The 72,089-nt window shown below is 34.8% G+C and overlaps 2 protein-coding genes across 2 annotated transcripts in view; one reads left to right on the top strand and one right to left on the bottom strand.

The window, feature by feature from the left end:
- LOC132544167 (opsin-5-like) overlaps nt 1-11,786 on the bottom strand; it is a 14,477-nt gene extending 2,691 nt beyond the window's left edge. The window contains exons 1-3 of the mRNA XM_060207739.1: nt 11,591-11,786; nt 2,562-2,744; nt 447-554 (exon numbers count right to left, since the gene is read on the bottom strand). Of these exons, the coding sequence (XP_060063722.1) occupies nt 447-554; nt 2,562-2,744; nt 11,591-11,786 (487 nt within the window). The remainder of the gene's footprint in view (nt 1-446; nt 555-2,561; nt 2,745-11,590) is intronic.
- A 45,404-nt stretch (nt 11,787-57,190) lies between these two features.
- Nucleotides 57,191-62,157, top strand: LOC132544166 (adhesive plaque matrix protein-like). The gene is made up of 2 exons (XM_060207738.1): nt 57,191-57,209; nt 60,098-62,157. Exons 1-2 carry the CDS (start codon nt 57,191-57,193, stop codon nt 62,155-62,157), a joined length of 2,079 nt encoding a protein of 692 aa, XP_060063721.1.
- Nucleotides 62,158-72,089: the final 9,932 nt, after the last annotated feature.

Raw genomic sequence — 72,089 nt, 5'->3', positions numbered from 1 at the left:
CGAGTTTCAACTGTATATCGTATATAGATGTATTATAGTATAATTGTCTAATATTTCGTCGCCATTAATGTGCAATTATTATATCATAAAGTAAGTTGTCCAGTAATAGAGGAAATCACGATAACTTCATCATCATTTCATAGAGAGAAATTTATCTCATTCAGAATGATTAGTATTCTAAATATTGTTATTTTTTCGAGGATGATATTTTCGCTATTTTGCTGTAATGATGATAAATAATGTTATCGCAAAAGTATAATCAGTAGAGTAATATATACGTGTTTATTATACCTTACATATACAACGTGAAATTATATTAGTATATTAATTTTTTAATCGTTTTAAAAGGACATAGCGAAAATGTTGACCAATCAAAATGGCCAGTTATACAGTAATATTGTATTTGTCTTTAAAAGTTCGACATGATAAACCGTAGCTGTACTCACTTTTCTGCATTTCACAAACACTCATGTAGCGAACGAAACTCATCATTGCTAAAGTTGATATGCTGACAGTTCCACAAAAGAACCCAAGGAACCCGTAAACGTAACAGCCTGCAAAACGGAAGTAAAAAATGTAAAATTAGACGACAGGGGACTTTGTGTTTTATATATGTGAAATAGCAGACAATCTTTACAGCACCATTGAAACAGTTACAACTAAAAGTGGAATATGGGTATTATCATTTTAACATGTACAAGCTTAACAAAAAGTGTAAGGTGTTATAATGTGTAAAAAAAAATCTTTAAATGGACTTCATCTTTCTTCTCAACATATGGCAAAGATATAGATCGTATCTTAATGTCATTAACCTCCCCGGAAAATAAAACCAGATAGTTTTCTTTACATTCAAAACAATAAAATGCACACTATCCGCAGATTACCCAACAAAGTTTTGGGTTGTTTTAAGTAGTATTAAACATTAAATGGCCATATATGACCACACAGATATCATTTCGTGGAAATATTTTTTTGCCACATTGAATGTAGCTTTCAAAATGTTAGTTTAACCATTTACCATGTCATATACAGGGTGATCCATAACGTCTGCGACCATTTCAGATACCAATAGCAATTATAAACTGTTCAACCGTGTTTAATGAAAATTATCCGTTTAACATAGATACAAAACGTTTTGACAGAAATACAATACATAGTGTTATCTCCACTCTTATATAATTCATAACTGATTGGAAATGTTCTCTAAAATCACACAATATCTTCATGTGATGTCCTCTCTGCGAATTGACAACGTTGAACCTTTTCTTTAAATGTTTGATTGCGTCCTTGCAGATTTCAATCGTAATTCTGTGCACTTGATATCTTGCAAGCCTTTAGCCCTGGGACTGTACACTCTGTCCTTCAAATTACCTCAAAGAAAAAGAGTCCAGTTGGTTCAGATCCGGTAGGTGAGCAGGCCATATATTATTTGTCCGGTATGTTTTCTGAAGCCAAGTTAACACTACTCCTGATGTGTATGGCGTTGCTCCATCTTGTTGAAACCAAACACATTCAACATAAATACCTCGCTTTCTTATTTCGGGAAGTTTTTTAACATGTTTAAATACCGTCCATTGTTTACCAATGACGTTTCACCTTGGTCCAATTACACCGACCGAACAGAGCACACACATGGCTTTCACTTTGTCATCATACGGAAGCTTCTCTTTCTAATAGTCAGGGTTTTTCTTTCCCCATACACGGCAATTCTACTTGTCAAGTTGTAAATTTAAATGAAAGTGAGGTTCATCTGCAAACCATAAGTTATCGGTGACATCCATGTTGTCAGTCATCCAATGAGCAAACTGTAGTCCCATTGTAACATCTATATACATCATCGACAGCTTTAAGTCAAACCATAACATAGCAGATCCCATATTTTCAATGTCATCTAGCGCTTTTCCAACTGACCTCACTGGATTTTCATATAAGATTTTCTGAACAGCTTCAATGTTCTCGGAGCACCTGCCAGTCTGTGGACGTCCTTGGCTTTTGTGTCTTTTGTCTTCCACAGATACCGTCTTTCTTTACCAATATATATATTCGTTGTTTTCATAGTTTCGCATCCGATTGGTTCTTCTTCTGCATAGTACGGACCACTGCTGCTTGCGAATAATTTTCGAAATAAAGTTGACTATCTTTCCAGCCCTCTGGGTTTGTAATGCCATTTTGAAAAAAAAACAATACAATCAGATGACATCATAACTTACGTCATATATGACGACATAACGTTATGACGATGTTTATATTTTCCGTATTTGTCATCTTACACAAAACAATTGAGATATCAGGTTACAATAATACCTTACGGAATTATATATCTTAAGGTATCAAAAAACATTAATTGGTCACAGTGCTATGGATTACCCTGTACTACAATCTTTTTATTGCCTAGCAACACAGTATAGATACATGAGTTTCAATAAATATAAAATTCGTAAATGCAAATTTAACAATTAGTAATGGCAGTTTATTACAACAACCATGCTGGTACATCTTTTCTCTTTTTGTGTGCGTGTATGCATTCTGTTGGTGATCGATTGTTAAAACTTTTTTCATACCATATATACCGAACTGCCACTCGTGTCGTAAAGATGACGTCACTACCAGAGGAAAACCAAAGAGAGGCAGAAACAGATCGCAGATTGCAAGGTTCACAATGAAGTAGTCGATAGCTTTCAAAGTGTTACGTTTCTTGAAGCAAACAAATAACACCATCAAATTCAGGAAGATTGAAGTTGCACCTGAAATGAAAATGAAAAAATACATGCATACGACATACTATAAATTGAATACAGTAATGCCATATTTTGGGCAATAATTTTCAAAATGAAACTTTTGCATTCTACAAAATGTAACTTTTGTGTTTTTGGATACCGGTAGTGTTTGCTAAGTAACGAAATACGCGTGATTGTCTTAAGCTGTATGACACATTTTCATTCAAACGAATATTGGGACGGCTTAGAATACAGACGTTCTTTTGAAATAGATCAATAAGGAAAATAATTAATTTTATCTAATGGTGGTATGTACACCGTTTTACTTCAATTGTCACATTCATTAGGATCAATTTTGTTTTTTGTTTTTTTTTTTTTTTTCTATTTGGCATGATAGGTGTCAAGGACTTTTTATCATACCATCATTGACGTGTCCTAGAAAAAAGTTGTTAGAAGATGCTAGATTTATTGGCTATACTGTGTCGGAATGTATAACATTGATCTGTAATATTTATTTATGTGTCTTCTGTACAATCCTTATAATCGATTCTGAAACGAAATATATTTTATGGCCCATAGCGAACAACTATGTTATTTGTCACATCTCGCGCGTGCGACTATCCGAGGGCTCTCGGGAAGTCAAGGCCATATGAAAATCAAACTGCTTCAAAAATGATCAGATTCTACAGGATGGGTCTGAAAACGTGTTATCTATAATCGTTGTGATTCCGAGCGCATCTTCAGAATTCCTTTTAGGTTATTGGGTCCGAATATATCTCCTGCATCGCAAAGCGGTTGAACTGTTCCCGACATACTTCCAAATAATATTTTTTCTTTTACGTAATATCGTTTTTGGTTCTCGGTGTAAATCACATCACATAAATTTACAGAATTTGTTGTTCTGCAGAAAGGGCGTGAGAAAAAACTACTTTTTCATTGTGTGATCGTAAGAGGTCTAAATTAGGGATATTTTCATTTTTTCTGCTTTCTGGACTACCAGGTATTGATGGTGTCTTTCTTAACACTTCCTAACTTTTGGTCTATAGTGGAGGATTCGCCTACAAGACAGCTTTTGGTTCTGTCCTCTAGATATACCAGTCTCTAAAACAATAGTGGTTTACACCCCTTGCTCGATACTTCGGTAGTGTAACTATTGGTTGCATGTTGTCAGTATCATTGGACCGTGCGTTGCGTCCTGCTGGGTGTGTTCGGAAGCAATAGTGCTGCTCTATTCCAAAAAAGGCATTCATGGACGTATTTATGTCTTCTACTAACACATGCACTAACTTCGCTCACATATGAATTCCCTCCTTACACGGATACGTTTTGATTGGACGTTACACAACATGATCTATTGCTTAGATTCCATCAATGTTATCCCTAAATCAAGTTCCATTTCCCTGAATTATGTCCGTGTTTGTATACCAAAGGTTATTCCTTTGGTTTTCATTTTATCTGCCTTATTCGTTACGTATACTTTGAATTCATAGGATGAACTTTGTTTTGACACTCTCCTTCGGGTAAGACTTAATAGCCTTGCGTTTTTCAATTGTATACTGGCTGAACAAACGCTAAACCCCGTTTACCTTAATGTTATGTGACAAATATGAGTATCAAGGTGCACCCAATGATACTATCAACATTATAAAAGGTATTGATTTAATTATAGTCGAATCAAGATCAATATGAACATCCAATAAAACAAATACATTGCAGGTTTTTTCCTCTTGTGTATAGTAAAGAAGAAAGAAATGAAGAACAAGAGCGGATCCATTGTCGTATTGTTGATAAGGTAAGGTTTAATCAGCCTTTAATGGTTACAGGGTATAACACCTCATTAGCAATAAATACATTAAAACATGACCATCATTACAATGCAAAAAGATATGATTGAAGGAAAACCGCTGATAAACAACTATAATTATATTTTGTTGTTGCTTACGCAAAATTCAGCCTTCTGATTCGTCGAGCTTTTTCTTTTCATTTCTCGATAAGAAATCTAGCTCCACCCACTTGATAATGATTGATAGACTCAATAGCAAGTGGCCACCTTGCAATGGGTATGTCATAATTCCATTTTGTATGCATGACATATCTTTCTACGCATGCACGTGGTGTGTTGAATGCTGTCAATCGATGGTGTTGAAAAAGAAACGGACTATAACATCATAAAATATTAAAATATGTACATACAAAATAAACGACGAATGAATAACGGATTCGACAGGGGAAAATATGTTATTCTATATTATCTGCTTTAACTTCGTGCTGAAATCAAAACATCACCAATAGACTTTAAAGACGTCATCGGTTTGTAAATCTTATGTCCAACTGACAGTTATGAAATGCATTTGACTTTGAAGCCGAAAATGATTTTCTGTACGGCGAGTAAGATGAGAATCTAGCAAACATCGGCGAAACCTTATCCGTTGTATCAACAGCAAGTTAGGTATATACTTCCAGAGCCCCTCCGTCCACTATCTTACACTACTTTTCCGTTTGCAATGTGGCCAGACCATTCATGACTGGATTTTGAATTATTGCAAGTGACGCGAATTAGCTGTCAATGACGTCATGTTATAAACCTAATTGAAATCATGAATGCTCAGTGGTGTGTCATTTCGCTACTTGCATGCATTCGATCTGTAAAATCTTTTCTTTTTTCTCTCTCTACCAGCATGAAACTAGAAATATTTCAATCAAAGCTTAAATGTAAGGATATCATGTGACGATCTTCCCAAATACATAATTTTCAACATGATTTTTATCGGCACACACCCGCAGCTTTTGCCACTGTAGCAGTGCGCACCCGCAGACTCAGTCACTATACTGGTACAAAGCCACTGACTCTGTCACTTTATTGGTACCAACACACAGACTCTGTCCCTTTACCGGTTCAAATTCACTGGCTATGTCTCTATACCGATACAAACCCAATGGTTCTGTCTCTATACCGGTACAAAGCCACTGGTTCTGTCCCTCTCCTGGTACATACCCACTGGTTCTGTCCCTCTCCCGGTGCAAACCCACTGACTCTGTGTCTATACCTGTACAAACCCACTGGCTCTGTGTCTATGCCAGTACAAAGCCACTGGCTCTGTGTCTATACCGGATCAAAGCCACTGGTTCTGTGTCTTTACCGGTACAAAACCACTGGTTCTGTGTCTATACCGGTACAAAGCCACTGGTTCTGTGTCTATACCGGTACAAAGTCACTGGCTCTGTGTTCGGTACAAGGCCACTTGCTCTGTCTCTATACCGGAACAAAGCCACTGGTGTTGTGTCTATACCGGTACAAAGCCACTGGTTCTGTGTCTATACCGGTACAAAGCCACTGGTTCTGTGTCTATACCGGTACAAAGTCACTGGCTCTGTGTCCGGTACAAGGCCACTTGCTCTGTCTCTATACCGGAACAAAGCCACTGGTGTTGTGTCTATACCGGTACAAAGCCACTGGTTCTGTGTCTATACCGGTACAAAGCCACTGGTTCTGTGTCTATACCGGTACAAAGTCACTGGCTCTGTGTCCGGTACAAGGCCACTTGCTCTGTCTCTATACCGGAACAAAGCCACTGGTGTTGTGTCTATACCGGTACAAAGTCACTGGTTCAGTGTCTATACCGGTACAAACCCACTGGTTCTGTGTCTATACCTATACCAGTACAAAGCCACTGGTTCTGTGTCCGGTACAAGGCCACTTGCTCTGTCTCTATACCGGAACAAAGCCACTGGTGTTGTGTCTATACCGGTACAAAGCCACTGGTTCTGTGTCTATACCGGTACAAACCCACTGGTTCTGTCGTCTATACCGGTACAAAGCCACTGACTCTGTGTCTATACCAGTACAAAGCCACTGGTTCTGTGTCTATACCAGTTTAAAGTCACTGGCTCTGTGTCCGGTACAAAGCCACTGGCTCTGTTGCGAGAGATGGATCTTAGTCATCAATATGTTTTCATTTGAAAGCATTTTATTTCTCTTTTGCAATAGGAAATTGTGTTCGATATTCAATTATATGGATATCAATTTTATTGTGTTTCAATAGATTTTAGATACATAATCTGAACAAGATATCCGTTGCTGTTTTCGTTAGTGGAAAACACAAACCTTTGTGGAATACTCGGTATTATTGTAATGATTGTACAATTAAAGTTTCAGAAGTTGTATATTTTTGGGTAAAATATTTTCGTTCAATCTATTCCGATCAAGGATTATGATTTTTTTAAAGACAGTATTCTCTTCGATTAATATTCTTATTTGTTGTGATATAAACACATTCATTCTATAGAAAATAAAAGACAAATTACCAAGCGCCAAACCATCGATCCTCATCCCACATGCTGGGCTACCATTGACCTTAATTTGGTTTTCATTAATATGATTGCAATGCCCTGTAACACGTACGGAGATTCCATATCACAACTGCACGTGATAACCTCAGCGTTGTAGAATTTAGTTGTTTGTCGTTTCCATGCCAGCGCGTGCTTTTTAGTCGTAAGACCTATCTAATTGCTGCGTTTGTTGCCTACAAACAGTCTGGTTATTTTACTTGCATTATATGTTATGTAATATGATATTGCTGCAGAAATTTGTCGAGTCGCAGCCAGATTTGTTCGAAAAACGAACGTGACATTTTACAAAGTTTGGTTTGGTTTATTCTTGTTATTGCTTTAGATAAATGTACGTTTTATTAACAGCCAAGGTTATTGAAGGACTGGCAGGTTTGGATGGTGGATGAAAGCCGGCGTTTCCGGGGAAAAACCACCAACCTGCGGTTAGCGCTTGGCGAATCCCTCATGTAGGTCACGAACCCGCAACTCTTACGAGTAGGGTTAGGGATAAAGACGATCACACGCCAAAGGACGTCGGTACAGTTTTTCCATATCTGTTACATTTTCATTTTTTTATTTCTAAAAGTCTATTAGTGTTAATGTAATTGCAGTGAAGCCCATATCTGTTTTTATGTTCTAGTGTATTGAAAACTAATGAAAATTGCATTTCAGCAAAAGTCACGTACAAGACAAATCCAGACAATATACTTTCATTTGAGATAAATAAACGTCTCCCATTTTTTTCCCAAGAGGAGATGCAAATGGAATTCTCGTGACCTTGGATGATTTTCCCTCTGACTTTTGCAGTAAATAGTCCAGTAGTTGAACAATCTGGTAAATTGGATTGACGCATTGACATTACATCTGGTTGATAATTTAGGAAAATCCCCGTGAAACACTAATCCGACCTGTAAAACACTGGTGATGATCCAATTCTATCCTACAAGGTATCTTTGTTTAGAGAGACAAAAAGAGGAATACAACTGAAGCTGCCGAATTCATCACTCAAATAATGTAAACCCGATCACTTGGTACTGATTTCATACAACGTCTTACAATCTTAACATAACCTCATTTTAATTGTCTGTCTACACATGCTGACTTGACATGATTCTTTTGGAAACTGGCTGAAAAGGTAATGGGTCACCTACTTGGTAACGAATATTTTTTTTTCTTTTAGTAGTCCAGTTCTCAGGAGCTCTTCCATCCGCGCTAAAAGCCAGACTTATATAGAATGTAAAAATCTTTATCATTAAGACATTGAAAGGTTGGATAACTTACCCTATACAGTGTCAACCTTTGTGTGAACATCACAAACATTCTCGGTCAAAAAATATAACGTTTTCGATGTTTCTCCCGCTCGGGCGTATCATAACAAATTCTTTCTTGGTCATCCCAAGGGCATTGCATTATCACAGTAAAAATGATCAAATCGGAATATACTAGTAACATAGTATGACAGAGTCGTTGCGATAAATGACCTTAATTTGAAAGCATAGACATTTGCAAGTCAAGAACTAATCTTGAATATATGTAATAAGAATCATACGTCATAACTGGCTAAATGAATAAACCCGATTTAAAAGCTGTGAAAATAGAATGGTCATTTCAGTTTATTTATTTTCTCAAATTCAATCATTACGCAGTGTTCTGTCAAGAGAATATTTTTGCTATAATACTTCAGAATTCAATTTATCATTTTGCGAGAAAATACTTCTCAAAGTGATATGTTGAAATAAAACTATGACATTTAGAATTATCTTAATCGAATGTGATACTGCTTTTCCGGAAGTAAAATATTTCTGACAAACTGAATAATGAGGTATTTTGTCGAATATTAAGTATTGCATTGACAGCATCATTCAGATAATTCATCGATCCTATCTTCCGCGCTTTTACAATACAACACTATCTTTACGTAGAATAATTGATAGTTAAATAGCCCAAAGAAGTCGTTAGTTTACACAATAGGAAGTCATGTTTTAAGTACAGACGAAAGTCGGGGATATCCCACACCTATTCACAGAAAACCGACGATTGATGATTGACGGATAGTGACATTGACAGATAGTGACATTGACAGTGCCAATGGCTGCTATCACATGATCTGTTATTTCTGATACACAGAGCTCCACAGTCCACAAGTAAAAGTGTATATGCAATATTTGAGAAGAGTTTTATGTTGAACAGAATTTAACTTTTTTAAGCTAAATCAAACTCAAATGACTACTTTTCTTTACATGAAAGAAACCGTATGCACCTCAATATTTTGAGGTGGAGAGCATTCCAGTCAAATCCTATACGATAATAATATATTTGATAATTGCAAGCTCATTAATATAAATCAAATATAATTCCTAGCATTCATTCATGGTATGAGTTCTAAAGAATCAAATGATTATGGGTCTCCTCTACCGCACCAAATGCTAAAATGAATTAAAACATGGAATGCAGGTCAAAACGTGAACAAAGTCAACCACCATTTACCATAAACGGTTACAGATCGATGACTATGATCTTTCATGCAGGTTACTCCAACAATAACTTTTCTCATATTTGATTTTCAATCAGTAGAATATCTTGTGTAAATTTCGAGTGCGAATTGGTATATTGGTTATGCAACATATTGTTGAATCGAGAACGCAACATATATCGTTGTATTGAGAACGCAATATATCGTTGTATTGAGAACGCAATATATCGTTGTATTGAGAACGCATTATATCGTTGTATTGAGAACACAATATATTGTTGAATTGAGAACGTATTCTATCGTTGTATTGAGAACGCAATATATTGTTGAATTGAGAACGCATTATATTGTTGTATTGAGAACGCAATATATCGTTGTATTGAGAACGCAATATATTGTTGAATTGAGAACGCATTCTATCGTTGTATTGAGAACGCAATATATCGTTGTATTGAGAACGCAATATATTGTTGAATTGAGAACGCATTATATCGTTGTATTGAGAACGCAATATATTGTTGAATTGAGAACGCATTATATCGTTGTATTGAGAACACAATATATCGTTGTATTGAGAACGCAATATATCGTTGTATTGAGAACGCAATACATTGTTGAATTGAGAACGCATTCTATCGTTGTATTGAGACAGCATTATATCGTTGTATTGAGAACGCAATATATCGATGTATTGAGAACGCAATATATCGTTGTATTGAGAACGCATTATATCGTTGTTTTGAGACAGCATTCTATCGTTGTATTGAGAACAGTTAGTAGTGTTACGATACTCTCATTTCAGCAGTTTTAGATAATTAACTTTAAGACAACCAGGGAAGTTATAAAGAAAGTATTAATAAGCAGTCCCTTGTAACAGACTGTCGTGAGGTAATCGGAGATTTACCCATTCATCAATATGAAAAATCAATTGATACATAATAAGAATGGTTCTTAGTGTTTTCCCTATAGATAATATCTTTTAGTAAGCTATAGATCTATCCTTTTAGACGGCATTGAAACTTTAATGGACAATGTACAAAAGAATAGAAGAACAAAACACTTTATTATGTTTAGTAAATTTAGTATGGTGCACATTTATAACAAAATAATGATTTAACCGTTCATATGTCTGTTTTGTTCTTCTAAGACACGATGAGTAGAGCGTTAATGTTAAAAATCGAGTGCTATAATCAGATGTAACGTTTAACTTCTTTATTTATACAGATATTAATAAGCTTTTAAATGTATTTTCATATGTATTTCAAATATTGAATGTAGTCAAAAGGCTGGAATCATTTATTCTGTTAAACAAATACTTGATGCCACAGTCTCTTTGTTTGCCTTCGTGTATTATCACAACACCACATTACGGCAGAAAATCACAGACTAATTCTTCGCATTTGTATTATCAAATAAGATCCAATAAAAACAATTAGAAAAATCCAGGCAAAATGCAGTCGATGAATCGGCCCAGAAGGAAAATACGGAAAAGAATTTCACAAAATAAATAGGTAATAAAAGACAATCTGAAAATGTCAAACGTAGTGAAAGTTATGAAACCCTGTTTATAAACTATTGGGGAAGAAGTATGATGGTACGATTTGGACATGTACAGTAAAAATAATCAATTGATAGTCACGGGGGAAGCAAATCAAGCAAATTAAAGCACCCCCTTTCATTAATATTTGCTGTTAATAGGTTTGCTGTTGACATTTATCAATACTCTCTTTGACAAAGAGTAAAATTCTGAAACAGCACATTTATCAAACATTTACGGATGTATAACACGCACAAAATGTATCTGTAGTTTTAGCAGCAAGACATATTTTGAAATTCTTTGAGCCCTGTTAAATTGACTTAAATTTTTTTCTATCATTCAAATTTTAAATAATAAGATATTTCACACATGTAAATGTTATTTTGAATCAAAGGATTGAGGACGCGCAAATTTGATTAATTAGCTGTCAGAGATTCAAACAGACTTAGGTCTAGTTAGTACATTTTAAGGTGTACTTTTGAACACGTTTAATGCTAATAGATATTGATATTTTAAAAAGCAATAAATACCTACCAACAACTCCCAGGTAGAGAGCAACAAGGGTATCCTCCACAGGAGATAATTTCGAATAAAAAATATTCAATTTCACAATATCTTTCTTGTGCATATGTGGCACCACATCATAGGATGTGTTATAGCCGAGTTTGGAATCATTCACATAATATTCCTCGTAAAGTGGTATCTCTGTACAAAACCATGGTCTATCCATCGCTCTCAAAGCCATTCACTGTGGAGTGCGCTTTCTGTCCTAAACATGCTGCTCTCTAGTCAGATACCATTGTCGCGTAGAACTGTTGTACCGTACGATCTAATTCCAATACCTCAGCGACCGGCTGAAGAAGTAGGCCCAACTTGTCACACAATGTGGGTGACAGGCTTCAAACTGCTCACTGCAACATGTTTATATTCATATATTAACAAATTTATATGGTCAAAGAAAGTTGCAGGTATTATAAGTTTATCTTTATTATACCTTTCAACTTGGTATTATCTTAACCTAATGTCAACCGATTGACAAACTTGACCGTTTTAACCATAATCCAGTGACGTATAGTGTGCTGTGAAACACTGAGGCACGCCTATTTACGCGACGACTAGCTAGGCGGTCAATCGTGGCTGCTACACGTGCCAGTTTGTCGCGTGGCACAAACGTCAGCTCGTCAGATAAAAGGCAATGTAATGTTCGAAAGTATTTTTTCATCAGAATCACGAACGCCTGTCTGAAAAGTTCAATATTTGGTGAAAGTAAGGAAAGGCAGTACTTCGATGTAAATGTAGTGTGTTACAGCGGATTTTCGACATATGTGTATCTGTGCCAACATTTTAAAGATTTCACTAACATATTGATGATCAAGATCGAGACAAGATTTGAAAATTACAATGGCAATCACGTGGCAATATCAAAATGAGTATTATATCAATCTCAACCAAATTAAAGGTGGTTTTCATATGTAATTATCGTACAAGTGTTCGAAAGCTGTTTAGAAACACACAGAACGGTTGTGAAAAAGACATACTATTAGCGAGTTAAAGATATTACACACTTTGTCGGCTGACAATTTTCTATTTGTGGCATGTACAAGGTCTAACACTGGCGTAAGGAGACATCATTACCTGACTGTTAAATTATTACTTTCATACAAATGTCAGATCTGATGTATTACTGTTTTTACATAATATTATCAACAATATACGCATGGAACATCAAAACAATTTGATATTTGTTTTCATATTAATTAGGAAACATAACGAAATCTGTTAAATATCAAGCAATTTTTAAATTCTAGGAATGCCTAATTAAGTCACTAGTAAAGTGGATTTTCTCATCACTTGCATACTTATCCATTAAAGTAGACGTTTTGAAATTGAACTAAATAGAATGTCAATCACACGTTATTCTAGATTCTACAAAAGACACAAGTGAATAACACCTTATACTAATTTAGAGTTAGACAAAGTAGAGCCAAACAATGAATTGAACTTCATTATACAGCTGTTTCGTCCTTCTAGGACTCGTCAGTGATGCCAAGGGCCTAAATTGTGAAGCCTAGAAGGCGACTTAGGAAAATCCAAAGTGATTGAAAGAATAGGTCAAAATCTAAACGGGGAGGTCTGCAGACTCATAATTGAATAAATGTCGCATTGTTCTCTTAAATGTGGATTATGTTGTTAAAATAATAATGAGAAAGTCTTGACCTAGAAAATCGTGTGCTCCATTTAGGCAATCAACCACTTTATATATATATATCTCTGCATATGTCGTGTACAGTGAGTAAATGACAAGGCGTTGTACATACCGATATTCACAATAAAGAATGATTAAATGTTATCAGAATACTACAGTGATACTAATGTGCAAAGCGTTTCTGGTATTACACGCCTGAACACACTATCGCGGCTAGAATATGAAGACCACTTAGATGTATTTAAGGTGATGTTTGGTGCTGATAACACGAATGAAGTCGTGTTAGTGTGTACAAGAGTGAAATGGAGGGTACTAATTGGGATCGTTCTGCGGTCATTCAGTGACCAGTCTTATTTTCGATCGAAAAGATTATTTTTGTTCAGATTTATGTAGCACACTATCAATCTATAAGGTTTGAGTAGAGTAGTTGGTAGTGGTGAGTAGTTACGTTACAAACTTGTATCCTTAAAAGATCCTTTATAACATCTTGTAGTAATGATTGATAACAAGGTGTCAACAGCTATAGCTTAAAAATAATCATCACCATAGCCATTATCTAAATTCTAGACTGTTTACCATACTGTATGTCAAGGTCTCTTCACGGCACTTCATATAGGTCCTACTGTGATTGAAATTGAATCTCGTCATCTACCTCGGATCAATTCTACCTCTGATCACTATCTGATCAAATTCAGCAAAGAGGCCTCCCATAAAATAAAGATTGATCAAAATAGACATTTTCTTTTAATATATTTTAATAATGATTAATGGAATGCCTTACGTCATTTTCATTCGCGAAGATAGATCATTTAAAGGTTATATGACAGACATCATATCAAATTAACTTTTTTTCAAGTTATTTCTTAAGACCCGCGATTATTGTATCAAATATAAAAATTGAAAGACTTAAGATATTTTTGCTGTTGTTACTTGCACGTAAAGAATACTGTCAGCGCACTTGTTTTCTTCCATGTATATTTAATTGTTTGCCCGTTACCAAAGTAGCCATACCAACTGAGTTTGAACAATTAGTGTCAATTGATATCGTGCCAGGTTTGGTGGTAAGGGGAAGCCGGAGAGAAACCACTGGTCCGCGGCCAATACCAGACGACTGCCCTCCGGGATCCAGTGATGGAGGATAGTGATAAAGACGGTCAGACAGTTTAACCATTCGACTGTCGTGGTTCCTTATATATAACATAGTAAATGAAAGTACTGAGAGGCTAAACGTATTGAAAAATGTTCACAAATAACCGCTACGCTATATTACTTTCCCAATACTCCTAAACTTTGGAATGCAAAAATTACTAAAATAAGAGAACCAGAGGCTATTTGTCTTAACTTTAAGCGATTTTATATCTTCTTTAATTCTTATTTCAAATTTGACGATAATAATGTGAATAAATCAAAATAGGTAAAAAAAATTAACAAAATACACACAACCATATATTTATCGCCAACAAGCCAAATGATAAATAGCTCTATGATGAAGTTGACTAAATAAAACCTTTGAAATACCCAAGATGTTGCAATTACTATCCTATCAATATGAGGATTTAGATAAATCGAAAGGACTTTAGACCTACTTCTTTATTTTGAATGTTATAGTTATATGTGTAGTTGAGGAAAGTAGATAAGGTATACACAGCATTTCAGATAGATAAAAGTGTAAGTAATTACATTAAATGTATTTACATGCCTATCTTCCTTGAAGTATCATGGTTAGACTTTCCTTCCAGTAATTATGTCTATAAAGGCATAGTTCTATGAGATTAAACCAGACTTCCAGATATGTACAAAATTTACAATATTTTCACTATAGCTACTACTATTTCTGATCTCCAATGCATTAGAAAATGTCACCATGACACGCTAAATGAATAAACATGTTATGGAAATATTTCGTTTTAGTTGATTGATAATTATAAACATGAATATTTTGGGGTTTTATATACGTGCTTTGTTTAAAGGAATATTTTCATTTCAAGGAACTTTGATAGACATTAACAAACCTTGAGAAATCAGCACAATCAACCTTCATCAAATAAAACTAAAAGACAAAAAATATAAGTTATAACAAAGTCAACATCTTGATCAGTACAGTATTAAAAATATATCATTCATAAATCATGAGCACCAAATGTACCTTGCCTATGAAACGCAAACTTTTTATCTTCAAAAACTTGAAAAAGTGTCATGGCGGTGGGTGTGAAAATCCTGAAAAAAATGTCATATCGGCGGGTGTGCGCGTAGGACGAACAGTCCAATTTTGTGACGTCTAATGAGGTAAAGTGATGTTATATATTAAGACGATCTTGCCACAACGACAAAGATTAAAGGAAAATTGATGTTCTGTTTGTAAGTTTTGTTTGTTTATCAGTGCTCTTAGTTGATAATTCAAACCAAGCCCCCAGACTAGCTTCTTATCATGGCGCCAACTCGCACGTACAGTGTTCTGTACGCTTACGTCATGTCGAGAATTCCGTAAAATATATTGTTCAAAATTTATCAATAGTTCATCCACACTGTACTTCTTTTTTGAAATATATAGTAATCGTAATGATATTAATAAAAATAAACTAATTTTGGATGCTTTTAAAATAGCGATTTGAAAAATCGCGGCATTATTTACGCAGAAAATTGCCGCTAGAGGGCTCTAACTCTTTTCGATATTTCAGCCAATGAGAAAGCCAGGATCGGTAAATTTTGTCTGAAAGGCCGTCGCAATAGGCTATGCGTACCGAGTACGTTTAGCCTAAAAACCATACAACAACGTGTTTAGGATAAGTAATGAAAGCAGGCTACCGTAACGCGTATACAATCATCCTCGATATTCGCTCACTAGCGTTATTTGCACCCTTGGATTGTATCTGGCAAAAGGTAAGACTGCATGTACGGCACTTTGTGGACAAGACGAAAATATCCTTTAATGTACATCAAACGAATTTAGAGGTCGCATAACGGGAAATTGCAATGACTTTGAAGTTGGGTACCGCTCCTTTTTAATCGTAAAAAGGAGCGTATCAGTCTGTGATTGGTCATTTTTTCTACTGGAACCAATCAAATTACTTTGCTTTTTCCTTCACGTTTGCCTTGATACGTTCCAGAGGTGCAGAGAGCGAAAGTAATCGTAACCACTGGAGTATCGAGACTGGTTGCCAGTATACAGTAAATGGATATGCGATGGACAAGATTCGAAAGCAAGAACAGCAGGTGAAATGGAAGACACATAATAACCTTCCGCAGAATGTGGCTATTCAATTGCATGGCATGAAATAAACCAGCACATGTGAACGAGAAGACCAGTAACTCGAATTTTTTACATATTGAACACCTCCACATTACACTAATTCCCCTATTTGAAACATAGATGCATATCATATCTTTCTCTTTTCAAAACGCCTTCTCATGAATAATACTTCTACATTATCGGGAAAAATAGCATTATCTCATAATATTCAATTCTTGTTAAGGAATGTCCACTATACTTATCCATTAAAAACGCTTTGACATCATATACAAATTTCTATATCCACGTTACTAATGCTGCATGTTTTCCACTCGTTGCGACCATGGTCAGGAACATTCAACGAATTATTTGCGGCGTTTCCATAATGTTCCATTTTGAAGAAAAAACTGAAACAGAAACAAACTAAAAATACGCCCTTTGACTTCAGAAACACGTGTGTTTAGTTTCTTGACAGTACATTATATCTTCTGGTCTTTGAATAATTCCACATAACATTATTATTATAGGAGCGATAAGCTTATCTTAACGTGACATATTCCGACAGGAAACCTGAAATTCGTTACGTTTATTACGGAATGTAACCATTCAAAGCACTGATATTGAATTCATTTAACTATTAAATATATTTTGACAAGAGTTGTCATTTGAATACTGGGTTTGTAGAATTGCTACATTTCAAATAGCTCACGCTTCCACTTATTCACGAATGAGTGTGGTGGTTCGTTTGAGTGTGTATTACCAGTTTTAAGTATCATTACATCACCAGCAGTTCTGATCTATTACAGAAGAGGAGGGTTTAATCGATGTTTATAGGGACGCCACTTCGTTGACTGAAGTCAAGACAAAGTGTCTTCAGATTGAGATGACGTACGTTAATAAATACACTTAGATTTCGTGTTTTTTTTTCGATATTGTTGACCTCCGACTACCATCAATGTAGAAACCAACTGTTCATGTCTCCAGCATGAATGTTTATCGCAATTATTATCACCCTTACGAATAACCTCAATATTTTACACGCGTTGTACCTACTCCTGGAAGGAAGCCATCTCTTAAGTGATTATTTATGGATGATACACTTGAACTTACCAAGTATTATCCTCGGATAGAAATGAAATAAACATGTGCATGACAACATGTCAATTTAACTTAATAGTATCAAGCTTTAATTGTTGCTAAAAGGAACCATCGTGCGTCTTTTATACAGTTAAGACTGTAAAATTGCTTGCCATTCATCCCGGAAGTATACTATATTAACTTATTTCCCACGCTTTAATTCATTTGAATGGTTGCACGGCTCTGAATATATATACACATACTTCTTGCTCTTTAGAAATCGTTCGATATTTATAAATATGAATTAGAGTCCTTTGAGCTTTAACGTATTTCATATACCAATACACATTGTATGAAAAGTGCGCGCATTTCACTTTAGAGTTGAAAACAAGTGCTCTTACCAAATTTTTGTGAACTTGTACTTGTCTTTTTCCATGTATCACGTATCTATCGGTGTCTCATCTTACTGCTCCTTTTGTTATGAACTGACACTAGTATTCCATGTACAAAAATATGTATCTTTTAATCTTTTTCTCACAACACCAACATTTACACTATACTGTGAAAATAACAAATGAAAATTCTTTCACATCATAGCCAGAAGAGATATAAGATTTTCTCATATGTCTCTTATTAAAATAAAATGACGAAATGGGCATTCCATTTCTGACTGATGTCAATGATGAAAGCTACAGTATTAAACATTTTTGCACTACCAATTTACATCGAAAACAAAGTCCCCCACCCCCTCCTCAACGAAAAGGAATTAAACGTCTACTATTTCCATAGTATAGAAAACGGGAGGTCGCCCCATAGTCGCCTCATTCCTACCTGAACTATTTTTGTGAATATTACAACATTATGGTTGTTTTGATAATATCTCCTAGAACACAATCGTGGAAGTTAAAGCAGAAATTGACTCTAAAGTGTTTACTAGATTATACATCCTTCCCATTGTACATGGAAGATTCAGTTGTGTATACAATACTTTATGTGTAATTATATGTATCTGCGTTGAGTCCAGTTGCCTCCTACGATCTTGCATTAAAATACAACTGGCCGTATCCTCCGTAACCAAAACCATTGAATAAAATACCCTGACTTACGAGGTGTGGTATACATTTAGTTGCGCGTCCTAGCACATGTAGTGAGATGCAGCAATGATAGTTTTACCTGTAGGTAGTAAGTCTTTCCTATAACAATGACGGATACGTATGAAACAATCGGAGTATTGATAGTTTTGGTAGTATTGAACATAGTCAAGTGTCATCTGCTTATCGCCTGAGCTTGAAGGAAAGATGCACACTTAGTTGACTTTTCGTTTAAGTAAGTAAATGTTAGCCAAAATCGTAGGTGTAAATTTCTTTTGTTGATAATTTTTATACAATTATGTTCCTAGTTAAGCAGTACGGAGATGAAACATTACACGAAGGTTGGTTTCAAGAATCATCAATAAGTAATAACACATTTAAAATGCACTTAGTGCAAAGTTGAGGAAAATGTTTCAAAATCATTGTTAGTCTTAAGTCATGTTTTCCACTGACAAAGTGGTAAAAATTCCATAAAATCAGTGTGGTCATCTCATTCTGCATAATCTGATGGAGCAAGAAGGCGAAGGTCATAGATCAGCAATCACCGTTCCGTTAAAGGAACAGAAGTACTTCTAAGGAATTGAACACAGTGTTTACCAAACTTGGTAATTTACATTGACCTTTCTGTCGCTTAAGTTTTTGCTCTTTCTCTGAATAGTAGATAATCGTTAAACCACGTTTTCCGTGGAGCGGTATATGTTTTTGGTAATGAATTTGATTACAGAACGGGTTTCATTTACATTTTGTCAGGATTTTTCTGTTTCAGCTGTAAATACGTATGTTATTATGTATCACTTGGATGTTAAGGTGCGCATTCTTGGCGCCTTCAAAGTCATGTATATGTTTTAAAGAACATGTACCTGATTATTGCTTTGCATGGAAATTAGATCGAACAAACACATTACAATAAAAATGCAATTAGCGATGCAAATGACATTGTTTTCGAACAAGTTAATTGACAACAATATCAGTTCTACTTGTCGTTACACTGTACAGAAAAAAGGTCCACCGCTGTAATTAGTTGTTTAGCGTACATTCCAGCCGAGAAAACAATAATTCTGGTTGTTAGGACGTTTTAAAGATAGTAAGGTAACGAGTGATTGTCTATCAAAATAAGTCTTTTTATGCGGTCAGACGATTTACTGGGACGCTAACAAAAACTTTTTTTTAAGGTTTTAATTCTAAGAAAGCAATTTTGTATGGTTGATAATTGTTGTAATATTCTTCTTTAAAGAGCTGCAGTACTTTCACTGGTGATTACGTTTTACATCTAAGTAGATGGAATTGCCATGGGCCTAATATTATCTATCAAACTTAACATTTCGTCTACCTTACAAAATAATCATCGTACAACACAGTATCTAGAGACCTCTTATTTGACGAGAAAGTGTAATCATATCCCTTGATATCAGTCAGGTAGACTTCAAGGTCTTCACACGGAATATTTTAAAGTATCTTTATAGGTGTCTGCAATTTGGTACCACATAATGTTCTCGATAATCCGTGAACCTTTATGAATTGAATAATTTTCCTTTCGAATTTTAAAACAAATAAACCAATAAAACATTAATTTGATCATTTACTTACTTATAATACTAATTCCCAGCGGCATAATACATACATTGAAAAACAAATCCTTAATCTGTTCTGGTTTCGTCTGATGGTTTTTGCACATAGAGTCGTTCATCGCTATCTCGATCTTGGCAGGAACATGGGAAAACTTAGGAGATATCTAAGTATTCAATTGAAGTAAATTCAAATGTTACGTTTAGAAAAAGACATTGACTGAGAATTGTACGAATTAAACTGGTTCTTTGAGTTATACGAGGTCGAGATAACGAGGGTTGACTGTATTGGATTCGCCGTAAACAGTTCAAAATATCAATCTTGGTGAAGACTTTAATGACATATCCGATGATAACAATATACATCAATTTGATTGTAGTATACATACATGACTAGACTGTTCTGAGGTTCACAAATATGTACCAATATCATAGAGAAATGCTTACCCTTTTCACATTTGGCCTCGTCCTCATCCAGTTGGTGCGATTGCTCTTGACATCTTCCAGATTCATTTTCAATGATTGTTTAGAAGAAAAAAGTGACAAATACAAATATGAAATACTGCCAAAATGAAGTTTTGATTGAATGAAATGGCAAAAAATAAAAAAAATATACATATGATAAGTGATCTGTGCAGGTTTTTATACCTAGCCAATTGTAGACTAAGTCAACATTAAACAGCTCATAATAATATCGAAAATAAAATGGGTTTACCTAAAATGTTATCTCTCCTTTGTTCATCTTGAGAACAGCTACTTTGTGCCATTATAAGCACAAAAGCTTTGGTACTTATATCTAAGTTAGCATTATTTTGTTGAATGCCGCAAGATAAAGAAAACACCAAAAGCAGGCGGAAATTGACATGAGTCCCTTTTTATATACTTTTACAAATTGCGTACTTCAGACGTTAAGTAAATCTAAAACGGAGGCAACGATGAACGTAAGATCCACAAGAAGACCTTTGGAATTATTCAGAAACATAGCATCATCGACAATACCCGCCACTTAAATTTTAATGAATTCGAGCCATTTCACGGAATCAAATGAGAACCCAGATAATGACACCAAAACTATCGGACATTCTGAAGAGAACTCGAAACAACTAATTTCATAATGCATATGGGAAAATCATAATCAAAATGTTTTAAGTAAGGGAGAGAAAAAAGAAATCTGTACAATTATTTGGAATTTAAAACAAAAAGGCAAGGTTCATTTTCAATTATCAAAACAATGCGGTGGTCAAAGTGCTCTCTGTGAGAAATTTTCCTTTGTTCGATATGAAGCTGTACGTATTGGACTCATTAGTACACCTGCTGGTTTCATTGTTGTATAATTTGTTCGCATTTGAGAACGTGACATTACATACTTTGAATCATCCGCATATAAATGGCAGGTGTCGTCGATGAAGCAGAAGACATTTACTATTCTGGAATATCTTGTTTCATTTTTCATGTATTTTTCACAAGTCTCCTTGTAGAGATTTCTTTTGTTCATGCTTTGCCTTTGTTTTATTTAAGTTCGGATTGTAGTTATTTTGACAAGTTAGTTTTTTTTTTAAATCTCCATAATACAAGATATGTAAATTATTACATTCAGGTTAGCCATTTTTCTAAATAACCAGAAGAAACCAATATGACTGAAGAGATCGTTCAGGAACACCTGCTTAATGTGTCTACCCAGTGCTCTTGTTTTATTAAGGATATTTCATACCAAGATTGGATTTGCCGTCGTGTTTTGTCGTATTGACTTTTGGAGGTACTATTGCTTTATGAAAATGTGGCATACCTCGAAAAATTAAAAATTGGAATTAAAAAGCGTATGTTTCTTCAAGTAAAACGTACACAATGTCCCCATATGGTAAGACCATTGTTTTAAGTCGAGATAAATGTTATCAACTCGGATCAGTTGTTGTATAATTGCTACAATAATATACATAAAAAATCGGATTATTATAAAAATACTTATCTAAATATCAATTTTATTATCACTACATGCTAAATGGTAATACGTTTTTAGATATTGGTAATTTAATGTATAATATATGAAACCTGAAATTAATTGAATTAAGAACGCTAGATGGGATATTCCACGTATGATCCAGATACGATACAATTTCTATATATATACTACTAAACACCAATTTCATTGGTGGCACGATTCTTCGTTTGAAATTAGCGTCTGACATCAGGAGCACAATGGTTTTTGAATATCAAGAATAAGTTGACACATATATATTCTTATTGAAGATTTTTTCCATCGATACGTAACATATTTTGATATCCTCGTTAGTAATTTGAGCCATGATATGAGAGTGATATGAGATCACTGCGAAGTATCCACTCAAACTAGGTAAAGTGATCGTACAATATAATCTCTGTTAATATCGATACTAAAATAAGATCTAGGCAACTCATATACACGCATCAATAATTTCAAACACGAACTGTAAGGTCAATAAGATGAAGGTTCAATCTATGTCTTAGGCGTTATACTACGAGGGCTGATTGATAAGTTGTGAGCCTCAAATTAAAGGGTTTAATTTTAGCGGACATATTGCATTTTTAACATGATCCCCTTCGGTGTCTATACACTTTTGTCAGCGTTGTTCAATGACCTCAATGCCACTTTTAAACAGGCCATTTTCTTAAAGAGCCAGACCCACATTTGATATAAAAAAAATCATGATTTTGTATTTTTCGCGAGTAGCAAAAGTTCTGACTTAACCTGTAATACCGCAATTTTAAAGTAAATCGCTACCAATAATAACTAGTTTTAAAAAAGAATTCGAAACGACTCGGTGCTAATTCATAATTATGCGGGAAGTCCTGCTCGCTGACGCATGCGCAAAGTACTGTAAATAAATCTGCCATCTTCCAACATGGCAGAAAGCGTGCGAGGGAAGCGGGGAAGAAAAAGTGTTTTGAGGGACTCCGAGGCAAAAGAAGGAAGATGGCTTGTTCATACTCTGTATCGCTCTCTGTTTGGCTCTCTCGTGTAGTATCACTCTAAAATCATATTCATAATTACTCTTATCATCGAATATTCGCTTTAGATAGATCCATTTCGCGATGTTCTATATGTCCGTTACCGTATCGTAGCCTCAATTTGAGGGTCTCTTTGCAGTTAATCGTAGTTTTTCTTGTAATCTGCACGTTTTGTGTCATATCTAAGCATGGAAAGATGTTATCAATACATACGTTAGATGATTTCCATACAGGAGACTATAGAGGTTTTTTTTTTTTTGCATTAATAGTTAAAATCTCTTTACAAGCGATGTCACATAGACGCACTACTCTCCTCTTCCTCCATTTTTTTTTTTTGGTTCTGACCGCCTCTGAACGTATCACGTGACTTTTCCTCATCAATAATCATTTCCTGGTGTTGATTAATGAGACTAATTCCGGCACCGATATCTCCGGTACCCTTTCAATTTCAAGTTCGAAACTTTATACAAGTCTTTATTTATATATTATCTATTAGTATACAACAACATTTCCAGTCAATAAAGTCTAAAAAAAATATCTATAACGGAGTGGGTCTGGCTCTTTAACCGTTTAGAAAGTCTTCTACTGCATGTATGACATCATCATCTGAACGAAAATGTGTACCAGAAATGGCCTTTTTCAATTTTGGAAATAGATGAATGTCTGATAGAGCGAGATCAGGCGAAGAAGGCGGATGCTTAATCATTTCAAAGCCACAATCGGTATGTCAGTCATGGTAATGACAGACTTGTGAACAGTGGCAGTTTCCTGATGGAACATCTCACCTGTACCGAGTTTTCCGCCTATCTTGAGTTTAATATTTTCTCATAACTGCTTAGAAGGTGAGCATAATAAATGTTCATTGATTGTTTGTCCCTTTTGCAGAACATCTACCATCAGAATACCTTAAGCATCCCAGAAAACCGAGGTCATAGCCTTTCAAGGTAATGGAACAGCTTTCTTTGGTTTGAGGGTGACAGGGTGATGCCAATTTTTGGACTGTTGTTTTGGGCCTAAATGTTGGATCCACGTCTAATTCATAATCACAAACCTCTATATAAACTTAGCAGGATCTGCCTCTAGAAGGTTCAGATTAGCAACGATCTGAGAGCTTTCTCATTGCAAGATTTTCAGTAAGGATGGGATGTACTCTTTCCTGTGAATTCCAACTGCACTAGCAGTAATTCGCCTGTCAGCCACTGGTATGCAGTGGTAGCTGCATATTTTGAGCAGAGTATTGGGTTACATAGCATCATTTACAAACTGAATTACCTTTCGGAGTGTCGTTATGATTAACTGATATTGATGTAACTAGTGATAGGGAGACACTAATTGGTAAATATTGATACAAACTTTTTTCGTCACCGAAAAATTTTTCGTTTTCAATACATACGTTAACATAAAATAACGTAACGGATCTGCATTACCCCATTTTCTTACTACGTAACAAATATGAGCATACCTATCATAAAGGAAATTTATTCATTCGTGAGACATCCCAGCGTCAGATGAAACGATTGTTTTGATACACTGTCATATAAAATAGTGCTTTGATCAGGAAGTAATTATACTTTCATGTATACTTTCATAAAAATATGGATTTGTTGTGGCGAATGTTTGTTTCTGTGTTACATGTTTGAAATCATTAATAGTCATTTGTATCATATCTGCACGCCAGTATTGAATGACTAATTGTGTTCTTTAAAATGCAACGAGTGTGATATTAGATAGTTTATTTGAAATTCAATTTCTCCATAACGTTTTCTAATATAATTCGTTGTCGATAATGTTACAGGTCGAAGTACAAAAGAAAAAGTAGTAATAAAATACGCTTTCCAAATGTTCCTCTGAGCACTTGCAATCCGTATTCTTCATATAACTGTTGGCTGGGGAGTTCGTTGCATAATGTAGATGGATTGTTAAATAGCAATAAATGGTTGCAGAAGAATACAGCAATATGTGGCAACAGGTGTACATGTTATATCTTTAATATGCAAAAACATAGCAACGTATCGTACAAAACTAATTTACTTGCATTCACAATATCAAAAACAAACAGTATTCTATTTGATAGAAAAATTGTTAGCGCAGTTTATATTCGAATAGAAATATATATAACATGAAGCAAAATATCGGTTCTAACGTAACAAGCAATGCAACAAAAAGTATTTTAAAATGATGGTGTCGACATATAAGCGTCATTTTGATGAATGTTCATAATGAAAGCACCTCTATAGCAAAGATATTCTTCACAAAAATACTTTCGATAACGATGTCCTAAATTTGGAAATTAAAACAACAGAGAACAATGTATTATCACAACGTTACAGAGTTAATTGCAATCATTTCCTTAATCACATTAGCTTTATCCTTGACGTTATGAGAGGCACGTCAAACCAATATTGCAAATGTAATTATGCCGGCTTATTTCTTATAGCTACAAAGAAAAAAAATAATAAATATAAAATGTTTACGTAAACGCCTTTTAGTTCTGCAGTTTGAATAATACATATGACACTAATGGGAGGAATTAATTTTTCTTCACAGAGCCTAATGATGATACATGTCATAACAAGTGTTGTTTCATTAGATTAACTAGAAAAGATTGGAAGTAATGTAGCAGTTGCTTACTTAAAACAGAAGCCTAATCATGTTTTAGTACGTGAAAAGAAGTCAGCTGTTCAGTGTAACTGAACGTCACTGTATCATCTGGTAATGGATTAAGGTGGATGCTACTATTTACTATTTAAAATAATATACTCCGGAAGTAAATCTAAAGAGAAATGGATTAGGTAAAAATCTTGTAAATAATGGAAAGCTTTGAAATTCTGGTATTTTGGTCTTATTTATGGTATTTATTGTTCATATCCGTAGACGCATAAACACTGCCTTTTTAAGGATCCGTAATAGAACATTTGCAGTTTTTAGCAAATATCCTCAATCTAATCCGTTCTTCAAATTATTATGATATTTCAAGTTGAAAACCATTACACCATTTTTTACAATGTAAAAAACATTTAAAAAAATTATTTTTGTCTTCATTTATAGTATCAAAGCACTCCCGGAGCAAAAATCATCTTAACTCGAGATCTGGAACCAACTGAATTAATTCATCTTATTTCTTTTTAACTCTGATTATTCTACTCTCGAAACTAGCAAACTATTGAACCCTTTTGACTACACAATATACTCTTTCTGAATCAATAAGTGCAGATGTTATTCTTTTAAAAGTTCTTAATGTGATCTATAACTGAAATAAATAATGATGGGACAAATAATGATAAAAATAAGAAAATGAGCTTTAAAAACTAAATTTTGATGAAACGAGGTCAAAATACAAGCAAAAGCAAATACAGATTGACATGGATATACATGGAAAAGTACAAAGAGAATAAGACCACAAGATCCGGATGGGTAAGTTTCTACTGCTTAAGAATGACATCCGCTATATTAATAATGGTAACAGTTTCCAATTGATGGCTTGAATATATTCTAAGATATCCTGTCACTACATGAACATATATTGTCGCCATTGGTTGATATCGAAATAAAAAAACAACAACATAAAAACTCGAAGATAAGATGTGGCATAATATCCTTAATAAAACATGCTTTTTCATTTATGTAAGAAACTACAGACTTATTTTCAGCAACGGCCTATTTTTGAGGGCGTCTATTTTCAGGATATTATTGTATATTCTAAATGGACATTATGTAACTTCTTTTGTTTTGATGGCTCACATATAAGTCATTGCACATGACGACATTCGCTAAAAAATGGTGTAGTGTACATTAAACACCTTACAAGTTTTTTTTCCTTTATAAAAATGATACACTTAGACAATACAAACTTTTTCCTTCGTGTTAAGACAAAATGCTTTGACAATACAAGCTTTTCCTTCGTATTAAGACAAACACTTAGGCAATACAAGTTTTTGCCATCATCTAAAGACAAAACACTAAGACAACAAAAACATTTTCCTTCGTATTAAGACAAAACACTTAGACAATACAAGCTTTTTCTGTCGTATAAATACAAAAACTAGCTTTTTCCCTTCCTATAAAGACACAACACTTAAACAAAACAAGCTTTTTCCTTTATATAAGATAAAACACTTAAACAATACAAGGTTTTTCCTTCGTTTGAAGTCCAGGGGTATTCTCAAAATTTCGACCGATCTCCTCTAAACGTATTAGCAATGATTATCATATGGAGTTTTGTTTTCCTGAATGAAGGTTTGGTCCAACTGTGTTTGGAAGAACTCCTGCCCATTGTTGTTTCAATTATATTAATATTGTCTCCCCTCTTAGTTTTCAACCAGCCTTTTGACCTTTGTAGGCTTAATCACCAGATATCATGTTGCATTTTCCATTATGGCATAGGCATTGATATTTTACGGTTTTGTGAGAGTTATTGCCCTTTTCCAGCATTTGTCCACTGATCTATACACCAAATTTTCATTCAGCTCTTTATTATGATTTAATATATCGTGAATGAAAACGACATCGTTGTTCTATAAAGTATTTTGACTTGTTATTGCCTTTCCCCAATTCAATTCGATGCAATAAAGCATTCATATTTCTTTGGCATAGGATGGGATTTGTAGGATTTGTATAGAATGTACTCATGACGCAAGGTGTAGAGTCTTGTCGATTTCATGTCCTTTTTTCATGTTTTTGCAATCTTTGTTTTATATCTTAATGATAGTAGTTACACTTTGTTTATCAATAGCAGAGCACGAGAAGCTAAACACGAACCTTTCATAATTCAATATGGGGCATGCGTATTGGCAAGCATCGGGAACATAAGTCAAATAGCAGAGTCTAGCTCTTGCTGTCTCAAAGGATAGAACAGAAACATACTTGAATAGCGCCTTTCAAAACAACTTCAGAGTTAGAAACAGTATAACATTTTAACAGTTTTATTTATAAGACAAATGAGGAAAAAACACTATTCAAAATGTCAAATGTAAGTAATCTGTAGATATTTTCTCACACGTTTCCAGGCAAGGCTTGGACTAAAATGTCTGCCACTTCCTTTGGAACGATAACCGAGAGATATCGTTATCTTAGGGCGAACATCGCAGATGCTTTCTAAAAAGCGTAAGCGTCTTCTGCTTCATAGGATACACCCTCTATGTAAATTTTCGAAATTAAAATCAGTAGTATCACGTTCTCAAATGGGACCAATGGTAACAACATCGGAACCACGTGTTTTAAGTGTTTTTATCTTCGTTAACCTTTATTTTTCGTTGTCAGCTACGGGCATCAACTTTGGCAAGTTAAGTATATAGTTTTGTTGAAGCAGGGATGTTTGAGATCATTTACTATCATTTTTTCTGTACACGATGGACAGGTTAATCCTTCATCTGTAGTAGCAGTTTTCGTTTATTCCCTGGCAATAGCAATAGAGAATTTACAGTAAAAAGGATTCATAAGTTTTATTTCAGGAGAGTAAGTATTGCCGAAAACAGAAATACTGCAAGTTTATGAGATTTACAAATGCTGTTGGTCTAAAACTTAAGGAAACGATACGACAAAAAAAAAAAAAAAAAAAAGGATTTGCAAAGTGCCACTATAATATTATATGACATATTTAAAACGGTAGTTTTTCTGTAAACAACATGGTGAATCATATGCCTTCAATAAAGTAAGGTTGAAATTGAGCATTCTTCGTTCCGCATGAACCTTGTAATTGCATTTTCCTTTTGTTACAAGTTACCTGAACGTTTACATAACCAAGTAAATGTCATTTAAAACTTCTATTACGGTAGTATAATGAATCTGAAACATCGCATTATTTTTTTGTTTCGGACAATTTTCGTATTGCAATCTAATAATAAGATAGAGCTAAATCACTAATTCTAGAAACAATTTATTCAATCTCAATTTTTTCTTTGTAGCGTCATATGGACCGACTGAGTGACGCAAGGATTGTCATTGGTTGGAACTTAATTTCATCATCATTGCACTTTTAATGCTGTGATACCATTATATTTCAACGCAGGAAAAGAGTTAATACTGCGCCAGTCATTGGAATAATCCTGTCAAACGTCTGTAATTTGTACTAACCCCGAATATTATTAACTGTATTTATGCTTGGCTTGTTAATTCAGTGTCCTAATAATACCATTCGTGATAATACTCTGATACTAAAACAATCATGAGTATAAAAATCCTGATTGCGAATCTCATTCAAAAGACGATTAGTGCAATTGAATGTCAGCTTTAAAGTCGGCACGTGAGCAAGCTTCGTGTGATGGATAGGCAGTACGACCTCAGCAATGTCTCCGTAACACGTGACACAATAGCACGTGCGGTTACGATATAGATTCTCAAACAATTGGCCCACCCATTTGGGTGATTACATTTTATCAACAATATATCAACTAAACGTGCTCAAAGCGAAAGATTGTGTGGTCATGACATGCATTATACTATTAAATACATGTCCGTTATCTATATATATAGAGGAAAGTAAACCGACAACTGGAGCCGACTATTTTAGTTTGAAAATGTATTCTGATAATGAAATTCTAACTCTGTTTCATTTAAATCAAAGACAAACAAAACAAGATGAAAGGTAGTTATTTTTTTGTTTTTGTTTTTGTTTTTGTTTTTGTTTTTTTTTATTCATTAAAAGGATTATAAGATGGAACAATTACATGATGATAAAATAGCTTTTATCAAGTACCAGGTACACTATGATCGATAAAAACACAATTTAACCGGTAGAGTAAAGATATCCTTTAAAATTAAGTTTACAAAATGTAGAACCACAAAACATTGTCATTTTAAAATTTGAATTATTTATTAATATGTAGGTATATATGAGAAGTGAGCTCTCAGAGAATATTTCCACTGTTGAATTGATATTGAACAGGTACTCTTTCTTTAAAGAACATTACACGGACAGATAGTTAAATAATTAGAAATAAAGTCTTTGTAATGGAGGAAAATTTGGTCCCAAGACTGCTTTAAACTTTCTGAATGGTTTTACATTATATTCAATATAAAATGTTTCTATAAAAAGTACTATTATATGAAAATGTCATATCATTTAATTTGAAAAAAACAAGCTGTCAATATATTTGCAAGATTCTAAGACAATTTAATCAAACAAATTTCACTTTTGTTATGCTGTTTCAATTTTACTGAAAATGCTTGCTTTTGTTTTTTCGTGGCCACATGTTACACATTGTATGCTTTTCACATTATGACTGCACCATAGCTTTAGAAGGTTGTGGATAATCAGAAATGTTGAAAAATAAAAAGGAGAAAAAGCATTTCCCCAATCACCGAATACTTCGGTTTAAAAGCAAACTAATTTTCATTGTTTTTATCGTCTAAAATATCATCCAGCAAAACAGAAAAAAAACTAACAGCCTATATTATCTCAGAGAGATTTGACCAATTGTAAAGCAGACGGTGATAACCTGTGTCAAAGGTAGAGAAACAGAACAGAAACAGAACAGCTTGGTTATTTTATCAACAGTAAATACGAAATAACACCAAAAAGATATTCCTCGTCAGCATAGTACAACGATTTGTTTGCAGTCAGGAATTAATCCTTATTTGGTTGTGATAAACTTTGTCAGGAGTTACAAAATTGTCAAACATATTTTCACTCGTACCTACCAGAAACATGATATGCGCGTATGATCTTTTACAGGAGAAAGATTATCAATTAACCAGAAGAGAGTAACCTTTGCCCTTTTCCGCATTGACGAAAACATAACCTTTAGAAAAAGATATATTAGCCGTTTAAAAGCCTGTAAATACAATAGCACATCAAGGCGTTTAACACGAATGTTTTTTTGTGAAACAAATAATGGCCCATGATGTCTATATTATAGATATTACGTGATAAAGGGTTCCCATAAGTTTTAGCTTGTTAGAAAACCTAAAAAAGATTTTAGAAAATTGTGCTCGTTAGTATGCTAGTAGGAAGCAAAAACAGCAAGAGAATATAAACATGTGACCAGAATTATAATCCAAATCCGTATAATATAAAACATGGACAAACTATGAACAAATAACAGATTAACACGAAGTATCCTGAAAAAGTACAAGATGTATATCAGTAATCGTTCTCTGTTTCATCGGCGACACACGCAATATGAACCTTGGTTAATACAAGTCATGCCACGTTCTCAAACCAGAACAAGGTATACAATAACGGGAGCAATGGGCAAACTAAGCACTAGACCCGTCCAGCTCCATATCGTAGCAAGAAATCATGTTTTTTCTCAACAAAATCACCATAACGACCGTTAAAGTTCCCCATAATTTTAGTCAACCTGCATCTACCGAAACCATATTTTATGAGTTTTTCAGTTGACAAAATTTTACAATAAATCGTGATTTGGAGGAGTCCATTGATTATCGAAACATTTCGCTATTCAGAAATAGAAATATCATAATTGGGAAATTAAGATAATCAGGCTTATTACACAGCTTGTTTGAAAACTGTTCTTGTTAGTACGTGGATTTGTATCACTGTTTTGACCCTCTGTGATAACAGTACATCTAGATAGGATAATGAAAATACATCTTTACATCTGAAAGTCGCCCTGTGATAGAAATACAAGCACTGGACAATTTAGATCATGTTTCCAAACTTCCATTTCCGAGTGTAGTGTTATAGTTTAATATAGTTTATAGTATATAGTTTAATGCTATTTTCACGTATTCTCTTATTTTTGTACATCGTCTGAAATTTCATCTATGACAGTCGAAATAATGAAAATAGACAAAGTAGATGATTGATGTCTTCTCAGTAAAGTTTCCAATGTGTTGTAGCTAACACGATAAACAATACATCTGTTTGGTACTAAAACCGACGGTAATATGCTGACTGAAAAATAAATGCATGAAATAATTGTTTTGTTACCTGAATTCTCCAAAGTAATAAGATATAGGCCATTCATTTTGACTTTTGATCACAACCAATATGTAAAGACTGGGAAGCTTAACGCCATAATGATACATGGAAGACCGGAAATCTTCTAAACATAATCAACCAATCTCTGTGATAAAAAAAAAACGAATTTCCATTTAATTTCATCTGACGTAAAATAAAGAAATACTAACACACTCTTTACGAATAATTTTTTTTGATTGATGATCTCCCACCTACATATTGAATCAGCTATGTTTTATCAAGGAATGAATACCACTGGAAATTACAGATGCTACATGAAGGTCAAATGATTAACGATAAATCATGTCTGATGTTTTATATGAAACTCGACAAAAGATGTTTTTGACATTGCTAAGTTGTTCGACCTTGTAAAAATTTGTGTCATAATTACCACTTATAATGTGATGTCATAGATATCAGGACTGTCATATAATTGTATAGAAAAAGAAAAAATACGTCTTTGTCAGAATTCGCTTGCTATATAAGGGATATTTTTCTTATATCTATACATTGAAAATTTACATCCAAATCAAAAAGAAATACACGAAGGACGAAATCATAAAAATGATTGTCTGGTTGACAACATCTTCATTGGGTTTGATGGTAAGATCTTTCAACAGACTATTGGCATTCCTATGGGAACCAGCTGCGCCCCTCTGTTGACTGATATGTTATTGTTTTCATACGTGGCTGTATTTATTGCAGAGTTTATCAAAACAAGTCACAAAGACCTTGCAAAATTGTTTAATTTCACCTTTAGATATATTGATGACGTTTTGTCTTAAAATAATGTATTGACTATGTCCATCGTGTAAACCCACCAGGACTGGATATCAAAGATATGACAGTCTCTTCTTCATCAACTGCTTATCTCGATCTTTTCCTTCAAGGAAACCAATATGGACAGTTGTATGATAAACGTGATTATTTCAATTTCCCTATTGTGCAATTTCTATTTCTGAACAGCAATATCTCTGCATCTCGAACCTATGGTATTTTCATGTTACTGTTGATTCGACATTAAAGAGCCTGTTCCCATTATCTCGATTTTCGTGCAAGAAGTCAGCAACTGACTGACAAACTCATAATACAAGGGTTGCAAGGATGCAGGTTGATGAAAATCATGGGTAAGGTTTATGGTCACAATAGTGATCTCAATGAGAAATATTTCTTTGTGCGAAATGAAGCTGGACGTATTTGATGCTCGTTAGTTTGTCTGTTGGTTCCATTGTTCTCCCTGTTCTCATTTGAGAACGTGACATTATTTACCTGGATCGACCAAGGTTAACATGGCGAGTGTCTTTGATGAAGCAAAGACGCTTACTCTTCCGGAATATCTTGTCTTATTCTCGTTGTACTTTTCAGGTTTTTCAGTAATCTTGTAAATCGTTCTTTTGTTCACATGTTGCCCTAGTTTTATGGCATTTGAGTTTGAATTTTGATTACGTTGCCATGTTGGCATTTTAATGTTTTTTTTTCTATTATTTGAACTCAAAATGATTTAATACAACTGGCTGATTATTCATTTCATTCGAGTTTAATTATAGTTATCTTCCAATTCCCACAACAAAATAAAAAAAATCCTCAAATAAGTAAACACCGAATAAATATTATGTTTACAGCAAAATAACACAGAAAAACATCGATAAAATTCAATGAAAAGTCGTTTAATTCTGAAAACCTATCGATAATACGAACATTCCTACTCAACTTTTTCCCTAGATTCCTCTATTGATAACCAACCGATACATGGAAAGTTAAATGGGGACGATGCAGTGTGGCGTATAACGTGCTACCAGCAAATGCTATTAGAATGTTGTATCCAAGTACAAACAGGACACGTGTATGTTAATCACTGATCACGTGCCCCGAACGTTAGTCATTGTTCTATTCAGCAATAAATTTTAAACAGTACATGACTGTATTTCAGAGGAATGTACATTGTAGCTGCAATATTAATGAAGATACTACAATGTAGATATCCAATAAAAAGGGCAGAAATGAAATGCATTGTTGTTCAGTTTAAAGAGTAGAAATGACAAAATACTGTTATTCAGTAAAATAACATTGACACATGCATATACAGATATAAGCAAAAAGAGTGGTCAAACCAGTGAAATCATACCAAAAGCAACAAGTAGTGTCATATCAATATTGGTTTAAGAATGAATTCTATAATTGTTGTTTCGGCAATACAAAAACATTGTTCTTGTGTACAATTCACTAGCGATTATTCAATATAACACAAATACATAGTTTTTGTCAATGCATGCATGGAAATGTTATCTAATAATTCGACCTTTCTTACATATAATGTTTTACTATTGAAGGTTTGCTTAAGTAACGTTTGGTAAAATATCAGTGACATAACCCTTTCCACAGTTTGTTTCAGCAGTAGTATAACGCTGCAGCAGATACCCTGGTCACCTTGATCATTGTGTAATACGATATTTGACCATCAGATAAACAAACTCGATAGGGAAACTACAAGGCACAAGGTTGGCGTACAACAGCAGCATATACATCACTGACAATAATGTAGAAACATATTTAACCATTCGTTAGAATTTGACATGTTTTTTTGCAATCGTCGGGATGTCAAAGTTCAAACGAGTCAAAGGTTGGGAGAGTTTGTTAGTTTGCATTCAGCATCATTCAAATGCAAACACTAAACATGTTTTAACATCGACATATAATCGGTTCAAATCAAAATGATTTTGTTAGGAAGCACAAAAAAGATACAAAAACATTGCATGTATTTTATATGTACAAATATATGTCAATAAAATACAACAAGATGGCAGACATGAAATAACATGATTATCATATCGTCGCCTTGAGATGTTGTCGATGAATGCAAATATGCATTCTCTGTCCTTCAATGCAAACTTATATTTCGCTCAATTTGAGTCAAAGTTAAAAAATAAAATATTTTGCACAGCCATATCAGTGATAGATAATGCATTTCCTCATTTTGTCTACCATTGCATGCTCGTGTTTTAAATAAATTATGTAAATTAAATTTGTTTGGGTTTTACTGCATTCTAAGTTTTAAGGTATTTATTGTTTAATTAGATTTAACGTCATTATTGTATAGTTTAATAGCATTAACAATGTATCGTAATCATATTTGCAGAACGCATGTCTCTAAGACATGGCTATCCCCTATATTGCCATAAATGAAAAAGGCCAAGAAGATGAAATGTTAGTGTATCATCCACGAACTGAGTGAGGTATTTAAATCATCCATCAAACATTTCAGAATATATAACTTGGAAAGATCAATAAGATAATTAATTTAAAATGTCAGAGTAAGATGCCCATAAATTAGTTTTTTTTTAATTGTTAAGATATTGAATATGGATGTAAATAAATGCTGAGTGATAGGCTTAACGAATCATCTAAATCTATCTTTGTTCAAAACATTAGATAAAACTAATAAAACGTTCTTACCTTGCCTGCTGAAAGGTTTCCACTAGAATATCTAACTATTTTGTACGACGGGGATATGAGACCGTGGGTGGGTGGTGTGGGGATAGATCATTTATGGCTTCAGAGTATTGGAGGGGGAGGAATGCTACTGAAATCGTGTTGAAATAGCGTTCAGTAATGTTCCCTTTACCTCCGATATTTTCGATGTCAATGTCAGGAAGTCAAGTTCATTGCCAGCCCACGTATATTTCACGTTATTGTCTGTCCCTTCCCACGCGTCCCCTATGACAAGCATGTTTGACTGTGTTACGATCGTGTACTTAGGTTGGGTCACAGTCAACACACTCTCTCCGTGACATTCTTTCTCCATAATACACACTAATAATGGGCGTTGAGACAGCTGTACCTTGCGTGGGTATCTTTATTACACTATAAACTTAATCATCCAAAGCAAAACAGAACTTCATTACCCTACGAGATATTCCTTTAAATTACATTAAGTAACTCGTGTGTTGGATGACGTCTCAGTTTTATCGTCTTAATTGTACGTATCGTTGCTGTTGAGGAAGACAAGCAACTTCAATTTCAGTATTGGTGATTTGCTTTATCAATCCTCTTAGAAAATTTGTTTTCTTTTCAAATTTCGTACACGTGCAATTACAATATCTACGTTAGATGTTCAATAAATTATAGATCTTCATATAGCTTCGTGAACGACAGCTTAAATAGGAATATGGCAAAATGTTAAGGTCACTATCTTATATAACTATACAGTAGAAAATTGCCAGTTTTACCATCTATACCTAAATATCATGTTACAACTACTCCCAATTTTACTTTGAGAGAGTGATATCTTCAGATTTTGACAACACAAGCAAAAATATTTGTACTCATTCATATTAATGAAATCTTGTTATAAAGATGTTGGTTTAAACGATTCAGAGGCAATCACTGCTTTGTTTTATTTCAGCATTCTCAAGTTGATTTTTTACAACAGGGTCATTATAAATTGACAATGCGTAGGCATTTTCAACTTATTTGTCCTTAACCATTCAGAGAGATCCTCGTCCAATTTTATTTCAAAAACTACATGCAAACAAAGTCTATCTAGATTTTGACATTTCATGCATTCAATAATGGTTTTATTCGGCTCACCATCCGTAATCATAATTCACACTTTAAAACCATAACACTATACGCAAAATGAGAAGAAAATAGATATTTACACGGACACTCCTGATAAAGTACTGGGAGAACAAGACCAGGTGTTCCGGAAGAAAGATTGCCTGAAAGGGAAAATCTGTTTGGTATCAGTTTTGTCAGTCAATCATTTTGTTGCCGCTCTCGTCTAATTCATGCTGACTTTTCATGCTATATAAGGTTATATCTACAAAGCTGATGTTTCTTATATCACAAAGAAATGAAAAATGAATTAGATAACGATCTACTAGTATTACATATTAAAAGTAAACATTCGAACTGAAGTACGGATGTGGCTTTCTCCGACATCAAGCTTAATTGAAAACAGCAACGACAAAAATAACTTCTCTTTGTTCCTATTGTATAAGCATTGATCTACCGTAATTTTAAACAAAACAAAAACATTGCAAACGAACATAGAACTAGATCTAAGATATGTTTAATACCCCAAAGTATATACAATTATGCAATGTTTTTTACCTACCACAGGTTTCAAGTATTAAAAAAACAAAGACCGAAAGGTTGTTTTCATGTGTACAAAACAACGCTATATTCTAAATTCAGGTGATGAATGATCTTGTGGATAAAATTAAAAAGTAGATAATCAAATATGAACATCGTAATTGACTTCTTTAAGAACAATTAAAGGCTGAAATTGAAACCACGCACAGTGAAAATTACATACAATTAAAACATCGAAATTGTCCGCATGAGAGAAATTTGTAACTGCGGGCGAAGTGGCAGATCAGAGGTAATCATTTTTATGACGTTGGAGGGGGTGGAACACCGCTATTATTGAGTATAAATCACATTCTCTAATCTAACCTTTACATTTAATATTTTCAATGTCAATGTCAGAGAGTCAAGTCCAATGCCAACCCACGTATTATTCACTTTACTGTCTTTGCCAACCCACGCGTCCCAGCTGACACTACTGTTGCCACAACTTGCCCTTTAAATTGGCTTCGTGTTTTTGTTCGTTGTTTGTTTTTATGTTCACTAATCCTGCTCATTCAGACAGTAGGAATCTGTGTGGGTATACTTAGAGTACAATAAGTGATCTATTTCAAGACAAATTGCTTTAACCTCCACTCCGAGGTAATTATATATTTCATATCCATAACAACCACAACATGTTTTGTTTCTGCACGTTTAGGCTATTATTTCTTACATCAAACATCAGGTACGTTATCTAATATGACATGATTAAAAAAATAAATACAGAGTAAAGTTAGTTAATAAAACGTATGTACAGGCCTTTGATAAATCTCGAATAGACATTTACATGTAGGTATCACAATTAATGCCACGAGACGTCGATAACTGCACAAAGTTCATGGAAACTGATGGCTGATGTCGAACACATAACCTAAATGATCAGGTCTTTCACATTTTAAACTTCTGCTTAAATTCCTTTAGCGGAATTGATTTGAAACTTTTTCGTGTCGGTCCATAATCAAGATGGCCATAATCATGAAAAGCCCTCAAGTTATTCACGTGTGTGTGTTTTGTACAATCTTTAAATAGCAGGTGGTAGACACTGCTGATGGACTTTAAGTCCCCGTGGTTTGCCGTAGCTTGCTTGCTACGTTTAAATTCACTAAAGTGTAGATATGTAATGTATAAATTGCTTGAACGATTAGCTATCATGTTTATGGAAACGAATGACCTTTAGGTAAGATGTTGTGTTTAAGTGAAAAGCTCGTTAAATGGTTAGCCAATAATTTCTAGTTGATCATCGTTTTCCGGAATAAAAAAACTATCTTAAACTTCATCTCAAGTTCTATCAGTAGGATTCAACTAAAACTTGCCTGAAATGATCCGTATTGTCCTTGTATTTTTCAGGAGTTGTAGTGAATTCTTTCTTTTGGTCTTATTTTGCCACCGTGTTAACAACTTTGTGTTTGAATTAACATTTAACTCAACTGTGGAATTTTTTTCATTGTTAAAAAGTAAGAGTATAAAATCAAAATAACAGTATAGGTAAAATGACAGAAGTTCCTTAACAAAATACTCAAATAATAGCTAATGATTGAAAGGGTCTATGTATATACAGCATTGTATCATATTGTACCAGTCAGCAAACACTGAAGACAATTATTTCTATATTCATATATCCTGTTTGTTCAATGAAAAACGTGAAAATATCTCAATTATAACAAGAAATATATTAGCGACATTTCCAACGCTTCATTATATTTCAATATTTATAACACTTTTTGATCACCTCTGCATGAAATGAAAATAGTTCATGGACTGATGATTTGGTGTCATAGTAACAATCAAGAAATGATATAGAAAAAATAACATTGATATTATAAACAAAAATAATGTAGTTCATTTTAGTTGCCTGTGTAATGTCATGTTATATTATCATATAGTAAATCATGTATGATTCCTAATGTTATTTGTGTAGTAGTCCCATCCATTGCACATGGTAGTTAGGTCACTGTCTGTCTCGTCTAGCGAATACAGCATGATGCGAATTGTCATATTTGTTTGCGTTCTACATACATTGGTAAGGAGGAACATACAGTGATAAGACTATAAACTATTGACCCGTACTAACTATGAGAAGTCATTTAACAGCCGGAAATGTCGTACTAGTGAACTAACTCAAAAAGAAAGTTTTGACAAATCAATGGCAGCAATGAACGTCATTATATTCAAGCGTAAGAAGGCATTGCTTTTGCACTAGTCCTGAGAAGAGGTGTACGAATATTCTCAGCTTTAGCTCTAATTGCCTTTATGGCTATTAACGGTAGTGATCCGAATGTCTATAAATAGACGACCGCCGGATGCTGCAGGCGCATAGTTCTGTCTGAAAAAGATTGTTGAAATTTAAACTTTCGTCAATCCAAGCAAAAAGAAAGGACAGAAAATGGACAAGTATCACATAAGACTGACACTTATCAGAGAACTGTGTGATTTATTATCTAGACGGTGAAATAAAGTCCCTAATGATAAAGTCAACCAGACTTAGCTCGCCATGTACTTTAAATTAGTGAAATATCATAAACTGTTATATCATTTAGATTAGCCAGATCAGTTGAAATAAGTTATAAACAGGCACAGCGATGTCTAATTCTTTTTTTTGATAGCATGACTCGTGCCCCTTCGTCAGAAAGACGCGTCCTTTTTCATCAAAGAAGGATAGTTTTTTCCAGTTTCCCTACAGCAAGGGGTAGTAGCCATTGTTCATGAAGGACACCTTAAAATTGTGAAGACCAAGTAGATGTTGAGGGAAAAGGTGTGGTTCACAGGAATATATGAACTTGTAAACAATACCAGCAAGAGTTATGTTTTCTGTCAATTCCAAGCACAAACCGTGAACCACTGCAGATGACTAGACACACCTGCCATGTGATATATGTGGACTATTCCCAAATGGTGACTTTGTTCTGTTAGTAATTTATTATTGTCGATTTTCCATTGTAAAAATTGTTTTATCAATGTCAGCAAGAGCAACGATTCTGAAGCTGGAAAAGATATTTTCAGAATAAACAATTCAAGTTGAATTTCTAGGTGCGGATCTCAGAGAGTGTGCAGAGAATTTGGCTTCAATCATCAAAAAATCATACCTTTATGGCCTCAGGCTAATAGGGAAAGCAGAAAGATTTATGAGAACTATTGGGAAAACGATTCGTTTCGCGAATACAGAAAAAAACATAAATGGAAGCAAGAACTACTACCGTGCTACTCCTCAATGCATGATGAAAGTGCCCCCGACACGAACTTCAAAACAAATCTCCCATCATACTTGACAACAACAAGGAAGTTACAGGAGCTTGCAGCAAAAGATGCTAAGTTAAAAAATGTATTTATATATATATATATGGACACACGATGCAATGCAATGAGCCATTGCTGCAACCAGATTATCATGTGCTTCTGAGAACAAACTATTGACACCTTTCAACCCTGTAAAATATGAGGTTATATACACAAAGGAGTCATTGTAGTGTCAAAACGAGGTGAATGTTCAGTCACACGCAAGTCATCCTTTTTTTTAAGAAAGTTGGAGGAGAGAGAGAACCAAGCAAAGCAAAGGATGATGAACCAGAACTGAATGACATCATGGAATCTGACCAAACGTTAATTGCTAAACAACCACAAAGACAAAATATTGACGTCTCAAATACTGGACCAACATCAATGGAGTGTCCGATCTGTGAAAGAAATGTTTTTCAAATATTCAAAGACTTTGTTGTATATATGTAAAGAACAATGATAGACGATGCCATGAGGCAGAATACTCCTACCTCTTAGCGGGAATCCCATCCTAAACTTTGCAATTATATATTCTAATACACTTTGTTATATGCATAGAAAGTGTAATTGAAATGATTTTGAATATGACTGGTATCATTCTTACTTGATAAAGTGCATTTTTTTTTATTATTTGAACTAGTTCTCCGGAATTCGAGGTTTTATCTGATATTCTTGTCATCATTAATCCATCAGTGATATTTGTACAGTATATAATGAACAGACAATAAAACAGTATTAATGCGATTCGATTAATTTAATTTTCTCATATTCATTATGGAATTAAAGAGACAATAAGCCAGCTACATTTGGATAGTGAACAACTTAATTGTTATAAGTGTCTAACCTTCTGTCTGATGTCCATCCACTCTTTGAGAAATAGGGGATGTAATGTCCTGTGATAGTTTGGTTAGTTAATCATTTGTAATCCGTCATATTATTTGTGTCAGAGTCCCACCCATGGTATATGTTAATAAGGTCATTGTCTGTCTGGGTAGCTTCCAATGAATACAGCATGGTGTGCATCATAATATTTGTTTGCAATTTACATTAATTGATATGAAGTCATTTATAGCTAGCGTAGTATTATTACTGATGCATAATATTTCATTTTGGTCAACAAAGAAGTCAATGGCAACAATACGTACTTAATTAACTTGAATTTGGATTTTTGATGTTCCTTCCTAGTTTATGATATTTTATTTCTTTCTGATTTTTATCATATCGGACAATCTCTGTAGGTTTTTCAAGTACGATTCCTATCGCTCAATCACTGCTAGCTGCTCGAGTTATGCTCGCTATCAGAACTCTGGTAGAAATTACACAGTAAGCATCGCGCTACCATAACTATATGGAAGTCGTTTTGCTGATTAGTAGAAATAAAGGGGGTGGATATTTACATTGCCAATGTCAGGTTCAATTCCATGTGGATCGATGCCACTCCTTCGAAACGTTAATTCCTCAACATAACATGTACTAATAAGTGTCGAAGAGTGATTTTTTTTAAGAAAACCTGCGGTTAACCCACGCTATAGCGACTGCTGCTTTTAGCCATAAGATCTTAAATGTAAAGTGTATCCAAGCAGTTATATTGAAAACGATAGGCGCCTATAGGCACAGATTACGCAATCATAGTCTGTAAGTTACGAAGACAATCACATGCACAAAATGCTGAGTTGTTCAAGAACGAATGTTTTACTGGAATGTACGTTTACATGTGGTTTCGGTGCACGTGTAAAGAAACTTTGAACGTTATGTCATGTGCTTAACCCGCAAAGCAGCAAGAAAAAGAGAAAAAAGAGACCACAACAAAGAAACCTAAACAAAATCTTTATCTTATTTTAAAACAGTTTACATTTCCTTCTGAATATTTTCTTTGCATGGTCAACATCAAAATAAACGGTGTATTTAAAGTGTGAATGCTTGTTGACATAAGCTTTAAAACATGACTAACGTAAGACGCACTTTGTTGATATGATGAAATGAAGAAATCAAAGTTAAAAAATATATTTTTTTCAACAAAAAACAACATAGGTTTGAGAAGCTACAAAAATGAAGTATTTACATAATTGATATAACTAACACTCAGAAAAAACGCAATTATCATAAAATGTTTGGAATTTTGTAATATTGATAAACATTTGGTAGATGCGTTGAATGTCATGGTAACATACGGCTTCAGTCTCAATCAACGGCTGTTTTTACTTTTACGTTCATTGACATATATTGTCATAGTTTCTGCGTATCATTCTTCAGAAATCATGTAATTAAGATAGATCCGATCTGGATTTTTTTACGTGAAAAATGCTTAAGGCTCTCAAAATACCTTAGTAGGAGTATTCTATGTCTGACCGAAAATCTATCAGTCATCTTAGATCCAGTTCATGACGCCACGTCAGAATCGGCTCCGGTATTTGCAACACTTGTTAAATAGAGCGAGAGGGGGAGTAGCGGGCGGACCATCAAGAATAACCTGTTATACGGCGTTAATCCGTGAGGAGTTGCACTGAGTTCAGCAATTAACTGTTATTATATAATAGTACACACCAGTATAATTTTGTATAACAGTGTGCGATATAAAGCTGGACGCTTTTAATGCTCGTTAGTTTATGTTGAAGTCCCCGAGGTCTACCGTAACCTGTTAACAGTTCCATGCTTACAATTTTGTTCATATGTACTTTTCGCAATTTTGGACAACAATTGGGTTTAAGTTTCCATTACAGCAAAATGCTACAGTTATGGGATTAGATCAGAGAACAGCTGATATAATGTGGTCCCTTGTGTCACCATAAACAACAATCGTACTAGGTAATGTATCACAATTTAACGTGTTGAGTTGACATTAAAGTGTAATACATCGCAATAATCTCATTGATTACAGTATTTACATATTTGTTTGAAATTAAAAAGTTTAGTATGCAAAAGTATCTAATAAAAAAATTGCGGTTCTCAATCAGACTTGTACAATTTTGTTTCTTGGTAAATATATACATTCTCGTATTTAGTGCTAGTCCACTCCACACCTAGATTTTGACTTTTCTTTCGATCACTTCCGATTTTCCTCAACCGCCTCCTATGTATCAAAGTGTAGGCCCTTATCATCATTGACGAGTCTTAGAAGGATGAAATAACTGTATGATGTAGTATAATTTATTGTTTGGCTCTACATTTGTGTTAAAATGTGCTTTTCACGTATGTCTCTTTTGTACAATCTCGGAACTGTGTGATTTCAGAACGGGTTAACATTTAATGTCTAGCCGGATGTCGGTCTTGTCCAGAGGTGATCACGCTCACGAGGTTATTTTGTTTCTAACTGATTCTGTGTGGATAGTCACATCGACGTCTGGCAGACGACATTTACAAACTTGAAATCGTAGACATCATGTTGCTAGTAGGATGTCGTAGCAAATCACGTGTTTGGCAATAATCTGTTCTGTCATAATTTTATAGCTTCGTAAATCAGATTGCATTGTTTGTTAAGACCGTCGGCCATTTTTGTTTACTTGGTAGACATCCGTGTAACTGTATTCCTACACATACCGAATCACTATAAATTGTATTAAACAATCTTGTATACTGCATAGATAGATAAACAATGCAATACCGGTAGTAAATCAGATCTCCCCGAACTGTCACTGACGTGACGTCGAACTCAAATGGCTTCAGCAATATCGTCCATGTGTTTCTTATACAAAGATAGCGCCTCGTGCCTTTCACAGACAGGTCTGCATTCACGCTTAACCACTTTGATAGGAATCGGCATGATTTCAAACGCCGTGTTGAATTTGAAGGCGATAACTATATGGTGCAATACAACAGTATTGGTGGTGACAGCGGGTTGACATGAGGCATGATCTTATGGTAACATGAAATGTTTTTTCCATTATCCATATTGTATTCATACTACCAATGAATGCCAGCTGAAATCAGGTTCATGCTTAAATGAAGTCGGAACGTGTCAACGGCAAACCCTTTGTCAGTCGTTACTGACTAAAATGATTATTGACTTTCGCTTAAGATAATTATTTAAGTGTGCGTCGTCAATTCGATTATTTAAAGAAAAAACAAACAAAAAAATGAAATGCATTTTCAATTTTGTAATATTTACACTTCTTGTCCATATTTTCTTTTTGTCCTGAATCTAACAATACTGATGTTTAAACTTTGGCAAACGTAAAGTTTCACAGCCTTTCCCGCCAAAAGAAGTCAGCTATTTTGCTATTCCGTCAGTTGTCGAGCTGTTCCGTCAGTTGTCGAGCTGTTTCGTCAGTTGTCGAGCTGTTCCGTCAGTTGTCGAGCTGTTCCGTCTAATGAGCGATGATTAGTATCTTTTTTATTAAATTTGATTTCAGAAAATATAGAGAAAATTCATTTGTCTAATATCTGTTGTATCTTTCAATCGTAAAAGATATTAAATTATAAGACAAAGCTGTGAAATAGATTTGTTATTACTGAAAACACCACAAAATATCCCGTATAAAGCAGCGTAATTTAAAAATGATAACTGTGAAACTGTAAATTTAAGAAATATTTTTATTCCTTTTTGTTGTTGCTTTAAGCACGTCATTTACTACAACAGTAAACAAATGCAATTTATACACAAGTAAACAGCATAAAGGAAAAACAAATAGAAATCTTAGATGGAGTCCATTATTAAATCTAGAGGATGTATTTCATTTGTTTGTCTGTATACGAAATACACATCAGTGTTTGAATTGAAAATTAGGATCGATGATCGATTACAGATTCCATTAAGGCAACATTTTAGAAATACATCATGAATTCTTACACAACAGAAGACAGATTAAGAATTCCCGATTACATTACATATAACTTGTCAGTATAAACACACGTCACCATGCTATTACTGCAGTGAATTATGACCGAAATTATAATTGTTAGATATCGTCTGACGCGACATTTTGTTGGGTCTGTCACGTATGAACAAATTTCAAATTATAACGGCATTCCATTTTAAATGTGTCCTTACGTGAAGTTTGATATGTTTCAAACTTCGTTATGTTGTCTCTGGTTTCCTTGTTGTACCCAGTGTTATCCGAACTTGCCATTAATTAATTGTAAACTTACATCACAAATTGTCGATGAAGCCGATGACACATTTCCGTGAGAAAGACACGGACCTATACTTATATATACATATATATTACAAGTATCCTTCTATTCGTTCGTTTGTAGCATTCTCTTAAACAATGAATATTATTTTTAGCTGACATGATCCTTAGTATTCCTTATCCAAACACTGAAAAAAGATCAGTGATGTTTCTTTGCGAATCTTATAAAGTGTCCGATCTCACACATTGTAGTGTTTGCAACATCGTGATAAGTCATAGCCCATGGACCCTTCTGATAGGGGGTCAACTGAAAACTACTACACGAAAGTGAGGAATTGCCGAGGGAAAATTTTATTGACAAAAAAGATGTTTTTTGGAAAAGAAATCGACAATTTTATTATATTTGACGCCATGTATGAAAATGTAATCAGGACATTTCTAACACTTTTTTTTATTTTTTGAGTAACTAGACCGTACATATTTATGAAATATATAGCTTTTTTCTATAACTTTTGTTTTAATAAGTGACAGTTTTTCTACTGAGAAGAAGTTAAACATTTACATAACTATTTTCTTTCTATTTTCCATTTTCAGGTAATGAATTTTGGTAGCTAATGAGAAGAGTTGTATGTTCCGGTAAGTTAACAGAAGGTTACCTGCCAAGGAATCAGACATTTAGGGGTTAAAGTATACCTTTAACCAGGCAAAAACGTGCAATATAATTGAAATTTCATATTCTTGTCACTTCAATGATACATTCGTATATTGTTGCTTCGGCTGAATGCAGGTTTATCCACCTTTTCGAACAGGGAAAAATTCACACATTTTCGGTAGACATATGGCACATACCCACCTGTAAACACACAATACATACCAATCATCCAAAACTTGTAAATCTTCTGTAACGAAACCTTCGATGGTAGGTGTGCATCAGGTAACCAATTAAGCATTATTTCATGAAAGAGTCAATATGTCATTTCACACATCCTTTGAGAGATAATTGTGAGCAGTTTTCAGTTATCATCCGATAATTGTCGGGATCCGGATCAAATATTAATGCATTCGATACGTTTGGGTCCAATTACAAGTTTAAATGGAAAGACTAATTTGTCATTTAAAGTATCGGGCAACAAAGTTGGTCGAACAAAAACACGGCAATAGAACACATATCCGCTTGATCAAATAACACACGGAGTCATGCATCAAACCTCGATAATTAGAGGCCCACAACCTGGTGCTGATTGAAATAAGGACTTAACGAATTCATTATCATTCGGTTGAATTTAATTAGATATCAAATGAGTTTACTGACGTCAAGACTTTAACGCTCATTCGTCTATTTTGAAGGCATATACAACGAGAGCTGGCGATCAAATATCCCACTAATTCTACGAAAGCCAATTAGTACCACAGGGAACATAAAAATTATTAAGTTTTTACGAGTTACGTTACTTTGTTATAACGAGGTATTAAATAAAATTATCTTGTTTTTACGACTTTCGCTATCTTGTTATTTCGACTTACGTTATCTCGTTATCACGACTTTCGTTATTTCGTTATTACGGAATACACTATGTTGTTTATAAGAGTAAAATTATCTTGTTATCACGAGATAGCTAGTTATCTTTTTCACGCAACGTTAATCTTTACTTTGTCCTGTGATGGATACTTTCGCATGTTTCGAGCCTTAACGTTGTCCATTTATAGCAACATGGAGAAAATTGATCGAGACATCACTAAATTTTGATACTGACTTCAATAACGATGACATCCTATTACTGTTAGTTCATTCTGCTCAGGTTAACATCAGTATTTCTACAAAAAATGAGAAAATTAAGAAAATTGGATTTTTCCGAATGATACATAAATCAATTATATAAAGACTATAAGAAGACTTTAAAAATCAATTAAATGTACACGTTAATCCATTATTAGAAAAATCATTTTGAAGGTATCTTTCTTAATTGATAGCATGGTTCGTAGCAAAAAAAATCATCAAGGAGTATCAACATATTCAGGCTGTGGCAAAACACGGAGAGAAGAATAGTCCAGACACACCGCGAAAGATCATGTGATACGCCTTCCAGAAATATCTGAAAAAAGGCGAAGGTGTATGATGTGTTGGTGACGTCATAGCAAGACAATCTCTCAATGCATGCCAATTCATTTTTTTTATTTTTTCGTGTGTGCTCTCATGATCTAAAAATAAACATTTTGTCTACTTCCGTATACTGAATTACCTGCCTTTGCTACATCAAAGGCATTTACATGGCTGTTAAAATATAGTATATTATGTATATGTAAGACAAAGGCAATAGACTCCACAATCGTAGTTTTAGGGAATGTCAGTTCTAACGTCTGTAACGCGAAAAGATGAATATTTTTTACTTCAAAATGAGTTACGGATCTGGCCTGTGACTTTATTTCACTGCTATAATTAGGAAATTTTCAACGAACTGGGTTACGTACCCGCGTCCGACCAAACAATAATTGGATATTTTCCGTGTATTGCGTGGTCGGATTTGGTCGTTTTTTTGTGAATTTACACATCTTATCCATACCTTAAGAACTATTTATCATTACGATGTATGTTTTTTTGGAGATACGAACTCTACCTTATGTATATGCATTGTATAGTACAAGAGACATCTAATGTGGCAACCCCTGTGTTTGTGAACTCAGATCCTTCATTCATAATATCTCAATTTTGCCCTCGGTATTGAACGTTCGCCAAGGTAATGAATTGAATAGCAATGTTCTGAAAAATGGTAGTGTTTGTTCCCTGTTGAATGATTAGCATTTAGTATACAATTAGCAACTGGTAACCCATTGTCACCATAATGTGCCCGGATGGAATACTGTGTTGGTAGCTGCATAGTATTTATAAGTGAGGTATCACCGTATGCCCGCCACGGGAGTCACTCTATCGTGAGAAAAGAAATGCAACAAAGTGCTGCCTCCATTACCAATGCAAACGTGAGGGTAACTTACGCCTTTAAATTAAAAAAGATGTGAAATAAGTTGATAAAAATCGAATGATATATATACAAAAAGAGACAGCTAGATAACTCGTCATAACGAGATGATTTTACTCGTATTAACGAGATAGCGTAACTCGCAATAACGGGATAACTTATGTCGTAATAACGAGATAACGTAACTCGTAATAACGCGATCATTTTTATTTTTCAAGTGGTACTAATCGGCTTTCGCTGAATGGCAATGAGCCTTTGTAACAAATTATAGGATACTTGAATTGTAACTGTATACCAAAAAATAAACATGTTACAGAAAATTTTGTATTCTTGCAGTAACTATCGAATGTTTCATGTTTCACCTAAACTATTCATTCTCTTTAATATTCAGATAAACTGATCAGATGCAGCTGAAGAAAAGCATTAAACAGTTATGTGAACTTGATATTTTGATAGTCACAAAATGATGTAAAGCTAAAAAAAACGGTAAACGTAAAAAAAACGCTCATACCTAGTGTAATAAGAAAAAGATAACTGATTAAGACATCATGTTTACAAAGCAGTACAGTGCAAGTTTATCACCGGTGACTAGCTTAGGTCATGTATACGCTGAACGTAACACACAACTATGTACGAACTGTTATAACAACTTGTACTTAAACGCATAAAACACATGTAACAAATAAAACATGTAGACAAAATATTGCCATGTTAGCAAACAGATGTCAAACTAGTCACTATACACGCATTCTTATTTAATATAACTCACAGGCACCCACGTTTATAATGCCAAATGTCACATGTAGCCATATAAATAACCGAGAGTTGCATGTGCCGACTATACAGCCCCACGTCACAAATACCCACCTTCACAGCTTTATGCAAAAAGTACCCACCTACTCAAACGACCTTTAGGACACAAGTCCTTAGTTATACAGCCATAAATCATATGTGTCATTTATACGCCTTTATGTCACACATATTCCACTATGAAGCCTCACTTTGCTCACTTTATTGACAATAATATTCTCAATTTTTGTACAAGCTTTTTATAGTGGAGTAGGTTAAGGTTAAGGAGAACACACACTCCCTCGTGTTTCTATCGCAAATTACACGTATCACTCGAGGGTATAAGAATCTCCCTAACTTGAAATGCTGATGCCACAGACACAAGAAAAAAACTGCAGGGAAGACTCATCCTATGCTTCAAAAGGATGGATGAGAAGGAACCCCTTCGTTACCATGAGTCGAATCCCTTGCCTCTGATTAAATGGCCCTGTCAGTGATTTAGCCAGATTGAGACCAGACCCGATCTCCTCTCCTCAAAAAGGAACCGCGGATATCGCTGATCTTTAACCAGCAATCGTGACAAAATGTTCATACCTCGAACACGATGTGTATACAGGCAAAAGTCGGTAATTACCCTTATTTGATTTGTGTGAGGAGCGATATTCAAACACATCAATTATCAAAACTCTCTGGCGACATTGTTTACCGTCTAGATGTTATTCTTGACGCTGATATTATGCTCACAACTTCCTGTGGAAATCCATCTGAAGCAAACCATGGTAGATATTTTCCATACAATTAGCCTCAAGGAATCCGATTTGGATGGATTTTTCGCCGTGATCCATCCCCTGTCAACATGTCCTCTTGCATGGCAATGGCGTAAGGTACTTCAGTATGAGCTAGAAAAGAAGAGGGTAGTACTCTAAATCTGTTTCGGCCATTGGGGTGTTATTAGCAGACATGTGCAATTCTCTTCTCGGTATTACAATAGATGAACATGAATTAGAACGAAAGTAGTGTCAAAACCACCTGAAAGTTGACTTCCTTCGCTGTGCATGTACCTTAGGTCTGTCTACGATCACTAAAAGTATTGTTTTCGGATCTGTGATTAAGGTCATCTATACCTGAACTGGGTGATTTTTCCAAGGACATGTCTTTTGTAGGATTCTGAACTCTGAGACATATCCCCAGAGAGTTTCGTCAAGTGTTTGGGGAAGAGAATTGGAGTAAAAACACATCCTGATCCAGATTTCTGGAATAGCTGGTAGCGATTGAGCGACTATAGTCGGTTGTCTTGATATAGCGTTTCCCTCTAAAGGTCTAGTTTCCCTTGTTGTGCAGTACACTTTCATAAAGTCACATTGACCTCAAGGCCAGAACATTAATTCAAGGCATGATCCAACTTGGAATCCTTACAAGCTCCTGCCTAAGTATTATAGATCTTTTTCAACAGGATAAATCAAATCACCTTTCCATCGAGCATATACCAAGTGTGAGGAATATTTGATATTTTTTTGTTTGTTAATCAATTTTGATGAAGAACCATACTGTAATAATAAATGCAATAATAGTTATATTTGATATACACATCTTTACGTACCATATCTACAAATACTTACCAACATTGATAACTGTAGATCAAAGTCAAATTAAATGAATGATTGAGAACAGTATATTTTTCGTGTACCCGGCTCCTAACATATCAGCAGCTAATAAAGGAAGACAGTTTCAACAAAACAAGTCTCTAGTGAAACTTTAATTCTGAAGACGACCCGTTGACCTAGTTTTGCCCCAACCTAGGTCTGACTTAACACGTTGATAGGAAGGAAATGGATGGGATTTGAAGGGAGATGAAGTAGACAAGGGAGAAGGTGTGATTGATAGGAAACTACGACTACTGGAAGAAGTGAGAGAAATGGGCCGGTAGATCTTGAGAGAGAGATATAATTGGGGATTGGTTCGTGTCTATAATTATAAAGGATTAAGGGATGTGTGTGGCTACCTCTTTTGTTTAATTAATTTGCATGTGTGTTTTAGATGAAAAAGACTGGTCTGCACTTAAGATCGTTTAAACGTGCGCCCGTAGAGGTTTCTAGCCAGTAAAGTACACAGAAAACCTTGGTAGGAATCCTATTTACTAAATATAGCTGTTGTAGGTGACAATAAAACTAATGTTCAGTAATTCTGTTGTATACAGCTGCATTTCTAATCATACGATTTCCATGCCTACCGTTCTGATATTGAGTAAGTACTATTCTACCCTATGTAAGTAAACTAGCCGCGGCTGTGTGGATAATGTCCAAAGGTACACACGGTGGCCTTCTACCACTTTAAAACGTCTATAACTGTATCCTCCTTAGGAACTTTTAACGGAGTCTTACTTTGTTGTATTTGAGAACTGGACATTACTTAATAGGATTGACCAAACTTTACATGGCTGGTGTCGTCGATAAAGCAGAAGACGCTTACTCTTCCTGAACACCTGGTCTTATTCTCCTTGTACTTTTTCAGAAGTCTCCGTGCAGATCTTCCATTTTTTTTATGTTTTGCCTTAGCTTTATTGAATATGTGTTTGAACAATGATGTTCCAGCGAATCACTAATGCGCAAAAATAGAAAACAGCTCTATGTAATAAGGAAGCTATCCCACTGTGAAGGGTCCAAGGAACCCGCAGCTGCATTGATTACAGTAGTAAAATCCAACTTTACTGTCGATTCTCTGTCAAAATTGACCACTTATTATCCATATACATGGAGACCTGACGCTCATAGGAACAATTTGGATCATAATACAATTATAATGCATTCGACCTTTCCTTCCCCTCCCACTTCTCCCTTCTGATTCCGCAGAGGAAATCGTCTGATGGCATTGCCAATCAAATTAGTCATATCTAGTACGGTTCCAAACCTGTAATGCATTTTTACTTTGCTCCACAATCAATAACCTGCCAAAAACTGTCAATCAACTGTTCAAAACACGTAACGACCTGGTCCCCGTTTTCCCCTTGAATCGTCAACCTACCTCCGCAGTCACAGTCGGGATTTTAGCACTATCACGAGAATTTGTCCCTTGCGTTCAATGATTGCCTCGAACTTGCTGCAGATACTGCAGGTATCCGAGTGGCAGAAGTACACTTTCCGCCTTTACAATCATTTTTCCCCATTTAGTATTCTCCCGCGTGGAAGAAAGATACTAAGCATTACGAATGTTGGAAACATTCCGTATGTTCGTCGATCACATTTACCTCCCTGACGCATTTACAGTCCTTTTTAAATTTCACTGGTCAGAAATTGGTCGTAATTATGAGGTCAATTATCGTTAATTAGTGGTCGTTGGGACTGTAAGAAGTGGTCGTTATACAGAATAGCGGGGTGGTCGTAATACTGAAGCGACCAATACAAAGATATTAAGTGGAAAAAAACGGGACTGAAAAAAGTGCCCGTAATAGCGGGATGGTCGTAATTTTGAGGTGGTCGTTAGGTGAAGTTTCACTGTATATGAAATTTTAAAAACAGAAAATGTCCAGATCAAAATGACACTGATATAAATACTAGTGAGTTCCGTTGCGCGTTCCGTTTTTTTTTCATGGAAGATTTTTGCACCGGTCCGTGGAAACTTCCTTTACTCCAATTGATGCAGATTTTGTAAGTTACTGCAGTAAACACACATGTGACCAGAATATCACAAGCAAACACACGTATACCTAAGGCTGTACGTCACACGTATACCTACTTTACGGCCAGCACATGTATCCACGTGTGTTTAAGGCTGTACGTCACACGTATACCTACTTTACGGCCAGCACATGTATCCACGTGTGTTTAAGGCTGTTACCTACTTTACGGCCAGCACATGTATCCACGTGTGTTTAAGGCTGTACGTCACACGTATATCTACTTTACGGCCAGCACATGTATCCACGTGTGTTTAAGGCTGTACGTCACACGTATACCTACTTTACGGCCAGCACATGTATACACGTGTGTTTAAGGCTGTACGTCACACGTACCTTCTATATGGCTATCACATGTATCCACGTGTATTTAAGGCTGTACGTCACACGTATATCTACTTTACGGCCAGCACATGTATCCACGTGTGTTTAAGGCTGTACGTCACACGTATACCTACTTTACGGCCAGCACATGTATCCACGTGCGTTTAAGGCTGTACGTCACACGTACCTTCTATATGGCTATCACATGTATCCACGTGTATTTAAGGCTGTACGTCACACGTACCATCTATATGGCTATCACATGTATCCACGTGTATTTAAGGCTGTACATCACACGTATACCTACTTTACGGCCAGCACATGTATTCACTTGTGTTTAAGGATGTACGTCACACGTATACCTACTTTACGGCCATCACATGCATTCGCGTGTATTTAAGGCTGTACGTCACACGTATACCTACTTTACGGCCATCACATATTTTCTAGTGTGTGACAAGTGTATGAAGCATACGCCCATGATCAATAAAACGAATGTGAACCATGAACCTATTAAAGGTCTTTGAAGAATCACACCAGTAGGTCCAGTATGGCTATGATTTTCTGTGTCAATGGCGGCACAAGACATTTAGGCCAAATCTTATTAACGTGCCGTTGTTTAATGAAATCGTAGTGACAACATGAGCTATAAAGCACAATAATGACCAGAAGTAAAGTCCATTACCTTTCATATCGCACACGAAAATATGATTATACGTTGTTCCGAGATATCATGGTGGTTACCACATAGACCGCACATAATGAACAACCATCATCTCATGTAAACTCTTTGTTTAGTTCGAGCGACCACACTCTATATCGTGTGATGTTGCCATGTTAAGCTGCCGGCTTAGGAAGCAATGTCTCTATGGAAACAGTTATCTTGCAGATACAAAACTATTGATTGAAATAAAAAAAAACAATCGAAAAAAACCTATTTGTCATGGTTTTGAATTAAAAACACAAATGTCGTCATCGATATGGCCTTGACTTTTTTTTCGGAAGAGTTTCAAATGTCCTTATACATCTCCTTTGATCGTCGTCTCTAAGGTATTGAGTTCGGACGTAAACGGAAAAAGTCGACCAAGGAAGGGACAGTTTGTCCCTGAGAGACTGTCATGTTAAAACAATTTCGCTCCTCCGGAAGGATGACGTCACGCAAAGTTGAAGTATCGGTGGCAACCATTCTATTCTTGACACATGGGGAAAGAGGATATATATTGATTGCTATGATTCAGAACACAAAGTTTCGATAGTTTTTACAGCATTCACCAAGAGCACCAAGTCCCTTTCTTGAGACATTAAATCCAATGGAGTTAGCGGTGAGCGCCGTAAGCTTGAAACGAACAATTTATTTGGTGTTTCCTTGGCCTTTTAATCTCATAAGCCAAACAGAATAAACTATATATACTGTCAAACTTCTATAGATCGAACTTCGATGATTCGAATTTCTCGATGTATCGAAGTTTCTGTCCGGTCCTGAACTGTATTCCTATATATATACTACCCCTTTATTAATCGAAGTTTTATAAATCGAACTTTTCGATGTATCGAAGTTTTTTCATGGACCGTAAGTATGACAACACTGTCATTGACACCTCATGATTCGAACGAAACATTTATCTGTACTTATATTAGTCATATACAAATATTTACCTAATGTAATCTACGTTCATCATCATCATCATCATCATCATCATCATCAACATGTGCATGTTGACATACAACAAAATCCAATCAACTTTCTCTCTACAAGAATTTTTTTTTTCAATTCATATAATTTCATTTACATAAACAACATTCTGGCGGTTGATGAGATGTTTTCATTGAAATAGTTTATTCAGTCTACAAGCTGTCATTTGGTTGTAATTCTTGAGAAGTGGTTGCGGTTTACTTATATTACTATAAAAATAAACATACTCACACTTATTTTATGGTTTTAAGGCGCTTGTAAATAAAGGATTTGTTTGTTATTTTAAGTGTCCTGTGTTTTGATTGCCACCGCTAAAAGATCAAGGAGAATGGGACACATCCATTGTATTTAAGGTATGACAGTGGTTCTGTAACTAATTAAAAACGCTGTAGAGGTTTCATAAAAGTGAACATGGCATGCGTAAGTAGACAATCTTATTCTATTCTACACTTGCCATTTGAGAAAAGAGGTCTCAAGCTAAAGAGGAATTCTTCAAAATAAGATTTTACAAGGAAAATATTTCAATTATATTACCTTTCAACAATGACAGCTTTAAAAGTCGGATACATTAAACCTGCGTAATCTACATTCAAAATTATTTTGACGTCATTATCATGAACCCATTTAAGCCATTGACAAACCCCTAATCCAACCCACTATCTCCTCGACAAAACCAAAAGGTTAATACATTTTAATCTATTTAAGGTTAATATAGAAATACATATTTTTTTGTTATAGTTTTATGGTTTATTCTGTAGAATAAATTATTTACTTTATATTCTGCCATTTATTTGCAATTTGCATCTCCCGTGTGCTCTTATCTAAATTGGTTAAAAAAAACTCCGCTTATTTTTAAGCAACACGCGCTTCAAATATTTATTGTATATGGATAATTTAAGACTCTTAGTTTATTTTTATTGCTGTGCGAAAACTTGAAAGATTATTTTATAGTTAAAGATATTTAAGGCAGTCAATAGATCAAAGATCAATCTTTTCTGTAATTAAATTTCCAGTGCTGGGATGTTCAAGGCTCAACATTATGCAGTGTATTGGTTTTGTTACCATTTTAATCACTCCCAATACCATAAAGCGGTCGATACAATGAACGACTGTGGTTCTACAAAGCGCCTATTACAGCAATACAACACAAGAGGTCCTTTCCACCATAAATCGGGAATACACTGCTAAATAATACCGTATTGTTCATATATAATGTTTACATCAGAACATCAGACAACTGAACGTAATTAGATTTATTGGAATAATTATATCACACTATCACCAAACTTGATGGAGGATGCGATGAATATCCACCTTCCGTGTATTGCGATGTCACTTATGCAGAGTCGGGGTATTTCCTGTGTAGTAAGAGGCGACTAATTGTTAGTTTCCCATCAGAAAGGTGTTTTCTTCAATGCCTACTTTTAAGGAGATCAGAATTACAATACTGCCCCTAACGTAACGCTGTGTATATAATATCAACCTTTTTCCCTTGTGCATTCTGCCACTACTAGACACCTGTTTCTGTGGTATTCTGCCACTACTAGACACCTGTTTCTGTGGTATTCTGCCTCTACTAGACACCTGTTTCTGTGGTATTCTGCCACTACTAGACACCTGTTTCTGTGGTATTCTGCCTCTACTAGACACCTGTTTCTGTGGTATTCTGCCTCTTCTAGACACCTGTTTCTGTGGTATTCTGCCTCTACTAGACACCTGTTTCTGTGGTATTCTGCCTCTACTAGACACCTGTTTCTGTGGTATTCTGCCTCTACTAGACACCTGTTTCTGTGGTATTCTGCCTCTACTAGACACCTGTTTCTGTGGTATTCTGCCTCTACTAGACACATGTTTCTGTGATATTCTGCCTCTACTAGACACCTGTTTCTGTGGTATTCTGCCTCTACTAGACAACTGTTTCTGTGGTATTCTGCCTCTACTAGACACCTGTTTCTGTGTTATTCTGCCTCTACTAGACACCTGTTTCTGTAGTATTCTGCCGTTGATGTATGTCTCCCAAGACATCTGTCCACGTACAGTTCCGGCAGTTGATGTCTCCCGAGACACCTGCTCCTCCATGACCCTGACGGTTGATGTCTCCAGGGACACCGAGACCAGCATGACCCTGCCCGATGCCGTCTCCCGAGACACGTATAACCCTGGCAGTTGACGTCCCCAGAGACACCTGCCCTCGTTTGATTCTGACGGTTGACCCTGCTACTAATGTCTCCCGAGAGATTGTTCCCGTATAATACTGACCGTTGACGTCTTCCGGGACATGTCACCGTATGACGCGGACGATTGATGCCTGCAGAGACAGCTGTGTCTTGTAAATATGACCATGACTGTTGCGAGAACGTAACCAAACAAATAACGATGTAAATGTGTCTTTACTGTTCGTGTCGAGCTATTTCTACTGATACATCGACCTAGCATGGGCATAATATTTGAAATACATTTCCACAGTCTGCCCTCTTTTACTTTGAGTTTACTCGTATTAACGTGACAATTCATGAATACTCTCTGCCGTATTGCGATAGCAGACAGGGAGAACTGGCAGAAAACGCCGATTGACATGGCAAATGAAATGAAAACCAATATCTTTTCAGCAAAGTCGCATATGAAAAACATTTGAAGGTGTGGGAACTACTTAATGGCGATATGTTGTTAATGTCATGTCCGCTGTCTGCGACACGCACTTCTTTAAAATGTCAGTAATTGAAGCAATATATTCGGCTTGGACTCTCAAGCGTTCAGCCTCGGGCAATGTTTGTTGTCCACAATAGATCTAAGCCTCTGTCGCTGGACTCTAATGGAATAAATTGTGATATATGTACATAAACAGAGTCAATAAAATGGTCGATTATTGTCTTATATTGTCACTTAAAAATAATGGAAACAAGCATAAACATCTCTCATCTTCTAGAAAAACACAAACCTTCAAAAATTTGATTTAGGCCCATAGCATCACTGACGAGTCCTACAAGGACGTAACAGCTGTATGATGCAGTAAAATTCATCGTTAGGCTTTATTGTATCTAATTCTAAATTTGTATTAACAGATGCTTTTTACTTGCGTGTCTTTTATCAATTTTCCTGATTAGGGTTTCCGACAAGAGCAGATGATCATAGACGTCAAAGTGAAAAAATAAACAAGAATTGGCGGGAAATTGTTTAATGTTTGCTATAAATTTCTATGTATTCTATGTATTTGTTACTGGGTTCTGACAATTAATTACTTGCTGGGTTCATCGCCGCTAAATACCCTGGGTCAGACGAAGGGGATCTCCTTGCAGTCGACGGTAACTATTTCACTGAAAAACATGCTGAACGCCCATCCCATGTAATCTTATGCAAGAGGGGTTGAATGTCCTGTCCAAGGACGTATCTACAACAGCACTGGCCTATACAAGTTTTCAGCTTCCGTTGAAACACAAACCTATCGGAAGCAATGGTTTATACCAAGAATCCTTCTGCAATCAATACCAATCCATTGATAACCAGTGTTAATGTACCATACTATTCAATATCAGTTCAATATTTCGTTCACCAATTCGACAATATCACTCATGAATGCATACATAAAATCTGGTATAAAAAACACAATAGAAGCTTAAATAGATTCCCGATTGATATGAACGTGAAGAAAGTCACCTTACATGAGGTCATTAGGGGAAGACGTCATTGACATCTTGTTTCCTGGTTTCGATATATATATTTGTTGTTTTTTCCTTTAATCATTTGAAGTTGTATGTGTAATAATAAAATCATCAGGTCATTTTTATTTTTCATTTTTTATATCCTGTTTCCTTTAATGTTTTTTTTTCATTTCCTCGTTTTTTTTCAAAACAAATGAGCGAAATACTCATCTGTTTGCCATACTGAATTTCATTACTTTCCAATTCGGAACATAAACCTTCTCTCAGTCAAGTTTTCGAATTAGATGAACTACATGCACGAGAACGAGGAACCACATCGCCGAGGCTGATAGCTGTATCCATAGGTCAGTGGACCAATACTTAAACATCAATCACTGTGTGCATACAGTCAGCCTTCGTGATTCAGGTCGAGGCTGGCGCCCTTGAATGTAATCTACCAGAAAGGATTCTTTAATGAATTTGTCGAAATATTAATAAATAATCATGTCAGTCTTAGATCAGATTATAACTGGATTACGTACACCGCGTTCGTTTGGTTTCCGTAATCTGTTGAGTAATAAAAATTACACAATATGAAGCAAGGGAAGTGCATCGACTGTCGTCTCCAACAGCACGTATTGATAAAGTTATTTGGAACAACACCTGATTATTGGGTAATCTTACAAATTGATAGGCTGGCAATATGCGAAGCCATATATATGTTTCCAAAATGCCAGATTCATTTGCTGATTAGAATATGGAGAGATCTGTTGAAGTGTGATGAATTCCTTTTTCAATGTCAATATCACGACCAAAAGGTGGCCGAGTACATATAGCCTGCTTCAGTGCCATATACAAAAGTGCAGTTTCCGTTATACTCTCTATAAATAACTTTCATGGGAGCTCTGGTCAGAAATGATACATCTGATTAACTGTCTTAATCTCCTGATGATAAATCAAAGAAAAGGGCAATAAATGCCATCGTTTTTGTGTTCTCATTTTCATCCTTTCCTGCTCTTGTTGATTCAAACCCCAGCCAAAATTTACTGTTGTGTTCTAATATTCACCGATTATCAAACTTTTTGTTCCAATAACCTGCCAAAACCATTTCTATTCATCATCAAATCGTTTGTCCAAAGAGATGGTAAAAGTATTCCGATTATCCCAATATCAAGAAGAAATCGATCTGCTTTGATTGTCTAAATGTCATACAGAAGTTTTAGTTTATCAAAATAATTTGCCACAACTGATCCGTAAATATCCATATCCGATACCTTATCATCATCATCATCATCATCATCATCATCATTATCATCATCATCATCATCATCATCATCATCATCATCATCATCATCATCATCAAATAACCAGACAATACTAATCTCTACGTCCAATATCCAGACAATACTAATCCCTACGTCCAATATCCAGACAATACTAATCCCTACACCAAATATTCAGACAATACTAATCCCTACACCAAATATTCAGACAATACTAATCCCTACACCAAATATTCAGACAATACTAATCTCTATGCCAAATATCCAGACAATACTACTCCCTACGTCCAATATCTGGACAATACTAATCCCTATGCCAAATATCTGGACAATACTAATACCTACGTCCAATATCCAGACAATACTAATCCCTACGTCCAATATCCAGACAATACTAATCCCTACGTCCAATATCCAGACAATACTAATACCTACGTCCAATATCCAGACAATACTAATACCTACGTCCAATATCCAGACAATACTAATCCCTACACCAAATATTCAGACAATACTAATCCCTACACCAAATATTCAGACAATACTAATCCCTACACCAAATATTCAGACAATACTAATCTCTATGCCAAATATCCAGACAATACTACTCCCTACGTCCAATATCTGGACAATACTAATCCCTATGCCAAATATCCAGACAATACTAATACCTACGTCCAATATCCAGACAATACTAATCCCTTCACCAAATATCCAGACAATACTACTCCCTACGTCCAATATCTGGACAATACTAATCCCTATGCCAAATATCCAGACAATACTACTCCCTACGTCCAATATCTGGACAATACTAATCCCCACGTCCAATATCCAGACAATACTAATCCCTTCACCAAATATCCAGACAATGCCAATCCCTATGCCCAATATCTGGACAATACTAATACCTACGTCCAATATCCAGACAATACTAATCCCTACGTCCAATATCCAGACAATACTAATCCCTACGTCCAATACCCAGACAATGCCAATCCCTACGCCCAATATCTGGACAATACTAATCCCTACGTCCAATATCCAGACAATACTAATCCCTACGTCCAATATCCAAACAATACTAATCCCTACGTCCAATACCCAGACAATGCCAATCCCTACGCCCAATATCTGGACAATACTAATCCCTACGTCCAATATCCAGACAATATTAATCCCTACGTCCAATACCCAGACAATACTAATCCCTACGTCCAATATCCAAACAATACTAATCCCTACGTCCAATACCCAGACAATACTAATCCCTACGTCCAATATCCAGACAATATTAATCCCTACACCAAATATCCAAACAACACTAATCCCTACGTCCAATACCCAGACAATACTAATCCCTACGTCCAATACCCAGACAATACTAATTTCTACGTCCAATATCCAGACAATATTAATCCCTACGTCCAATATCCAGACAATACTAATTTCTACGTCCAATATCCAGACAATATTAATCCCTACACCAAATATCCAAACAATACTAATCCCTACGTCCAATACCCAGACAATACTAATTTCTACGTCCAATATCCAGACAATACTAATCCCTACACCAAATATCCAAACAATACTAATCCCTACGTCCAATACCCAGACAATACTAATCCCTACGTTCAATACCCAGACAATACTAATCCCTACACCAAATATCCAAACAATACTAATCCCTACACCAAATATCCAAACAATACTAATCCCTACACCAAATATCCAAACAATACTAATCCCTACGTTCAATATCCAGACAATACTAATTTCTACGTCCAATATCCAGACAATATTAATCCCTACACCAAATATCCAAACAATACTAATCCCTACGTCCAATATCCAGACAATACTAATCCCTACGTTCAATACCCAGACAATACTAATCCCTACACCAAATATCCAAACAATACTAATCCCTACACCAAATATCCAAACAATACTAATCCCTACGTCCAATACCCAGACAATACTAATCCCTACGTTCAATACCCAGACAATACTAATCCCTACGTTCAATACCCAGACAATACTAATCCCTACGTCCAATATCCAGACAATACTAATCCCTATGTCCAATATCCAATATCCGGACATTATACTCCATATGCCATCCAGACAATACAACAAGCCCAATGCCTATACAATACGTATCTCCAGGTCTAATACTTAGACAATACTAGCCTCTAGTCCCATCAACAAAAATGATAACCCGCAGATCCCATATATAAACATTAATCATTACCATGTCCAGTACTTAGACAGGCCATATTAATCAATAGGCCCAATATCAACGCAATACAGTATCCCTGTAGTATAAATTAACCAATTTGTCCCAATATGACCAAAACCATTTATATCTCTCTTTTTTCACAGTTGGTCCAAATATCTGGCCGTTATTTATCGATTTGTTTAATTATTCAGTCAAAATTTATTTACATTTGTGTTACAATATCTAATGAATGTTTGGGATTTTGTTCCTGGTGTTGTAGTTGTGTCATGATCATGTAAGTCGACTAACACTACAGCAGAATATAAAAAGTTCTTTTGAAATCTATTTCAGTATTCAGTCATACAATCGAAACTTTGGAACTGTCCCTACTTGTTTTTCTTCTTTAACACAATGAAGGCTGTGTTACTATGGTAATCAGTATAAATGGAGTCTGTTTTAGACACGAGGGTAGTCGGTCATCATGCCACTGTTTTTATTTCAGATTTCAAACCTTCAGAAGCAAGGTATTCAGATGGGCATGCTAATGTATTATAAATGAAAAAGGAAAACAATGAACAATTAGCACGAACCTTTAATTTAAGGCTTAGACGATAAAAGCATTGGTGAAAAGGTAGTAAACGATAGTCTATAGGAACAGCTGAATTGTACCACCACAATTCACAGTAAATGGACTCCCATATGGCATTTAAAGGGATCACTCCAATCTAAACACTGTTCACATGGTCAGTGTATATCACACTAAGCCCCAGCTTTCTGTCAATCCTGCCTTGGTGTCAAGGCCACAACACTTTTATAGTAAGCATCAGAGCTAATAGCATTGTGGTAGATCAAAAATACACATGCTCCTGTGTGCCTTCCTTGATGATCAGTGTTTTTATGACTGCTAGCGGTTTAAAAAGACCTTGTTACTAGGAGATCCAAGGGAAATATTGGCGCCAATCTGTTCTTTATCGAGTTTTTCTTCTTCTGTTTTTTTTCTTTTTCGCACTTTATGTTGTTACAGTAAGAATCATAATTTTTTTTTTTTTTTTTTTTTTGAGCACTCAGAATAGTATCAGCATGACGTTCAGCGTGACGTTCTTCGAATGTCTACGTTCATTCAGAATGTTATAAGCGTGACGTTCTTTAAATGTCTACGTTCATTCTAATATATTAGCATTAATTAACTCAAACATTAACAGGACCAATATACAAAGTAAATACTGAGACAGATAGACAGCCATAAAGTCAAAGACACAGACAACACAAGGAGACAGAGAGACAGAAATGTAGGCAGTCAGACACACAGACAGACACACCCTGACACATCGACAATCAGAGAAACAGACAGACAGACATGCACACAATCATAAACATAGACAGCCACACTAGCAAACACATGACAGTCAAATAAACATACAGCCACACAGACAGACATCCTGACACACACACCCTAACATACACAGACAGACACATAGACTGACATACTCACAGACACACAGATAAATCACATACGGCCTTCCATGAAAAATGAAACGATAAACATGCGGACGACAGACAGATTGCGTTATCATCGGTTACAAGTCACAAATATTAAGATACACAAAAGAACGGTATACATAACAGATCCTAATCATAGACATATATGATATATGATAATTAGTCTAATTTTTTAACTACACAACAGATGCATAAGAGAATTAACAAGTGTTATATTACATGTTTTGGAACTTCTCAAATCACGTCACATCAACTCTTTTTTTTTTCTCTTCATCACAGTGCTCGTTTTATACTTTTAATTGTAATCCTGTTCTTTACAAATGAGTTGTTTATTCAATATATATGTTTAAACATAGCTTGACATTTAACTTGTAATAAAAGAATGCCTCTTTCATTGATCTAGTATCTTATTAAGTATATTTTGTGCATATTCAATAGGCAATGTTTTCTTTTTATTGGACTTTACATATAAAATTAGATTGCTAACTATTACTGATTGAACTTTCTTCTGCATTTGATTGATACTATATTTAATACTATTATGTTTTATATCATTTCTACATTTCCACATTGTCCATTTGAATGCAATTAGCGCACTATTAAATAAAATAGAAAAGATACCTTTTTCCAGATAGCCCAGAGCTAATATTTCTGGAGTCAAAAGTTCATTCCTAAAACTTGGGAACTTCACAAATATTTTATTTCTGCATTGAATAAGGACAGATTTTACAACGTTACACGAGAAGAAAAGATGTAAAATATCCTCTAATTCTGTCTTACAAAAATGACATTTTCCGTCTGAATTACTAAATTTACTTATTTTTACTTCAGTATAAATGACGTTGTGTATACATTTCCATTGCAATTCCTTCATCTGTGTTGTCGTAAATGTTAATTCTATGTTATCCCAAACCAGTTCCCAGTCAAATTGTTTTTGAAAAGTTTGTTCCCATTTCAATTTGCAATTCGGTGTCAGATTTTTATTCAGTGTATTCATGATGATTTTAGGTTTTAATTTTCTCATAGTGAGCGGTTTCCCATCTCTTCCAATAATATTTAGGTTACTATCAATAATAGGGTATAAATAATCATTGTTCTCTCTGTTGTTCCCCTTTAACTCATCTAACCATACTATTGGAAAAGCATTTTTTAATCTCGATAACTCAGACATACAATTTCGCTTATCTGTTAACAAAGAGTATATATCACGGTCTTTTTTAAAATTCTTGTTTTGTACATCCCATATATCGTTGACTGTACAGATGCCACTTTTCGTAAATGAGGTAAAAAATAAAGGTTTTTCATTAAATTGAATAAAGTGGTTACCGAATAGCGGTTGTTTAAGAATCTCGTTTCTGTTTACATGTCTTAAATTTAATTTCTGATAAGTTGACCATGATTCTAACAGTTTTTTATAAAACAATGGAAAGTTGGATAGGTTCAACGTACGTATGTCCGATAGTTTACAAACAAAAAACTCGATTCTGTATTTGTCATCCAAAGACCTAAGCCAGTGTTTGCCTATCGCGTTCCATGTATCAGTGTCACTTTTTAATATTTTGTACATAGATTTTACCTGTATACTAAAAACAAAATCTTTCACATCTATAATATTCATACCTCCTTCATGATAATGCTTTGATAATATTTTACGATTCACTAAGTCTTTTCTTCCGTTCCAAACAAAATTCCAAATTAACGAATTAATACTTTTAATATACTTTTCAGGTATACCTCGAGCTTCTGTCTCAAAGGCAATTAAGGAAAAGATAAGAGATCTTATAATTAGACTCTTGCCATATAAAGTTAAATGTCTACTTTTCCATACTTGTATACATGCTTTGATTTTCTTTATTTTCTCTTCCCATATCGCATTATTATCTATATTATAACCGTGATGTACACCTAATGTTTTTACATGTTTTTGTGTCCATGAGATATTGCTGTATACGGGTTCTTTATTCTTCCATCTACCTAAATATATTCCGGTAGTTTTTTCTAAATTAATTCTTGAAGTAAGAATCATAATTACCTTGTAGTTATTTTATCTTTTTATAAAACTGACAACCACGGAGTCAAATATAGAAAATTTTACAAATGTTTCTAATTTATCTTCTGAAAAGTAATTTATTTTCTAATCATATTCTTTATAAAAGTGTTTATGATATTTTTAGATTGCTGAAATAAAAAAATCAAAGTTGCCGCCTAAAATCTAAACTGATTTAGAGATAAAGATGCAAGTGAACAGCTGAAGATTAACCAGCGACTTTTAGAAGCGGTTACCGGCCTTCGAAATGGTGAAACTCTGTAACATCGTTCTGCCAGAAATGTGAAATTCTACATTATTACAGCCTGCTGGTTGGTCAAATAAGCTGGACTATGGTAATGCAATAAGTATAGAATATATCCGTATAGCTGGACTCCTACAAATTTAACATGAAGTACTGCTATTGTTTGTCGAAAAACTGCATCGTATCCTGAGGTCGCCATACTATTTTACATATACACCTGTGTACACGCTCGTGTCTGGCACGCCTGCTGACCACGATAAACTGTCTTACCTGTACAGACACGCTGACCTCAACCATGCGCCATTCATCTACTCACCTGCGCGCATATTCAGTCGACAGAAACTGTTTCTGAAATATTGTATATTCTGACGTTTGTTTATCCATCATGAATACTACTTCCGCTTCCAATAAACATCTTCTGAATACTTTATCGTCGTCGTCCCCGATTTTTCCTGAAAGTAAAAAGGTCAGACAGAAATCGCTTACTGAAGAGAGCCCACCTACCAATTACCCTATGTACCCTGGTCAACCCGGCCTATACCTTCCGATGGGTACGTCGACTCCATCAGCTCCCCATGAAAACGTTCTTCCTGGTAACTACTATACTCAAACTGCTGGGTATCCCCTGGGCCACGCCTCTAATATTCAAGCCTTTTATGTAAAACCCTCTCCTGAAATCATATGAGATATAGTTATGGCCGTTAAAGAAATGATAGTGAGTGAAATATCTGGTCTGATACAAAAGAGCACCTCTAAGGGCTGCGCTAGACGCCGTGAAGCTATAAAACCAAGACCTCCGGCTTAAACTGGATGATTTAGAGCAATATAGCCGAATGCCTCTGGTAAGAAATTCTGTGATTCCCCAATCCCTATCCGAAAATTCTACTGCTCTGGTCCTTGACGTCATTGATAAAGCCGAGATATATGTAAGTGCTGATGACATTGAAAGGTCGCATCGTGTTGGAAATCCCATGAAAACAAGGTCCAAACCTCGCCAGGTGATAATGAGACTAAGGTCATTCGAAGCTACCGTACACTCTTAATATCATGTAAGAAATTCCAGGAGTGTCCTACGAAATCCGTGTCAATAAACGGAGATCTGACTAAACAGCTTTCATTTCTCTGCCGCCATTTGGCGAAGAATCCATCTTGTCCAGTAATATTATTAGAAATACTTCACAAGTCTAATGATATATGACAGTTCCGTACTTGTATACATGTAAATATTGTGGCTTTTTATGCTAGTTTGAACAGCTATATAATCCTCTCTCGGTGTTGAATCGAGTTAGCAATAAAATGGTTAATAGACTGCCAGACAATGAAATACATACGAAAATAGCCAACTTTTCACATGAGGAAATCGACATGTATTTATTTCATGATAGCAAATATGATTAACTTTACCTCTAATTAATCATTATTGCTTCATTGACGGTATGAAGACATTATCGATATGAAAATGGACAGAAGTACTTCCCTTTGCAGTGTTATTGTTTCACAATGGTATACGACATCTCACCTACTTGTCGCATGTTAAAGAGGGAACGACTGATTGGTATCAGGATATCAATTACATCTCATAAAAGCTCGCAAGCGAAACACCTGAAAATGGTATATTTAAACCCTAATCTGTCGATATCCTCACAAGTGCAGACATGCAGACAGACAGACAGACACAACCAATTTGTTAACCGTCAAGGCTAAGGCTATGATCATCTACTCTGTAGCCATGGTCATTACAAGTTCAAGGTTATACATGTCGCATATCCTACTAGGCTTGTTGCCCATTTTTGGACACGAATCACATTTGCTTTAAAACTGCAACACACAAAGATGGTAACTAAACCCTATACAAAGAGTTACTGGTACATCGCATCAATGTATGCCAAAACATCTTAACATACAATGGAACACAAGGACAGTATTCCATTTGAAGTGTAATTGAAAAGGCTGTGAAGTCGTCATGGATACAAAGCAATAGTTATTAGATTTTTCTACTTACTACAAGGTAAATAAATATATCTGTTGTTATCTCTACCTATATATATATTGCTATCTCTACCTATATATATATATCTGTTGTTATCTCTACCTATATATATATCTGTTGTTATCTCTTCCTATATATATGTGTGTGTTGTTATCTCTACCTATATATATATGTTGTTATCTCTACCTATATATATATATATTGCTATCTCTACCTATATATATATATATATATATATATATATATATCTGTTGTTATCTCTACCTATATATATATATCTTTGCTATCTCTACCTATATATATATTTGCTATCTCTACCTATATATATATATCTGTTGTTATCTCTACCTATATATATCTGTTGTTATCTCTACCTATATATATATGTTGTTATCTCTACCTATATATATCTGTTGTTATCTCTACCTATATATATATATTGCTATCTCTACCTATATATATCTGTTGTTATCTCTACCTATATATATATATTGCTATCTCTACCTATAAATATCTGTTGTTATCTCTACCTATATATATATATATATATATATGTTATCTCTACCTATATATATATATCTGTTGTTGTTATCTCTACCTATATATATCTGTTGTTATCTCTACCTATATATATGTGTGTGCTGTATATATATCTGTTGTTATCTCTACCTATATATATATGTTGTTATCTCTACCTATATATATATATATATATGTTGTTATCTCTACCTATATATATATTGCTATCTCTACCTATATATATATTGTTATCTCTGCCTATATATATGTGTGTGTTGTTATCTCTACCTATATATATATGTGTGTTGTTATCTCTACCTATATATATATATGTTGTTATCTCTACATATATATATATGTTGTTATCTCTACCTATATATATCTGTTGTTATCTCTACCTATATATATGTGTGTGTTGTTATCTCTACCTATATATATATGTTGTTATCTCTACATATATATATATATGTTGTTATCTCTACCTATATATATATATCTGTTGTTATCTCTACCTATATATATCTGTTGTTATCTCTACCTATATATATATGTTGTTATCTCTACCTATATATATCTGTTGTTATCTCTACCTATATATATATGTTGTTATCTCTTCCTATATATATATGTGTGTTGTTATCTCTACCTATATATATATTGCTATCTCTACCTATATATATATATGTTTGTTATCTCTACCTATATATATATATTGTTATCTCTACCTATATATATATGTGTGTTGTTATCTCTACCTATATATATATATATGTTATCTCTGCCTATATATATATGTTGTTATCTCTACCTATATATATATGTTGTTATCTCTACCTATATATATATGTTGCTATCTCTACCTATATATATATTGCTATCTCTGCCTATATATATATATATATATATATATATCTCTGTTGTTATCTCTACCTATATATATGTGTGTGTTGTTATCTCTACCTATATATATATGTTGCTATCTCTACCTATATATATATATTGCTATCTCTGCCTATATATATATATATGTTGTTATCTCTACCTATATATATCTGTTATCTCTACCTATATATATATATGTTGTTATCTCTACCTATATATATATATATATGTTATTATCTCTACCTATATATATATATGTTGTTATCTCTACCTATATATATCTGTTGTTATCTCTACCTATATATGTTGTTATCTCTACTTCTATATATATGTTGTTATCTCTACCTCTATATATATGTTGTTATCTCTACCAGTAGCTTTTTTAGATTCCCTAAACCATGGGTAAAGCAGTGGGAGAAATTATGCAGGTTGTAAATATAACAATCAAATTGAATGACTCGGAATGTTGGCCTGCAGCTACAGCTGTCAGTCAGTCTATCGCCAAATAAACATCATTATCTTACCTCTGGTGGTTCATTTGAATTAACTGTTCCAATTACTTGTTAACATTTGAGTAACGATGCTCGAATTTTGAGTGATTTAACAAATACAACGTTATAAAGTGGAAGAATGTCGGGGGGGTCATCAACGATCTATTGAACTAACTGTACGCATGTAGTACCTGAAACACGTCTCTAAGGCATCCCTTTATGATCAGCGTATCATTAAATTTAAATGCTTCTCATATCAATCAAATACAAACCTTTATACTTTAATTATTGTGTGATTGGAATTATGTGGAAATGAGTCATCCTGGAGTGGGCGTGGTCATTTTCGTACACAAACTCGGACTTGGATCAAAATGGATACATCAATATATCCTTTAGGAGGAGCGATAGTAAAGTAACTGATGCAGACCGAATCTGTAGCTGCCATTTTAAAGACGGAAAGAAGAAAAATGGTTCCACTTCTTTTCCTTGAAAACAAGGGGAATATTTTGACTACCAAGATCCAAATAAAATTTCAAGGTATCATAAAAAATTCACAATTAATTGCTATATTTCCATAAAAATGTCTGAAACGTTAATTTTTAAATCAACTGGACAACAGACACGACAATATATCAGTCCTTTCCTACAAATGTGACAAATTATTTTAAGAAATAACAAAGCACGTTTAAGATTGTGTTCTCTATGTTCATACTACACACGTATAACATGTACATCTTTATTATAATTCTTATTAACAGGTATCATGCCTAATTTAATGTTAATTGTAGTAGCTGAACATTAACACAAAATATGCTCAACATATATATATATAGTTGTTATACTTGTCAATATGAGTTGAGTTCCTGGCTAGCATCAGTATTATACACCTCTGTAGTCAATATAGTCTGACAAAGATAAAGATAACAATGTTGGGTTATGAAAGAAGTTTGTTCAAGTCAGATTTAAAACTAAGTTCAAAATAAATGTTTATCACAGGAAACCAAAAAAGTGGACACTAGTTCAGCTGAGGTAGCGAGTACTTCTTGTACAGAAAATACTACTATGGTTGGGGAGGAAGATCTACATAAAGTGCCTAATGGTCATGAATACCTAAGGTCATATTGTTCTCTTGTAGAAGAGATAAAGGTACCTAGTGCAATATATAAGCACAGTGTATTAAGAAATCAAGAACCTGCCTAAGTTGAATATCTTTCGTCATCCAATAACTTTTAACAAGTCTCCTTATTCTGTACAAATGACACATACGATATGGTTGATATTATCTTTTTACATCAAGATAAAACAATATACTATTTGATACATGAAATCTGAAGTACATGCATGCCTTTATGACATTCAGGTTATTTCTCCATTGTAATTAAATATGATAAGAATTCAAGTCGCATTTAATGTCTTGAATAATGTATTATACAGGATGGTACCTGTAACATGATCAATGATTTAATTTATGAACTACAAGTACATATTGCTGATCTAGAGAGAGAAAAAGCAGATCTGAAGACCAAGAAACACCCATTTACACTTGATCAAATCATTGATAATGAAAGTAAGGTATACAAACTATATATATTGCTAGGTTGCCAATCCATGTAGAGAGAGTCAATGAGAGAATCAAAAGCTTTGAAATTCTTTCCCACATAACTCAGCAGTTTAGACATATCAGTACAACAATTTTTCAGGTGTGTTCATTGTTAGTTAACTTTCAGGAGCCAATGATTGCTGAAATGGCTGAACATTTCTCTCCCCAGGAATAATCTAAAACTGTTCAAGTAAACTAAATAATGTGTACTTTGGTGATGAATTACTATAGAAATAATATTTGTATTTAAATATGAATAAATTCTGTAACATCTGTATCAATCTCACAGGACAAGATAAGGAATCGGTTTACCTAACAGTTGTAGTTGGTACATTTTCAGCATTTAAAGCCTCTCTATGTTTTCGTAACCTTAAAATAAATTTCTGTCAAACTAATCTTCATCATATCAGATGAGTTTTCTATCATCTAGTTTCCTTTAAATCGGTACGGTTACGTCAGAAATCCATTAGACACACAGTCATTTGTTATATATAGATAATATAAAAGGTTTGGCGCGATTCAGGAGATTCTCTTCTATAATGGGTGTTTCCCTATCTTAATTGCAATTATGAAAAACTATGGACCTTGTTATCACTTTTTATGATGATTAGGG

Source organism: Ylistrum balloti, unplaced genomic scaffold (genome assembly GCF_031769215.1).
Source record: "Ylistrum balloti isolate Yb309-2 unplaced genomic scaffold, AGI_CSIRO_Ybal_v1 Utg369782, whole genome shotgun sequence".
NCBI classification, from domain to species: Eukaryota; Metazoa; Mollusca; class Bivalvia; order Pectinida; family Pectinidae; genus Ylistrum; species Ylistrum balloti.
Note: the sequence above shows the minus strand (reverse complement) of the source record. Positions and strands in the feature narration are given on the sequence as shown.